This window comes from Trichoplusia ni, chromosome 1 (assembly GCF_003590095.1).
Source record: "Trichoplusia ni isolate ovarian cell line Hi5 chromosome 1, tn1, whole genome shotgun sequence".
Lineage (NCBI taxonomy): Eukaryota > Metazoa > Arthropoda > Insecta > Lepidoptera > Noctuidae > Trichoplusia > Trichoplusia ni.
This window is the reverse complement of record NC_039478.1, coordinates 3088271-3160359: the sequence shown is the minus strand read 5'-3', so window position 1 is coordinate 3160359 and position 72089 is coordinate 3088271. Positions and strand designations below refer to the sequence as shown.

The 72089-nt window shown below is 34.0% G+C and overlaps 3 protein-coding genes across 4 annotated transcripts in view; 1 reads left to right on the top strand and 2 right to left on the bottom strand.

Moving 5' to 3' along the window:
* The window catches only part of LOC113508525 (CUB and sushi domain-containing protein 2), a 150564-nt gene extending 121401 nt beyond the window's left edge, over positions 1 to 29163 (bottom strand). The window contains exon 1 of the mRNA XM_026891624.1: positions 27805 to 29163. Within this exon, the coding sequence (XP_026747425.1) occupies positions 27805 to 27892 (88 nt within the window). The 5' untranslated portion in view covers positions 27893 to 29163. The remainder of the gene's footprint in view (positions 1 to 27804) is intronic.
* An 8808-nt stretch (positions 29164 to 37971) lies between these two features.
* Positions 37972 to 40245, bottom strand: LOC113508519 (neuropeptide Y receptor type 2-like). Its single transcript, XM_026891609.1, has 3 exons — positions 39768 to 40245; positions 39339 to 39508; positions 37972 to 38745 (listed from the first exon to the last, which is right to left on the bottom strand). The coding sequence occupies exons 1-3, from the start codon at positions 40039 to 40041 to the stop codon at positions 38038 to 38040; spliced, it is 1152 nt and encodes a 383-aa protein (XP_026747410.1). The 5' UTR covers positions 40042 to 40245; the 3' UTR covers positions 37972 to 38037.
* Positions 40246 to 56306: 16061 nt separating this feature from the next.
* Positions 56307 to 71138, top strand: LOC113508508 (PQ-loop repeat-containing protein 3). Of its 2 annotated transcripts, none has more exons than XM_026891589.1 (5): positions 56307 to 56498; positions 58243 to 58413; positions 59541 to 59766; positions 69481 to 69601; positions 69954 to 71138. In XM_026891589.1, the coding sequence occupies exons 2-5, from the start codon at positions 58262 to 58264 to the stop codon at positions 70133 to 70135; spliced, it is 681 nt and encodes a 226-aa protein (XP_026747390.1). In that variant the 5' UTR covers positions 56307 to 56498; positions 58243 to 58261; the 3' UTR covers positions 70136 to 71138. The 2 variants fall into 2 exon arrangements, with proteins under 2 accessions (XP_026747390.1, XP_026747399.1); XM_026891598.1 differs by lacking the exon at positions 56307 to 56498 and adding an exon at positions 56574 to 56787.
* The last annotated feature ends 951 nt before the right edge of the window (positions 71139 to 72089 follow it).

Genomic DNA, 72089 nt, shown 5'->3' with positions numbered 1-72089 from the left:
GGTACATTCCATAACTAATCACTGACTAATCAGAACGGTTCATTATCTATTCCCAGTTTCCAATTAGTATAGTATGCATAAACACTGGCCGAAATAAACTGATTCGCGAAATTACCACAATTCTGTGTACTTAACTTGCCAAACAAATAATATTATCATTAATTAATTCGAAAGTATCTTTTAATTTATCAGAGAATTGGACTGTCAAGTAGGAGAGCTGAATAATGTGTGTTGGTTATCATTTTTCATTTGTTTATTTTTTCATTAAGTTTTTTATTAGTGTGTAAGGTCGCGGAGCGATAAAGCCTATTATTAAAACAAGAATTTTAACAATAATGTATTAAGATAGAAATTTGAACAATACACATTTTTATGCTTTTTAATTATTGTTTTTAAAGCTGTGAATTGAGACAAATCTCGATTTTATTTGTTGAACGTAGTCTCCGTTATTTCAAACTTTAAATTAATTTTCAACTGCAAATAGGATTCGCGTATTTGTGTCTACATTGTGGAATCCTGAGGGCCTGGACAATGTTACATTGCATGAACGTAGTTACCATTAGAAAACTTCAAATGACAATTCGATCTGTGGGGATACAATGCAGTACCTACATATATAACTTAAATAGATAAAAAAGTCCATGCATGTTTGTTTTTTTTTCTTCAGTTTAATAGAGTGAAAAATTTTATTAAGACTTTTGAATGTAAAAATGTTATCATATCACCAAACTGATGACTTTATAAAAAAACGGTTATATCGCTTTTCACAGAGAACTCTTCAAAAGTCCGTAATAAAAACTATCCTATGTTCTTTCTCAAGGCCAACTCTATCTCTGTACCAAATTTCATTAAAATCAGTTCAGTGGTTTAGACGTGAAAGCGTAACAGACAGACAGACAGAGTTACTTTCACATTTATAATATTAGTAAGGATTGCATCGTACGTTTTAAAATATCTGTTCGAACCTTTTCCGTCCTCACCATCTGTTACGTATACGTACGTACTACCTGGTTCACGAATTAGGTGTGACGACCGGGTAATGAACTCCTGCGCAGACAGGACGTGCAGTTTTCACTTTTTAAAACTAACGCACATTAAATAAGTTTGTGATAATATTACATTGACAGATTTAGTGATTTCATATTATTGTTTTACATGTACATATAACAGAAGAAATAGAAATAGCAGTGTATAAGATTTTTTGGTACATTTGACACGTGTTTTTTTTTTAATTTATAACGCAATTTTAACTTTTCCTAGAGCATTTAATACATGTAGTTAACCGGTTACATTTTAGTTGTGCGACTGTACATTGAAAGCTTTCGAAAGGGACAGGTTTCCGATTGTTTTACTAATTTGTTTGTAAAATTTAGTTTTTGTCGAAAATTGCTTTTTAGATGTGTTAGACGGGAAATGTTTTCTGTTAGTGAAATGTTGTTTAATTAAAACTTTAAACACCCGCGCGTTCCATGTGTCGCCACACGGAAAGTTACACTCAATTTATGTAGCTATTGAAATTGCATTTAAATGAAAAAAACTGTTTTGTATTTTATTGTAATTGGCATAAATATGTGATAAAATTGTCTCTAAGTATTTTGTATCAGACCACAGCAACAAATACTCATGGTGATTACAAATAATCAGTAAAACGGTTAATCATATTAAACGCATAATAAATTACTTATCCATCCCTGATCAATGAAGCCCAATTTCGTATGTAGTAGCGTATACCAGGCTAGCAGAAAATCATAGAAAATAAACATTATCATATTAATCAAATATCAACAGAACCTAATTTCGCATGAAATAGTGTCGGCGTGTACTAGGCTAACATAAACCGGTAGTCGTTGCTGGCATCTCATTATGTAGGTAGGTGTATCGGCGGTAACGCGGACTTTCTCTCGCACAGCTGATTGGAACCTGTAAGGCCGGCGCCGCGGCCAGGCGATAGCGGGAAACTCAGCGACGATCGTGATTATGCCAACAGAATAAATAAATAAATGCGGACAGCATCACATACATTGTTCTGAACCCAAAGTAAGGTGCTAAAGTACTTGTGTTATAAAATTCAGATACAACGAAGGTACCACAAACACTCAGAACCGAGACAATGTAGAAATGTGATTTTTTACATTGAACCGACCGGGGATCGAACCCCGAGGATCGAACCTCGGAGCTGGCGACACCTTGAAACCGGTGCGTACGACACTCGACCACGTAGGTCGTCAAAGAAGAAAGAATCAATTTCACTGAAAAATTTAAAGCGTTAAGACTTCTTTAGTAATCTGCGAGCTTAGTGCATTGCATAGATTTCTGAATCGGTTACTGAAATCGTTTTTAACCTAACACAAGACAAAGAGATTTTCGGACAAAATGTTCTTAATAACAATTAAAATATATGACGCTTCACGGCAGTCCCTTCTTTTATAGGGAAGGATTGATTGTCATGCTTGCTCACTGCGGAACGCGATTCTACATTCCAATAAAATGTAAACAAACACATTGATACTGACTTGTATTGAGTTAAAAGTTCAACGTGCGGCTGACATATTTTGACTAAGGTGTTGAGTTTGTGAAGTTAGGCCTTATAGAGTTAGGGCGTGTAGTCTTAGAAGCTTGGCTCTACATAAGATCTGATAACTTTTGACAGTGCGAGTCATATGGGCTCGTCTTGGCAACATTTTACATGAAAATGTTTTTGGTGGGATTTCCTTTTGTTGTTGTGTGTAAAAGTTTGGCTCAGAAATAAGTGGGTTTTTCTGATGATAAATCCAAAAGTGTACGATTTGGAATCGTGCCAAAATAACAACAGGTTAGCGGGAAAGGGTTAAATACTATTCAAGTGTGACTTAATGTTAAGAGTATAGACGCCAATTAATGTCTTTGTGTATGTTTGTTACCTTTCGAGCTCAGCGACAGAACCTTTGATTTCAAATTTTGACAAAATTTGAATTAACATAAGTTACTTTATTCTGAGTCAGTGTTAATTGTTAGTACAAAAACCATAAGATCCCATACCATTTTTTAAATCTTTGTACTTTCAAAACATCAAAAAGATGAGTCGTGATTGATCTCAAAATGACCCCATTTAAACATTACGTAACACTTTACATCATCATAACCAAATTAGTCGATTACAATCTTTCAAATGTCAATACATTATAGAGCAATTATGTTTTGTAATAACTATGGTCGAAATATAATGAGGTTTTAAACTTTAGTATTCTTTTTTTAAGTCTGTACAATGTAGACCAAAAGCATTAGTTTCTAGTAGGTACTTCATCATCGAATGAGTTGTTGTGAAAAGCTAAAAGCCACTGTATGACCAATATAGCAATACACTTCAAATTAAAGTAAGTTCGATATACAAACAGCTTTTAAATGAATAAAAATAACATATTTAATATTATTGTTCAGGCTAACATTGAACGTCGGATTGTTATTGTATTCGGTTGTATTTCGGAACCATAGAAAGACAGTTCATCGACTTTTGTCGCTAGCTGTACCCTAAATAGGTATGTGATTCTAATATTTTGTAATTGGAACAATTATGTGGTTAGTGACTGGCCAAAAATAACACTTCTGTTTTTTTTTTCAACAATAAATTTAATATCAAAGAATTTATTTTGGTTACAATAACTTTGAAGTCGACGTATTGTTATTTACTCCGAAAAAACTTTCCTATATAAAGTACTCTTTTATAGAAACTTCATGTTGCCTCCGGATAGTAAGAGAGATATCTTGAGAGAAGTTTCCAGTATTAACGTGTCAAAACTCTTTGATACCTGCAGTCATTTCACGAGTAAACCACCTTTGAGAGTTGGCCGTAAGAGATTAAACGTCCATCGCAGCTCCCATATACTCGTACATTGGTAACTTACCAAGGCTGGCAATACCTTGATATGAAACTTATATTTCATATTCGCTTGCTGATAAAACAGTGCTTCAATAGTGTGCTTCTCTGAGTTGTGTCATTATTTATAGTAAACAGTGTCTAGCTCTACATAAATTAAATGCAGGTTTATTAGAAATTTTGGACAATCCCACTAATCCTACTTATATTTTGAGGTGAAAAGTTTGCCAGGATGTATGGATGTTACTCTTTGCCTCAAAAACTACTGAACAGATTTTCTTCAAATTTCTCAATATGGTAGATTGCGGCTTGGAGCAGACAGAGTACTTTTATTAGAATTCAAAGCAAAATTATGCTTCACAGGCGAAAACCAACGATTATGCGGTAAATTAAAATCATTTGTAGCATAAATACTTATTCTCATACTCAATACCGTATATTATTTTGAGCATTGTCTTTATCACTGTTATTTAACCAATGACACCAAAACTCATTTAAATGGGCGGCTTTCCACACTCAAGATTCAAATCCTTGTGTCGCAAAGAACAAGATTAAAGTTAAACAAAGCAAACAAGTAAAATATATACCGTCGAATTGATAACCTCCTCCTATTTTTAAAGTCGGTTAAAAATAGAAATATCCACCAAACACACGATATTCATTTCTATTATAAGTGATACTTCTTTTATTCCTATTCCGCTTTTCTTTTGTTCCTTTTCTACTTTCTTTTATTCTTTGACCTTTAGAAAATAGAAAAAGCCATCGAGCTCCTTTTAAAGAGGATCGAAGAGGAGTGGAACTTGAGTATTGATTGTTTTGTTGGAAACTAGAATTATGACCATTATTTACTTATTCAACCCTATCCACAGTAGCGTAGGAAACTATACCTTATTCACAAAGGAAGGATAAAAATATTTGTATCTTTATTTTACTTTCTAAATGAGATAGATTATATGGTCATTAAGGTGGATTTTCAATTGATCCTAATGATTACAGATTTACTAATAAATCAAACAAAGGGGAACGCCCACCTACCATAGTCATTTCGGCCCTGGATGCACGCATATAATAGCATACATAAATCAAAAAAAAAATCAAAAATCCATTTATTCAAAATAGGCTACAAGGTAGCACTTATTGAACGTCAAAATATACAGCCAGCTCCCCGTATCGCCCACCCTTCACCGCTTCCTAAGTGCTCTAGCTGTGAAGAAGAAACGGCGCAACAAACTCCACAACATAGCACGCTGTCGCTTTTTTACATAAATATATTTACACCTAAATTGTTTATTAAGGAAACGCTGCAAAATAAGAAAGCGTTTACAGAGGGTGGGGTATGACTTATTTGATCTATTAATAAACTATCAACCAAGACAGCAGTACGACCAGTCACCACAAGCAGCACCCGTTCACGAGCATGACGCAAGGATCAGCCATCACCTCCCTCGCCATATTAGAGGGAAGGAGGTGACCCGACCCAAAACGATATTATGATAAATGATATTATGCATCTTAAATAATCAAAAGGTTAAGAAATTGGTTTTACAAAAAGTCCGGATTTTTATTTTCACAAATATAGTATTTTAACAATAATTTTACTGATATACATATATTCATTATCAAGCATTTCTCAGAATAAAGCATTTCTTAGAGAAAGACTTGGCACATGGTGCCATTGATCAACTATTTACCTGTTGTGGTCGGTTGTGGTTCCCAATTGTGGTTTTTGTGATTTGTAATATGAGAGCAAATATCCATAAAATTCACTGCCTGAGAGACAGAACTGAGATAATCTACATTTTCATACTAACTTTGTATGAAACTGTCTATTTTGAAGTCATGTCTTTACTGCACGTGCGTCAATTGAATATTTAAACATGGTGGTTGGCAATTTCAACATCATTACCAGTATTGGCCTACTATTGAATCATTAATTTAGTCTTTATTTTGAATGCAATCAATTCCAACTCGCTAATGGGCTTTTATAATTAGAATAAAACGATGATGTTCACAGAAATTTGAATTTGGCATTTTCATTACTCTGTCAAGTATTCCACTAGAACTGCGCTAAAAAATATTCGCCATATTCGGATATGATAATTGAAATTCGAAGAAAATTACAATTTGGTACATCAAAATACATTATTTGAATTCATCACGTAGCTAATTCTGATGAAATTATACTTACTAATATATAAAGCTGAAGAGTTTGTATGTTAGAACGCGCTAATCTCAGGAACTACTGGTTAAAATTGGAAAATTTTGTGTTGAATAGACCATTCATCGAGGAAGGTTTTAGACTATATACCATCACGCTGCAACTAATACGAGCGAAGATGCAACGGAAAATGTGGCAAAAACAGGGAAAATTATTTATCTTAGAGGGCTTCCGTTCAAAAATTCCTAACTTATATCTTCTATTCTCGCGGATGAAGTCGCGGGCAACAGCTAGTACCCATATAAATATATAATATATGTAGAAACGAAGGAAACAAATTTGAACTCATCCAAATTTTTTACAGAATTTAACTATTTCAAAAAGCACCCGGACATATATCGTATCATTTCAAAAATAACTATTAAATACCATTACAAAATAGTTAAAAAACACGATTATTAAATTTAAATATTAAAATCAAGAATACGGTCAATAAACTCCTTAAATAAATATTCGGGCTTAATATCTATAGGTACATTGTTATGTTAGTAAATGATTGAAACAATGTTTAAAAAGTTCCAAGATCTCAGCAAACGTACTGGCCTGTCACCGCCTGACCTTGGGTCAAACATAATTGCAGGAGAAAGCCGGTCATAGCAGATTTGTATAATTTAAACATTAAAAAATACCGCAAACATTGTTAGTACAAATCCTTGTGCCTTTGAGCAGTTGTGAGAGTGAGAGTACTATATTTTATAGCACTGTCTCTCTTCAACAAAAGCTTGTGACAAGTATCCCGCGAAACACCTCTATCATTGCAACTTCTGTAAACCAAGATTAACATATGACTGCCAGAAACCACTCAGCTCTTAAGCTCAGTGTATCCTAGCTAACACGAGCTCATTTAACCCGCCAATAAATTAATTAAAAAAAAGTTTTTCGCAGTCGTGGAACACTCATTGCTTGTCCTACGCGGGGATCGAACCCGCGACACATCATCGATTAATGAGTTTGGCGTGATTACCTCAACTATTCAGGTATCCAGGCAGTAAAAAAAGTAAATGCAAAACGTATAAAAAAACTTAAATAAATGAAATCTTTACTCAACCGTACTTACAGTACGATAACAAACAAGGCTTGCTTTAAAATCAATTTTATTAGATAAATCTTTGTGAGATATCATAAGTTGTTTCCTCCAGAACAACTTCCCCGGAAACAATCTTGTTTTATTTCCAAGAAACAACGTCTTCTCAGTATCAAACGATAGTTATTGACTTTGTAGTTATAAGTACTTGTACTTGTTCAATAGATTTTCTAGATCTAACTGCATTTCCTTTGAAATTAATATTATTTCGAATGTTGTTTATTTATCTGACATTGACTTTGCGACGCAAATTGCTTTATGAGAGTTCAAGATTTTCTTCTGATTCGTTAAAGTACTACAATTATTTCTTAAGTAACATTACTGCAAGAGCAAGGCAACGTACTGCCTAGTATATAGGCAAATTAGAAGGTGAAGGTACACCTGTCCGAAATTTGATAACATACATATCTCAACAGTAACCCATGAAGCACAACGAAATATTGGATGACCAAATTCCTGAAACAAGTTATTGACGTAGAAGCTGCATGGTCATGTAACTCGAGGTATTACATATGTATATTCTAGAATTATAGCACCAGGATGCATAATGCAGGCAGAATTATGTATCCTATCACTCAATGTCCCACTTTGGCACGTATTATTATAACCTCTATGGAAAGCTATGGAAATCGAAGTATATCTAATATAATAGAGGACAACCGATCTTAAATCTTTCCCATATAATTCGAGCCGATGAGGGGTTAAAACAAGATACATTAATTACTTCAAGCAATAGCCATTGTGGAATCGTTCCAATGTATTTACTGTAAAGTGAAAATCGCTCCAATCTAAAGAAATTTAGCTAGTATTGTTGTAATCTGAAAATTATAATTATGTGCAAAATCATCATTTTTAAGTGTCTTTTAAAATAAGATCAAAACATTTTGGTAGAGTTTGCTCTACAAGTCACAACATTGCAACTGGCTGGATATAAAACCTTTTATTCTTCGTTATGACTAAGTAAACATGGTAATAATTGGCATCGTACTAATTCTATATTCTGACCGTCAAAGCCCATACGTTATGTATCGACTTACAAAGTTCTAAGCACACAACCCATACTATCCTTGACTGAATACCCTGACCTGATTGAATATCGAATTAATTTGTCGCATATTGTTTACTTTAACTGCTTCATATTGATAATTTTATGTACTTTGATTTATGAAAGCATTGCCCTTACTTTTTTTTAAACGAATAAACATGCACCTATTTTGTTTATCGGCATCTTTCTTACTTGTATATCATTTGAAAAGGAGAAATGGATATTAAATAGCTGTGAATCAGAGCAACTGCTTGATTTTCGTTGTCAATTTTGTTGCTAGTGCCAATGACCTTTCTACATCGATGAACTGAGCTTTTACGATGACTCTCTCACCAACAATCAGCAACTATAATGTGCACCTACATCTATTCTCACTATTTAGCGAGAGCTCTACAAATAGACTGTTTTATTTGCGAATTGGATTTTTTTGATTCTACAAGTGACGAGGTAACAGAATATTGTAAACATCGATAACAATCTATTAGCTCGTGATAAAAAGCAAAAGTCAAAATTAGCTTCAGAACGTAATTTTTTAAGATTTTGTATGTAGTATAAGGAGTCGAGTACACTACTCCGCCGCCACATCAGCTCATGATTAAGGACTCCGGTTATGTCCGAAACTAGTCGTTGCTTTACCGATAAAACGGGTAAATAAGGGAGAATGATAGGGTTTTTAATTTTTGGTACTATGCTTGAGTTGTCTAGCCATCAGTTCAGTTACTAAGATTCAATATATTATGCTACTTTGTAGCAGTGTACTTAGCATCGTTATTGGAAAATACATAAGGCTGTTGCGTCACGAAATGACAAACAATGTACTTTTCTAGTCTTAAAAATCATAGCAACACACTGACCTACAAAAGAGTCTACAAATAAAATTGAACAAAGTAAATCGATCCAATCTCTTGAAGTATACTCAAGTAAGTGCATCAAACAATACATAATCACCTTAATTTCGATTTCAAACCAAACAATAGTACAAAAAGTTCGGCCTATTCACACTCACAAGAATCGCGTGCGACTCTTTGCTTTCACTTATCTCATCATCGCTGTGTGAGTACGTAGCGTACACAGTTGATGAGTTTGTTTGTGTGCGTCCGTGCTTACTGGTCATCGATGTGTGGGTGTATACATCGCGTATGATCATCGTGTATCTGCGTGCGTTCGTTCATACCGGTCTTGGGACTGTTGGCAGGATATCACGGTTTTGTGTCGTGACCGATTTGACCGAGTAACTTAAGCTTTCGTTCGTTCTTGTTAAGGGAACACGTGATAGCTTGATCATGACTGAGGGATTACTAGCTTAGCTTCCTAGTTCAATTGAATGGATGTAATACTTATTTATCAGTTTAATGGCTGTCAGCTTAGAGTTTGTTCTTCATTTAGAGCCTATAGTATCATGATGTGCCGTAGGCCCCTTTCTGCTTTTATTTCTGGGCTACCTGGGGTCGATTCTTATGAGCTTTTCCCGCCATATTTTGTACTTTCTCTGGAAAATCTCTTTATTCATTATAGTTCAATTGAATGGACATAATACTTATGCATATTGTCGGCTCAGAGGTTGTTTCTTATGTAGGGCCATTGGTGTCATTGTATGGTATACCATAGGTCTCTTTTAACTCTTATCTCCATCTCTTCTAGCTCTACTGAAAACTCTCTTTTAACTATATCAAATAACTCAATAAAAGATTTACTCATTAATATATTTACGGTAAAATTACAAAACGTTTTCTCGATCTACGAAAAAAATCTTGTTCTAACTACATGTATCAATAAACGTACTATCATTAAACTACTTAGTCCCAATAACCAGACTCTACAACTTCGACTACAGTTCACCTGAGCTCCAATTCACTACAAACTCAACAACTAAAACTCTGTATGTGACATATTGGAACGCCGATACAATAGAATAGTTGGCCGGTAGTAGCGTAGTCTATCGTAATAGTACTACGAAGTTAACGTGACCCCTTGAACTTTCACCTCGAGCATACCTACCTGTACTTAAGTTTGTCGGCGCTGGTAGTATGGAGTTGTGACCTTATTTCTATGTCCCCTACATGAATTAAAAAGTATAGTAAAGTACCCAACTTGTTTTTGTTCTGAGTGTACTTTTGAAGCGTTGTCAAGATTAAAAAAAAACTACTGCATTAACGATGTAACTCCTGGTAGCAAGCACGAAAACACTAAGACTCAGAATAAGTATTCGTGGATAACACAAATGGAGATTGAACCAGCGACCTGCCACGCACATTGGATTTCTCGTGGTGACCTCTACCACTCGACTATCCGTTCGAAGAAGTTTTTAAAGAACTGCTGTGAGAACTATCGGTTGTGGAAGCATGACGGCGCGATATACTGCGTCTAACGTCGTCTTGTTCCCACAATGTCAGCAGGGATCATTATTAAGAACTAAAATTATTACTTTTTGCATAAACCATAGTTTAGTCTCCGTTACTTTATGCTTTGTAAAGGAGGAAATAAACTTTACAGCACTACTCGCAAAAGACGGTAAAATGACAAGAGAATCAAACAAAACCTTTAAACACATTAAAACAGAAAAACTTACTCTTGAAAACAAAACACACACAAACAAAGATTGATCAATACACATTAATAACTGAACGACGAGCCGTAGATAATCAACAGTTTGCTAGACAACAGGTGAATGTTATTCATGCTTATACTTGTAACACACGACCCCTGTTGATTCAAAGTGAAGAAAAACAAAAGGAACACACCTTTTGCGGGGCCTATGCGGAAACTTGCAAACCCTGTTATTTTGAAGGCAGCAATGTTAAATCGCTTCCTCGATCAATGTTGAATGCCGATGAGAAAATCACGCTACCTAAAGCATAAGAGTATGCAGAAGTGACACATTTCGCCTAGTACTAACGTTAACGAGTCAGTGTTGCATTGAACTGACAAATCAAAGTTATCTTGTCACACAACAATATTATTCGAAAATATTTCGATTCTACCCAATGAAATTCAAAAACGTTATCCAGGACCTTCACAATTTTCGTAAAACTGTGTACTTGACGCGGTAGGCAGCCTGTGACGTTTACAGAAGATCAACAAAATTTCCCTGTTTCCCAATCAAATTTTAAGTACGTCCCTACTTATACTTCCGAATACTTCAATAAAACACTCGCACGTGTATTTTACGGAAACAAAACTTCTATACAGACAGATTAAATATGGTCGAACAGTTCAAAATGAATATTTGAGAATATTTGGATACATTCGAACAAACGGAAACTGGAATCAAACAAAACAAACACGGGTGGGAGTAGGAAAAAGACTTAAACCATGAGAAGACGATATATAACTAAACGTGTTTCAAAACTCGGACAAATTTTTAATACCCAACTCTTAGTACATGGATATCGACCGATTTTTTACAAAACGAAAAATAAATAAGTAATTAAAAAAAATATAGACCTCTCATAAAAACTTTAAGCTTAAAAAATTACGCATGTCGTATCAATTTCCCTTTTTGAAAATCGACTATAACATTTAAATCTTATCAAATATCTAAATTTTCGCTCGAATTATTCCGAAACACGTGTATGAAACTACCTCTATAATTTTTATGATCGAATCAAAAGCTTTAGCTATTACGAAGTAGCTCTTTCACGTAAAAGGACATAAAATTCTCTTTTCCTTCAAACCTTTTACGAATCGTTTTCTAAGTATTTGGATACATTAAGTTTCACAAGCTTGGAAAAAGGAGTGCACTTTAAAGAGTCCTTATGCAATTTAGCAAACTGCGTAATACGGTAAAAGAGCATGTTCCTATTTATGGCAATATTTTTAGTAACTGCTGATGTTATGAAACGTTTTACAAGAAAAGCGAACAAATTGCAGTTCCTTTTATTTTATTTTAATAAAAATATACTAAGTATTCTTAATCACTTGAAGTATCAAAATAGTAATTCAAATATACCGTAATTTTATGTACATTTTCTGATCCATTTATTATATTGAAATATGAAACTAAACCCGCCAAATTCAAATCTATCATATAAAAAAATACTTTTGTAGAAAGTCTAGAAAACCAATAATCAAAATTTATTTACTCATTACATCCAAAAAGATTGATTTCACAAACAAACGCAGTGAGCTGATACATATTCTACTCAACTCTACACCACAAAAACACGAGCTCTTAGCAGTCGTGATCTCATAACCTCAAATACTTCCCGAACACGAATGTCAATTAAACATCTTGCGATTATAATTAAACTCAGCAGTAAGTCACGAAACACCTTTGTTAATACATCATTAACAACGTTTAAGACCTCAAGTCGGAAAGTGACAAATGTCAGCCTTGTGATAAGTGTGCGATGACCAAAAGCATGACAACCTACTTAAATTCTGAAACCGGTTTGAAGAGGTCAGTTGCAGTTGTTGTTTGTGTTATAAGTATTCTAATATTTATTCTTTAGTGCTTTGTATAGGTACGCGACATTGGAGACATTTATAGTTGCCTCAAACTTTAGGTAGTCACTGCCTGTTAAGTTGTGTGTCGAGAGGTTTGGCTCTCGCCGAAATGGTAGAGTCCTTTGAGCTAGCCCATGCATACTTGCTGGCAAGGCTTACTCAGATCTATTTGGTACTTTTCTCAATTATACTCAGCAATAGTCCATACACTTATACTCGAATTTCAACAGTTTTCTGGACTTTAAAAGCGACAGCGCTGAGGTCGTTTCAAAGATTAAGTTTCTTCTCAAGGTAGAATTTTTCTCAACCTACTCAGATAGAAAATGTCATCTTCAGAGACCTTTAAAAAAAGATCTCAAAGTAATGATATATTCGATACACAGAATAAATGATTTCACTCCGTTTCTTTTCAAAGTCAGTGATTAGAAACTTACGTCAAATATAACTTTAATTAAGAGATTAATCAAAGATTCCATAAATAAGTTAATCAAAGGAAAAAGCAGAACTCTTTGAAAATCAGAAAAATATTACATTGCCTGCAAATACAAATACGTTTTCTAAATACGTAACATTTTCTCATTAAAGAAAAAGTTCCGATCGCTAAAGCTAAAAATAAGAGCAAGTCCTAATCAGGTAACGGGCTCGCACGAGTAGCAGAAAAATATCGGGATACAAGTGTAAGGGAGTAATTACAGGATGGTGGACGAGACACTTCCCCATGTCCGGCGGTATTATGTATCTTGCGACGCCATAGCGACGATTGTGCAATGATTGCTTTTGTTTGTCGTGTTTATAATAAGCGGCATAACGATCAATCACAGGAGGTGTATAGATTTTTTTTTATCAAACAACAATTTTCAACAAAATCCTACTTAAATAAAGTATTAAGTATTGAAATCTTCAAGAAATTTTTAAGTAAGGTAACGGATTTGTGAGTCTGCCCATGCATAATATGAATTAATAATTATCATTTTGACAGCAATAATTCGACGCTTTTTGCTATCGCTTGGCTTTTTACAGAAAAAGTAAAAGACGTAATATTCATGATAGATACGTAATAAAGTCCTATGACATATGAAAAAAAGTAACCTTTTATTTTTAAATAGCACTTTTGCTGTAAAATATGATTAACTTCAGTTTTATTTATTTCTAACTCCGTGACGTCAGAGGAAGCTTCCCACACAATGATCTCATCGCTACCCTGAGATTTTTATTCAATATGACAACCTTTATTTTATCATATTAGTACTACACATGTGTTATAAATTAGTATTGACATTGTTTTTTTACAAAACAATTAAAGCCACCACAGTCTAAAGTAATGGTTCACTACCACACTTGCTTTAAATACGTAAAAAAAACATATCCTCCAGTTAATTAGATTTTAGGAAGAAATGAGAGGTCCGATCCGAATGCAGTCAAAGTACCAATGAATCATAAAAAAGTGATATGAATTTTCTTAATAAGCCTGTGACACCACTGACAAACGGCGAAAGAAAACATGTTGAGGAAATCTGGATTAAAAAAACTTTCAGTACAAAAAGTTAAATAGTTCCAGCACCAACAAATGCTCTGCAAATTTGAGTACCAGGATATTATAATTGAATAGGAGTATAACTTCGAACAGAACGATGTTGAGCTTCGAACCAAAGGTATCAAGTTTAGAATTCGTGTATTGTGAAGGTAATAAAGTTTGCCTTACAACTGTCACCCAACATGGAACATTAAAGAAGAAAGAAGTGCTACTTAGTTTACGCGCGTTTATGGTAATGCCGATCAGTGAATCTTAGCATAAATTAGATAAACCCAAAATGAGGTCAACTTGACGACTAAATCCAATGTACAGTTTTTTTTTCTACGGTTTGCGGTCAAATTGGTGGCGCTGATAGTTTCTTACAAATTTTCTTATTTTCATTTGTTTTAAGCAAGAACTCAATTTTCAACTATCTTGCTATCACGGTTCATGAGATTATAGCCTGACGATAGACTGTCAGGTTGACGAATAGATTTTTTGGGTTGGAACCTTTAAAAAATTGTCGTCGAATACAACAAGCAATAAAAACTAAAGAGCAAATTATTAAATTGATCGACAATCTAAGCCACTTCCCTCTATTTTTCTATGTTCTAAAACGAATCTACATGCATTATTGCAAGCATTAATAACGTTTGCACTCAAAGCTCGTGGCCACAATGGTCAATAAGGATTGTTGTCATCGTGCAAGCGAGATGTAAGTACACGCAATGTAGAGCATCATCTCTCTCCCACATCACTCACAGTTCTGCGTTACAAGGTACTCAGTTCTTCAGTTACTGCAGCGGAATTCAGTCAAACAACATTTAATGTTCATTCGCTTTGATTTCAGAATCAATTAATTAGTTCTTTGCTTGTCTAAAACGCTTTGTTGGTGTAGAGCTCTCGTTCCATGCCGAAGTGAATTCAAAAGGCCACTTTGTTTACCTACAGTTGACATTTAATAAATTTACAGGACTTTAAAGCTCAGTTCTTTTTATAAAATCCAGGCACATTAAAAAGAAATGTAATTGGAAAATATCACAATCATATTTTTAATTACAAATTTACGATAATCGATAAAATCACACCACAATCGATTTTTGGTACACTGTTAGGTGAATTTCTTAGAAAGTCTAACATTATTCTTGTTCACGGCACAGGAACACAAGTGAACGCTAGTTGAGAAAAATAATTACAAAATAAATTGCATTTACGCTACACGTGAATTCAAATTCCTCTCCATCAAGGATATCCCTTTTCAAACATCTATTTTAGTTCGTAGCTAAAATATGTGTGTGGGAGACAGACTTGTAATTTAAACCCAAATAATCCGATAGTTCAGAACGTACATCCGCAAAACAGTACAACAGTATTGTATTCACAACGTTCACTGTTCCTACATTGTCTTGCGTTAAGGTAAGAATTATTAGTAAAAATAAATGAAAAATGGTTACACCAAAGAATAAAACATGAGAGCGAAATCTCAAAACCACCAAAAGTAATTTTTGCCAAAATCAAACTTGATTTTCAGTTTTCGAGTGATATGGAAAACTGCATCGGAATTGAGTTCCTTACGTCATTGATAAAATCTAAACATGCAGCATAATAGACAAATCAACATAACAACATAATGTACAAATCTTTGATAAAACATACACGAACAACGATATTACCCTGTACTCAGAATACAGTGATAAAATCTTAGTTCAAACATACAGGAATAACGCCTTTACCCTGTAACTCCTGTAAAACCTTCAGCGATAACTTATCGATAATTATTCTACAGCCGTGACATTCGTGCTCACTCGCTTGAGTTTATTCAAAATGTCATGGCGACTCCCATGTATGATAATGATTTTAATATGTACGTGGAATGACGTCATCCGCATATTATTGGATGTGTAAGTATTAAAGCTTTTCTGAAAATTATTTCTAGATTTAGAATTCAAATTAGAGTAAGAAGTCGAGTAGAGTAGAGATGCTATATCCCTTAAAGTACCGCCATATTTTTCTTTTAGTTTCAAAAACTTTAAAACAACATTTTAAAATAAAATGGGTCAAACCACTTAGTATAACAAAAGGAATTCGAACTCCGACCGTGTTTTGTCTTTCGCTTTTATCAAAAACAGTAAGATCGCGATCTTTATCTGTAACAAAATAAAAGTGGACTAAAAGCTATTAGCTTCATGTACATAACAAGGGTTGACTGTCTTCAGGCGTCGCCGTGTTTTCCAGTAAAGTAGGGCACCCCTATCTTGTGCTCGTAAAAGATAAACTGATAAATTAACATGTTTCGTTCCCGAAACAACAGCACCCTGTGAAGTTCAGTTTGTTGGCTTCTTCCGTTTGACTTTGGGGTTTTTTAACTAAAGCAGTTGCTTTTTGCGCTGAAATGTTATATTCCAAAAGAATTTGGGTGAACAAAAGTAAGTTACGTCTAGGTTCTCAAAAAAATCAAGAAGATGAAGGGAGTCAAGGAGAATAAAATTTTTGAAATAATTTTGTTGCATGTTTCTTTTAAGATAGATTAGATCTTGATGGCGTGACATTAGGGAAGGCCAGCAGTGGACGAATATGAGCCGATGATGATGGATGATCATAAAGGTGGTTGTTTTTCTAACTCGTCCGCAACTTTTCTACGTGTATGAGCAAGTAATTTCCACCTTTACAATGTGATGAAAATCCTTCTAGGATTTTCCTACATCATTAAAGAGGCTAACTTAAAGTCAACAACAGTGTAACTTGAGACCATGCTATCCGTACCTAAACCTTCAATAAAAACACCTTATGTAAACGTAATTAATGTGAAAGAGATTTCTCTCGCTCCATCATGTAACGTGAGAGAATTGTAAACAACGTGAAAGTAAATAACTTTTAATCAGTGGATCTAAAACCGCTTAGAAACCAAGTCTTGGAGTTGTGGGAAAGAGATGCCGTTGTACACGTTGTAGAGCAGTGACTCCCTTCTACACGGGCTAGAGTGTTAGTAGACCCCAAGTTGATATGTCCAATGAGTACATGCATCGAGCGCTATATAGCGCTGTTTAGTGTATCTGAAAATGTAATTTTCTGACATTCAAGCTAAAATATAATTTTAGTTAGTTTTATATTTACTTTTACTCGTCTACTCATTTTAATTTGTAAAATTTTAAATAAGTATAGGAGTAACTTATAATGTAAACTTATAACCCAAGATTTTCTAGATTAGATTTACTTGTTAAACATATTTGTAAAGAAATGTTTAGGTACTACACTAATGCTTAGTGCTGTTGGATTTTTTTAATGCAAGGATGTGAATCGTCGACATCAAGTGTGATGCACAATTAGCGTCACTTACCTACGGGTAAAGAAAATTAACCAAAAAGTTTCCATAAAATTATAGGCTTACGGAAGCTTTTTGGTCATTTAACACACCTTTAGACCAGGGACATAGTTTCCAGTAAATTGTTTTTCATTCAACTAGGACGTCTATCAGACAATGCATTTCCGTACATCCCGATGTAACATATGTTTCCCGTCTTTGTATTTTTTATCACTTATTTCGAAGAAAACTTTCGAAGAAAACGCTTCAATCAAAATTGGCGTTAAGAAACCGGGAAACAACACCAGGTATGAGCTATTGAAAAAAATAAAAAGATAAAAAAATACTCTGAAAGCTGTTTTAATTTAATTAGTCTGTTATGAGATAATCTCAATTAATGAGAAAGCAAAAACCAGCTCGGTCTGGCTTCCTGAAACATGTTTCGTAATATTTTTTCCTATTTCTCTTACACAAATATAGAATTTCAAAGAACTCGGTGAAAACGCAAAGGATGTCGCAGTGGTCGGATAATATTCTCTGAATAATAGGATTCCGTAACTTAAAAGAAAAATAGAACCCTTAAAGGGTGACTTCGTTGTCAGTCAGATTGTCGCAGTCGAAAGTAACTTGATTGCATCCACAATGTGTGGAAATATAAAGTTAAAATGGTTCCAAGAAGCCGTGAAAATCAAGAACCATGGCCGTTAATGTATATGTTGCATTTCCCGACACTTGATAAAAACTTCAAAAGTTTTCAATCAAAACCCGGCTAACTTCGAATCCACGTTAAAAGGAAGCAAAAAGACAGGCTGGCGGAAAAAAAATAACAGGAATTATTTTTATAGGGATTATGACTGGGTATAAAAAGACAAAACCTCATTTGTCCCTCAGTTAGATAATTAAAAAGTATGCGACACGTATTTTTTCCTTTTTCAGAAAAACTAGAATTGACAAAGATTACTGTACTAACTGTTTTAAAGTTTAGGAGAGGGGGTTCGTGACGTAACGAATTTATTCTCAATCGTGACGTCACGCATAAGTTTCATTCACTGTAATTTGGTCAATTCATGTTTGCGGGACAAATAAAAAAATACGTATCCATTACACAAAAAACTGCAAGAAGGACACTGCAAAAAAAAATTGTCATCATCCCTATTCTGAATCTCAGTACAAGTAGAGAAACCGGAACGAAAAAAAAAGGTCTTTCAGAAATGGTAGAGCTTACAAGACGCGGAACCTCTCCTGCGCGATTCCAACTTGTATTTGCAAGGCTTTTAATTTATGTTAAGGTAAACCTTTTTTTTCTCTTCCTTCCGCGAAAAATACTGTAAGCCCTCCTAGAAGTGGAAAACAAGTAAATTGTAAAAACTCTTTCGAGAAAACGGAAAATGGGAATTTATTTGAACTATGTTTTTGTAAAATTATAAAAAAAATATAAAAAAAAAATATTTTTATTATAAATGTTGCTGTTGTCAACAAAGAATTATTAGTAATCCGCTTAAGTAACCTAATGGATGGGTTTGGCTCTCCCATGAGTACATGTAATATTAATACAGACCGATTGACGTATGAACTCAAGATTTATGTGCCTATTTAATTATTTACAATACACTTCGAATTGATACAAATATATTGTTCAAAGTATTTTTCTTCATCTTACAGCGCCTCTCCGATTAGTTAAGGTTTGCAATCTGCTTGTGGTACTCTCCCTTGGCTTGCAAGCAGCTGGACGAAACAACTCCGCTATGCTAGTAAGTAGTCTCATTTTCTTTAACCAAGATTTTTTCTGCAGCCACCTTTCCTTTTTCCAGCAAAAAAAATTCGAACAAAACGATCTCTTTTGTTTTATTTGACAACAACTAAAAAAACATCACTTCATGTTTCATATCGAATAGGTATTCCTAAAGCAAAAATACAAAACGTTTATAGAAAATTCATGGGAAGCGCTTATGTCTGTTAACATAATCGATTATTTGTATCGAATCAGCTTAACCTCTGAGAAAAGTACAAGTTCCGGTAAACGTATCAATTTATAATCGGATCGGATCGATTTTATTTGCGATTTCTGATTTGAATATCAAATGTGACATATTATTGATAAACTGTTAATGTTTTTTTTTATGTGACGTATTCATTTCTAATCTATACTCTATATATACTAATATATACAGCTGAAGAGTTTGTTTGTTTGTTTGAACGCGCTAATCTCAGGATAGCAATAATGGTTCGAATTGAAAAATATTTTTGTGATGAATAGACAATTTATCAAGGAAGACTATAGGCTATATAACATCTCGCCGCGACTAACAGGAGCGAAGAGAATATAGAAAATGTGGAAAAAATCTTCTAACCACGTGGACAAAGTCGCCGGCAACAGCTAGTCTATGTAATAAATGTGATTGAGCAATTGTTTAACTTATATTTGTAGATGCGACTGATAGATTGAACTGTAAAGAAGGACATGGACACTACGTTACAATATTGAAATATATACAAGGAGCGGTGGCGAGACGACCTTAACGCTTACCTGGTGGACTGGCGCCATGCGGCCCAGAATAGAGAATCGTGGAAGGATTTGAGGGAGGTCTTCGCCCAGCAATTGGATACGGCTAGGGAAAAAATCAAACGATTTATGTTATGATTTTACAAATTAATTGTTCAATAATCAAAATAACACTTCATCCGTATCCGTGACGCTGTCGTGTAGGATTATTTTATTAATTGTCCCACCGTCAACGATTTAACACGTTTAATAATGCACGGGATAACGCGGCGAATATGCTGCCATTTGTTAATTGTCGCTATCTTTAATGTTTTATGAAAACGCTTGTGCTAAGTGACGCTGGTGATAACTACTGTTTAAATAGGTACTGAAAGATTTTGGTTTGAAATAGGGCTTATTTTGTCAATTAAAACCTTCATTGGTTCTTATCTAAGGTGAACGTTTTCTTTTGAGTGAAAACTATGCGTTGTCATGTACCGACTATTACACGGTTTCAGGTTCAGGTTTAGTTAGTAAGAGTAGGTGGGTTCCCGCTTTTTCCTGGGAGATATCGATTACCCGCGTAAAAAATTGAGCAAAGAAAATACTTTTTCTAAACTATTGTAAGATAGGATCACAACCTACAATAAACACCTCACCAATAGTTTGGAAACAGTATTTTCTTTTCTCAATTTTTCAGCAAATCAAACTCAGCAAAAACCATCCAGTAATTTATCTTACTATTGAATTGCTATAATGCTAGACAATCTAGTTTATTTATAGGAAAGTGCATTAGCCAGCAAAATACATTCTAAATGTCAGCAGCTAAAACCTATTTCACTGAATAACAGTATTCCAAAAATAGCCTGAAATATCCACAAACAAGTCACTAAAATTATTTAGTTTAACGAGAATATAACGAACTAAAATTTATTATGAAATCAGATATTAATTTTGCAATAAAATGAGGTGCAGGAACTGAGCTTAAAATCTGCTCAGCGCTCAGTTCCTTTGAAACGCTTTGACCGAGTAAAATCTGACACCGTTCGACAATAAGTATGACTAGATCCAATCCTTCGATGACCTGGAAACCACGCTCGTAAGCAAGCAGGCGGAGCAAGTTTAGAACTAAAATCTATACCTACTAATATATAAAGCTGAAGAGTTTGTTTGTTTGAACGCGCTAATCTCAGGAACTACTGGTTCGAATTGAAATTTTTTGTGTCGAATAGACCATTTATCAAGGAAGGCTATAGGCTATATAACATCACGCTGCAACTAATAGGAGCGAAGATACAATGGAAAATGTTAAAAAAAGGGGAAAATTATTCATCTTTGAGGGTTTCCGTTACGTGAGATGAAAAAATGGTTCAAGATCTTCTAACCACTTGGACGAAGTCGCGGGCAACAGCTAGTATTAATATATTAATCAATTACGGTGAGTAGATATCTTTTGGAATTTGTTTAGCTCTCTGCTGAGTGACGTTCTCAATTGTCTCTAGTACGACGAACTTAATTTGTTAAGACTCCTTTCTTGCACCTTTTTTAGAAATAAATATTAGGTCGCAGTTTTACCACGTCTGTATCCAACGAGAGTAAACACTTTTCTTAATAAATATTGTACAAAATTAGTCGTGACGTCATGTCTATCATTAGTCTTTATTGTAAATTGGCCACTATTATCTATTTGAGAAGGTGACAAGTTAAAAATAATTCAAACATTTTTGCAATCTTATAAAACATTGTATAGAAAATACTGTTAAAACGTGATGTTTTACTTTCCAAATATTATGCTGGTTCTATCAGTTTAGAGATGAACTTCGTAAAAGAGCTGAATTTTTTCAGTACTGTTTCTCGTTTTCCCGGCCCGTATAGTTCGGACAAACAGATACCAGTCCCGTATAGGCTTTGGGAGTGAATCCCAAAAACTGTTATTAAAAATAGTTTCACCGTTCAAAACAAAAGCGAGTCGACATTTCCGACATACCCTCCATGTGGGCTACACACTTCATTCGTTTAGTCTTCACATGAGAATAGTTTCCGATTGATTTAAACTAACGTTACTATGCAATCTGCATGCATTGAATTTTTATGCAGCAATCATCGTGAATGCGAAAATAACATGGATCGCGTAGATATAACGAACAAAATAGTACTAGTGAAGTGAATCGGGGATAAGAGATGAAGGGTAGTTAAGTACTCAAAGCTAAGTCAATTGACTGCACGGATAGCCGAGTGGTTGAGGTCACCACGCCAAACAAAACGTCGCGGTTTCGATCCCCGCTTAGGACAAGCATTTGTGTGATCCATTTATGCTTGTTCTGTGTCTGGGTGTCTTTGTGTACGTAATTTGTGTGTTTGTAAACCCCTCGACACAATATCAAAGTCCTAAAAGCGAGAGCCATTTAAGAAAAAACTTAATAAAAATTGAGTATTAAACCTTACAAATATATTATAAGTTATCAGGTGAAAATTATAATAAAGGTATCACATGAAAAAACTTTCTATGCCAATTGATAAAGATAAATTTACTCACGTTCATATTGAATGTTTCAAAGAAAAACTGAAATATGCATCGCGAGAACCATATTGTTAAATCACTTTGTTCTTTCCTTGTTGCTTTATGTTTTAACAATTTCGTGGAAAACGATAAAATTTACAATTAATTGGCGACTTTGACTTTGATTCAGAATAACAGTTATTGGAAATGTGTGCTATATTGCTATCACAAAGTGATTTCATCATTTTGTATTTTGTTTTTTTATTCGTGGATATTTTTTTGCTAATTTATGTGTACGAAGCAGAGTGTGTTTTTGCAATTGTAAGTAACAAATGTATATGAAAACAAAACAAAGCCTACTATTTCCTAATTTCAGTTGTTATTAAAACTCAGCGTAAGACAGAATTACAACTGTCTTTGTTTATGCATTAAAAAATATCATTTGTAACCATGATCGGAATTTATGATGGGAATTGAATTTTCTAGAAAGTCATTTTAGTTTCGTCCCCAGTTTTCCGGCTCTCGTCGACTCTCCTTTTTCCATCATGTGCATTTTGAGGCCCCGCGTCTCTCATTCATCCAGTTCAATCTAAAGCACCAGTTATAATAGGTATCACTTTGTTTCTGGGCACTGTCCACTCAACTATTTAAATAAGCCCGAATAATATACTTGTCATTTTATTATAAATTGATTTTTTTTGTAATAAGTTTTGTTTGCACACTCCTGCCCACCTCTTTCGCTAAAACAGTGAAACTATACGTCAGTTGCTGGCCTTGAGCGGTCATGCGTAATGAAAGTTTGGAAAGGGGATTTCGAGGACAACAGGTGGCCGCAAACTGTACACTCGTTTGCAAAAACCTTACGGCGAAAAGGCAAAAGACAGTCTTCCAGAGTTCAAAGAAAATCTATAATAAAAATTTTGTGATGATTTTATCTGAATATTTTGGAGCAGTAGACTTATTAAATACAAAAATATCATAATTGTTTACAAAATAATTAAATTCTAGTGCAGTGTTCTGTTTGACTCTGGTTGGAACCGAAAATGCGTTAATATTCAAATAGAGTAAATTGGTATTTTTACTTCGCTTCGAAAAAAGGAATTTGTTAATAAGTTTTAATTTTCTGCTTAAAAAAATCAGGGAAGTTGTAAAGCTCCCGTGCCAGCAGAGGAGAGTAGTTTCAAGTTTACAACATTATTTAAAAATTCATCTTCGTAGTAAATAGACGATAGTTTTAGGAAACACACAAAATATATTATTATTGTCTGGAGTTGCTTGAACAACCTCATTATACAGCTGAACGAACAAATAAAAACTTCATTTAAATCACTTTGTACTGTACTTACAAATTGCTCTGGAAACCTAAAAACACCAGTTATTTTGAGAAAGAATGAGTTATGAAAACGGACGAGGAATAGTCAAAAGTTTCGGATGCCATACAAAATGAATGGGGACATGAAGCTTCGCAAAGACAGTTTGAATTGCTTAACGACAGTTTTGTTGAACAAAGACTTGACTGAGACAGGGAAATTAATTGCAAGATTTTTTATATCTGTGTATACTCAGTTTTGCTATGGGTATTAAGAAAAACTCGAGTTGATGTCGAATACATTTTCCTATTATAATAACACCGTTTAATATAGCCAACGTTATAGTAAGTTCAAAACATTCAACGTTTTTAGGTTAGGTAGTCTTTATTGATGTGTTAATTATAATAAGCACTTTCGCATAGAGCCCAAGAAAAACATCATATTTTTTTTAAGTGACGACTCCCGCAGTAACTATTTTACGCGGAAGATTTCAGCAACAGTCAAGGTACATGCACAAAGTCTCCCAGGCTCAGAACAAAAATTCAATATTTTAATTTTTAATATCATTCACACAAATTCTTGTCTTTAGCAGGGTGCGAACCCGTGACACGTAGTGCACAGAACGCTGGCTAGTTTATATCTTGTCAAACTCAAAATAATGACAAATAAATGCTTTGTCAAAATATTAATGATAGCATGTCTCAATCAAGCGCGGATCCACTATTGTGGGCACGATGGGCATGCCCACAACCCTCATAGAATTTTAACGTCACACTTCCACAGTCAGTAGTAATTTATTTTATTATCATCTCCTTTGTAAGAATGCACTATATCGATCACAAGCGAGTTAAAACTCTGACTCGTATTTGACCAATATTCGGGTGGCTGTGACCACAACCTTTTTTGAGGGCTGGATCCGCGCCTGGTCTCAATAATATAAAAAAGACGTCTTAATAGTAGAGTGACTAAATTCACATTTATTGCAAAATACAGTTAGATATTGATTTTTTTCTTCTCATAATTCGATTCGTATTTTTATCTGTGCAATTAAAGAAATGGACTCTAAATTTATGACTAAGATGAGGGATTCATCACGTTTTTCGGTCAAACTGGATCTAACGTTGATAAAATGATAACTTTGATGAACGTGTCAAATAATTAAGTCACATCTAATATTTATGTCGGTTTAGTAAAATTTTACAGACAAGAAAATCCTAACCGCACCATATTGAATGTCAAACTTTTCAATACTTTGAATCGATCGAATAAATAATGTGATACCTAAACTCATAGCATTTACTACAACACAACTGCGATAGTACGATAATCAGCGGGAAATTTAAATAGGCATATATTTTAATTTTCAAATCAAATTGAATAATTGTCAATTTTTTCTGAAACAATATACTGGCACTAAAGCCACATCGACATCAATATCATCTTAACCGACTCCAAAAACGTAGGAGGTTACGTTCCATGACATTTTTTGTACTTAAAGTATCAATGTCTATTTGACACCGCCATCGGGCTCAGTAAAACGTGTCGGTCTCAACCTCGATCGAGTCCACTAGAATTTGCAATTCGTTCTGTTATAATGTTTTTGTGTACAGTCACCAACAGAATTCAACGAACAATATCAGATATGACACTTCTTTAATACAATCAAGTACTTAGGACTGGGACTGAGAATTTAAATTCGGTATATCGTTACAACTTGATGAACACCAATAATTCAGATGTTTGAAAACTTTTTGGTTGTTTGTAAATCAGTTTTTTTTTTACTTTTCTCCCTGACTATACATTAAGAACGACTCGTGCCACTTTTTGTAACAGAATTGAGAACGTTGCGATAAGTTTGATAATAGTTTTTTTTCCTTCTATTCCAACAAGTGCAATTATTGAAGTCGATCCCAGGAAAGCTTTTTGACCTTGAAAATGGAAGTGGCAAAGGAAAATATTTATCGGATGCCATTTAACTTTTGATATTGATTTTAGTGCAGTGAAGTCTTCGATAAAATCAGTGTACCTACGTATTGAATCCAAGAGCCTGTTATTTGAATCCCTCTGCAGTTCTTTAACAATATTTAAAGAAAATAACCATTTTGAGCACTAATTGTCTCATTTTCTTTGAAAATGTTTGCCTTATTAATTACTACACAATTTTATGCAAAGAATAAAGATTAAAAAATGAATTTATTAAAAGAAGTATCCTTGTAAGTCTAAAAATAATGATTATCGTATAAAACATGTTTAATAACTTCGAAACACAGAAACAAGTTTAAATTTAGAACTTATTTGTTTTTATGTTATGTTTTAGAATTAAGATTTCGACGTTTTGTTTAATTTATCAAAAATGAGGATATGTCATTAGTTGAAACTACGATTAAATAGGTACCTAAATACTTACTGACGCACAATTATTTATAAAAAAATGATACTGAATTGAACATGAATGACAACAAAAAAAATGTATCCTTCAAAATTACCTTGATTTTTTTAATTAAATATAATGATTAAGAAAATAAATAAATTTTCATATTTTGATAGTACTAAAAATTGATTGTATTTTATTAGTAGCAAACAGGTTTTATGCAGCCAAGCTAGTTATCAAATGAACGATATAATGATAGAGATTTTAATCGCAGAGAAAGTGAACAGACATTGTTAAAGATTGGTCGAAGGCATTGTAACAAGCATAACTTCTAGTTACCACCGCCTAGCTATGAATAATTAAATGTTATAATTTGCATGACCTTAGTAATATTTTTTGCTAAAAACTTTAGCGGCCTGCCCTTGCTTTACTTGTGTGAACTGATATAAATATTTACTTGCTTTGCGCAATATTATGAGCATTTTAATTTACTTTGTAAACTTAATAAGCAAAGAAAAACAATGGGGCGAGAATAATGTAAATCTTTTTTTTATTCAAACCTTTTTAAACGTGTATAAGTGTGGCTATTTATTTTTCACATCCAGTACTATTATAAGCATAATTATGTTGCTATAAAATAAAATTCTATCGATCTTTAAAGAAAGAATTTGGTGCTTTTTAAATACATTCTAGAAGCTAACATAAAATTGATTTGGTAATAAACTACTTTTGGGCAGCGGTTGTGAGAAAACGGGTTTTTATTATTACTAAAAATTATAGCCCACATTCTAACACGACCGGCTCGAGGCTTATTATTGAAATTTGTCAAGTGGAAAGCATGAATTAGCAGTGTAGACCTATAGAATATACAATATCATACATAATTGATGGGTGTACGCCATATAAAAAGTAAAAGCGAACGTTTATGGAGGAAAAATGCTCATGCAGAACCACCGGCTCGTCACGGTCTAGGGGTCCTCACGTAATTCGCGACACATTACCATAATCCCTGAACAATGGAATAATTAGATGCAAATCTACGTCATCCTTATTTTGAAATCACACCTCTACTGTGGGTAAACTATACATAATTGTCAGCTCCTTAATTGTTCAACTTTTTATGGAAGTTTAACTCGCTCTTAATTACTTATATAACGCGAGCGTATTATGATTTTATTTCCAACTAAGTTGTTAATTGTTGAATGTATTTATTTGACCTTCATAACACTAGAATCTTAAGTTATTCTAAGTGATTGTTAGGAACTTCAAGTACACCGGTAGTTCCTTTGCACATCGAAAATAAATCAGTATTATAAAAATATAAATACAGAAATGAAATTAAGTTTAAATTTTATAAAGGATAGTAGTCACGCACAAAAATAGGTTGTCCACTCTGAGTCATAAGTTGACGAAATCTGACCACAAAGCCTTAGTGTCTATAGCATAAGGATCTGTTCACTTGAATGGCTACAAGGTACGATAATAAATCAAATGGAAACATTATTGTGATTCCAAATAACGACTTCCAACTTGGACTCGAGTCTCTAAAAAGTTACGCAAACTGCTCTATTACATATCATAGCAATATAAATGGAGGCTAAAGCTATCTAATATCAGTATCTCGTTGCAACCGCGGTTTTTCTCTTTAGTAAAGGAACGGATTGTGCATTGTTCCACTCACCTTGGGCCAGAGCCGGCGAAAGAGCGCTCCAAAAAACGAGACAAAAACACAGAAACATTTTGCAATTGTTTTCAAGATTGACCAGCATCACTTGTTCATGACGTCACACACACATGCACAAATAAATTTCGTATTTTTTTCAAATGTTGGCGCGAAAGTTGTTCACTTGTTTCGCGGTTTGCGGGGCGGCGCGGGTAGCACGGCACACTCGAGTATTCACGTCGGACTGCGGCGGCGCGTGAGCAGTGTGCGCCCGACTGCCCCCACCACGAGACGCCTTTCACCGTTACAATTCGTAACTCGAAAGACTGCGTTGAGCAAGGCTATATGACGATTGACATTCAACAAAAACGGCCCATTTGCTACACGGAAATTGTGTGTTTACTCCTGGTGCAACACTCTATATTTGGACTGATTGTCCAATCCTAACACCGCATGATCTATGTATAGGAAATTAAAAAGCTTAAAGGAAGGTGAGTTTTAATGTGTTAGGCGTTTAATTAGCCCTCCCTTGTGCACTGAATTATGGGCTCGGTACGTTAGAGCCTGCAACCCTAACCACTATAAATAAGGTAAGGGGACATGTGGTCGGCTTATCGCGTTACCCTGGGGAACGGAGGAAGGGTTTAAGTCTAGCATAAAATGTGCTGACACCAATTATGTTCATTACATTCTCCTAATTAAAGTGAACATGAAGCCTGCTACAAATTTTTAAAGAACTCTTTGTGCTCGTTTACAACCATTTTTAAATCAATATAAATAAAAATGAATGTTGGTAAGCGCATAGCTCAAGAATGGATGGACCAATTTGGCTATTTTTTTATTAAGTTGAGACGGAAGGTTTAATGGATAATAAAAAAAAAATAGGTCAAAGTTTCATTTTATCCTGGCATTCCCACTGAAACGGGAACCACCGTGCTCTGTAAACTGAAGTCCACGAGCTTGATGTCCCGGGCAATAACTAGTGATAAGTGAAAGCATGATTATAAGCAAAACATAAAGATTTCAGTTAGAAAATAATATCGAAGTGATTCAAAGTTTATTTTCTATTGCGAACTATAGGAGAAAATCAGTTTCCCAAGAAAGTCTAGATCTTCCACCCGAGTTCACCTCAATAGTTAATTTTAATGAAATATGGTGACAGCGATGCAGCTTAAAAAATATGACAACGAAAATATATTTCCTTCCGTATTTTCGACGCGAGAGCTAACGTAAGCAATTTCGCGAAATTCTTTTTAAAATTTAATTTTGTAACGTTATATAAAGGTTATTTAATTACAGTGTGAAAGGCAAAAATGTGAACAAAAATAGAGCCGGCACGAAATTAATTGAAATGTTACTAGAACAAAGAAATAATATTAAACTTTTAATATACTGCAGGCAATACTCGTATGCCTTTTATTTCTTTATGTAATTTGTAGTATATATTAAAATGAATCCCTATTTCCCTCGGTCATGGCATTACTTTTTGTTGTATTTGTTATTGTCAAGAGGAGGTACTAATGAAAGAAAAAAAAAAGAAAAATTGCGGAAAATTAAAGAATTTAACAATAATTAACCTCCGTATTAAGTAATCCTGACTTTTGTTACGATAGTGGTTTGTTGGTTCCATCTTCGCCCCTGATATAAAGGCACCGGGAACAGGACTTACGTATTCACGTATTGATGCGGGTGAAACCGCGAGGCACAGTTAGTGTAAAACATTAATACTGTCGTAGGTTTTTTCATCAACGCTAGAAATTATTCCGGGAATAAAAGTAATTTCGAATATGAATACTATTTCTGTAGCAGGCTTTTTCATTAACACTATGATAGTTCCAGATATAAAAGTTATTAATCCAAGGTTTTAATTAAAACGTAAAGCTCTTTAGTTCCTCTCAAATTATTTTGATATCGGTCTTTTAATGGTAAAAGATATTATAGAGAGAGCTTTTATTTCCGTTCCGTTCGTTACATAATAAATTATTTTAATATTAATTTATAAGTGTATTAATTTGGAGGTTATGTTTTTATGTAACTCCTTGTTTGTCTATATTTTATATCATTTATATTGTGTAGAAATTTTAGATGTCTGGGTTTTCTTGAAAGCATACGATATTAAAAAAAGCTGAGTTCTGTTACTGACACCGCTAATGCGCGCGCTACCCTGCGACAGATATCACCAAATTCTTTTAAAAACTCTAACCATAATGGGGCATAAAAAAAATGAGCACAGTTATCACCTAATAATAACGTTTTCAACAAAAGATTTTGCATAATTATCGAACATTTAGGTTAACATTTATATAAATAAATAAACATTTAGGTTAAAAACAAAAGTCGTCCTTTGGAACTCTCCAATTGCCGTAATTTTAAATTAAATCTCAACAAAATTGTCTTAAAATTCATTCGCCCAAGGTTTGCAGATAATGCTTTCATGTTCAAATGTGTAATGGATAGGATTTTTGATCTTTTAAGACTTTGATAACATGAAGCACGTCGAAAATGCAATACCTACTTACTGAGATCAAGTCCTAACATTCAAAGCAAGAGTAGTGAGTAGTTTAAAGCAAATGTCGGAAAAAACTTAGCAAACATTCAACTTTCGCTCAGTTTTTTCAGTTCTAGTTATTCCTGTCGTTAAAAGGGTTGGGACCTTCACCTAGACCTTCGAAATGTACCCTCGTGTACACATAAGTGTCCGATCAATATGCAAAAATATTCCAAAATCGCACACCAATATTAATATTCAGGCGTGATATTCTGCATAAAAATCCATGTTCGTTATGCGTTTTAAATCTCATCTTTTATTTATACTTCCTGATCATCTCTTACTGTTTGCGCGCCAAACGAGCGTGATGCATTTCGTTTAAACGTGTTTTTGCATAATTGTTTTTAGAAAGCCTTTCGGTTCGGGGCTTATTCGGAATGGGTTTTCAAGGACACGTCTTGTAGGCTCAGTGGTTGAGTGATTGATTCATATTCATAGTGCAAAACTTTAGATCCAAGCCTTTTATATTTTTTTAAACGACTTTTATATTTTTACTAGCTGACCCAGCAAACGTTGTTTTGCCTAATACATTATTTCTAGTGGTATGTATTTTTAATGCCGCATTATAAAAACATAAACACAAAAAAATTCGTCCAAAAAATAAAATATTTTTTTGTGTGCAACCCTTAACACTTAGGGGTATGAAAAATAGATGTTAGTCGATTCTCAGACCTACTCAATACGCATATAAAATTTGGTAAAAATCGGTTAAGCCGTTTCGGAGGGTAACTAACTAAACTTACGGTAACTAACATCGTGACACGGGAATTTTATATATTAGACAAGATGTTATCCTTGTACTGACGGCTACACAAACACTAAAATTACATGCACAAATACCAGACTAACGACAAGCATTCATGGATCACACAAATGCTTGTAATATACGGGGATCCAACCCGCGACACGTCGTGCTGTGGGTTGGGCGTAGTATCCTTAACCACTCGGCTATACGTGCATTTTAAATCTAACAGTTTTATTTATATTTCTTATTTGTTAGGTTTTCAAATATACAACTACAATGAGACTATATTATGATCGCTGTTAGAAATGCAATCAGAATTATGTATCCGGACTCTAAATAGGTACTACTTTATGGGAGTACATTGAAATAATATTTAAAGGCCGCAATAATTGTTAAAATGCGTTAATATTAAATCAATTTTCAAAAATAATCGTTTTCCTCAATAAATTGATGTTAATGTTACCTGAATTATCCGATTTCTCGATTCCAGTTCAGACACAAAACGGTTACGAACTCGATATTGCTTTGAATCAATTAAATAAGGCTTATTGCGTCTCATTACTTCAACTATTAAATGTATAAGTGGTCGCCTGTATAGTAATAATTTTCCTAATTTCTATTAAAATCCCTATTTATATTATAAATGCGAAAGTAACGCTGTCTGTCTGTCTGTTACGCTTTCACGTCTAAACCATTGAACTGTGAAATTTAGTATAGAGATAGAGTTGACCTTGAGAAAGAACATAGGATAGTTTATATCCCGGACTTTTGAAGAGTTCTCTTGGAAACGCGATATAACCGACCTCGACGCGGGTGAAGCCGCGGGCGAAAAGCTAGTACATAATATAACTAATTAATACTAATTATTTTGCACTTGCCTTCAATTATTTTTATTGCTAAATCTATGTTTACCTATATCTTCTGTGCCTTTACCTGAACATACAGGTTGAAGCCTGATTTCATCAGGATAAATAAATTTATTATATTTTTGGTTTGTTGAAGTTTTAAAAGCCTCAGATAATTTATTTGTTAAGTGAAACGCATAGACTATCTAACACGAATATTACTGCAGTAAGTAATAAAACTTTTTCTCCCAAATTTTCTTGAGACAATTTAATTGCACAAGTGGATAAACAAACTATTACAATACTTTTTGTACTTATTTACAACCAATTTACTTATTATATATACTTTAATGAGTGACTTCAATAACCCCGTACTTACGTTTTCCAATGTATTGCGTTCGAACTTGTGATAACATCCACACTCCATCCACCGGAACGCAACTAGTCCTGTCAATCGTGCAACAGACCTACTGACACAGATCCTTTAATTCTGCATGAATAAATAATACTATTTCCCAGTTAGTACAACATTTTATATAAAGATTTTCTCAAGGAATACAATGTATAAAGTGTTTGTATTTCTATCAGTGTACTTTCTTTGTACTCAAAAAAACGTGGAAAGCAAAGCACATATTTTGATATATAAATGACTGTCACATGTGAGTTGGAACCCAAACACGTCGCTCAATAAATAGCATTGCAATTCAAATAAAATTATTTGTAACTTGACTGAAGAAAAATAAACCTCCCTAAACTCTAATCATAACGTATTTTCTGGATCAACTAGACCTATTTATTGGGTTATTTCAACAGAGGGGCTGTTTCCATTGTGAACAGGAGATGCCACGCACAGATTAATGCGCCATAATAGAGTTTCAAGCGGATGCATCCGCGGGACAATACTAGTTATTAATTTTCCAATAACCTTCTTTCCTCTCCAAGTACCTTCAGGGACGTTTGCTTAAGTTAAAGGGTTTAATAAGGAACTACTTTATAAATCTGTTGAACCAATATCAGATACCTATCCAATTAAAACTTTTGATTTCTTATTGATATTATTTCCTACTGCAGCTGCGCTTGCAAGCTTCCTGTAAAAGTTTTGTAGGATAACAGTGTAAACTAAATATTTGAATTATAAACTCTATCGTTATTATCTAGTTATTAGTTCTTAGGGTGCATCAGAATTGCGTTCATCAAGTTTAATCTGAAACTAATGTTGGTAGTTAATTTTGATCTGAAAATACACCGGCCTGAAATTGCGTAGCTGATTGTTAATGCCTTTTGCCTTATGTGACTGTGTTAGGTGACGCAACTATGGGCCCATCACTTAGAAGTTATTTTGGTTTTTCTGGCCTGAGACTGAACTTAGGTTATTTCGAAGTGGTGTTTTATTATTCCTAAAACTACTTGTCCCTAAAATATAGTTTAATACCCGACGCAAAAACGGTAGCCTCTTATAAATTTTACCTATATGTGTCTCTCCGTCTATGACATCGTAGCTCTGGGGCAGTCGAACTGTATTATCAGAAAATTTTGGCTGTAAATTATTTTAGCCGGATTTTTAGCTCACCACACAAATGCTTGTCCTACGCGGGGATCTAACCTCAAGAACTCGGCAATCCGTGCAGTCAGATACGATGCCTTTTTCCTCTTTTTATATGAATTAGTTGCGATCCTACTGATTTTCTCTCAGATACAAGTTAAGGGGAGGCAATATACATACTTACCAAGCTTTTCAGTCATTATTCTGTTTATTAAAAATACGAGACTTATCAGTTTTTTCTTTAAGTAATTTCTTGGGGGTATCTACTCCAAAGGAGTTTCGATAATCCTAAAGAAAGTTGGTGAGGCCTTTTAAAAGTGGAAGATGGAATGCCCAGTGTTCTGGATTTGAGAGAAAAAAACATCTCCAAGTAGATCATATTAAGATGAAGCGAAAAAAAGAATGAGGAAATTGCATTTTTTTTAATCTTTAAAGTAGAGCAGATTCTGTATCATAAGACGATTATTCTTCAGTTCGAGTGCCTATTTGAATGGGTTTTTTGTTTTCCACTAGTTTGTATCATTAGTACATATTACATTTGTTAACGAAACCTCCTTTTCATAGTGAAACCTCCTTCAAGATCCTTAGAGAAACCTCTTTCGAACCTGGGATTTGACAAGCAGTCCGCTATAATAGACGGAGCGTCCTTAGCAACGCTCTCTCTCCGTTGTCAGCTGGCTTCGCTGGAACATCTCCGTGACCTTCGTTGTATTTATTCAGCATAGCAGCCATATTGTTATTTCGATAAATGCCATTCATATTTCTTTGCAGTAATTAGAGTTTGATGTATTATCTTTAAGTTATCTTTGTAATGATTTGGTTAAATTGTTTGTGACGTAACCGTGCTTTCTTTTTAAAAACCTGTCCTCACTTCTGGTTTCTAAGACATTATTATAATAGTGCACTATATGATTCAGAATTAAGTGTTTAAATAATTATTTTTAGTAAACCTCAAATTTTGCATTTTAGAATAAGATGACTCTTTTATCCAGTTTCCCTATTGTTTCTATACTTACCATATTATTTCTGATACTTTGCTAGTTGCACTCTTACTCTTGCAATCCTTTAAAGTCTCCTTTTGTTTACACGAGCAGTAAAAGGAAATTGTTTTATAAAAAATAAAATTAATAAAACGAACCATTCACATTCAATAAATATGCTTTAATCCAGAAACATATAGTAATAGACATTAAAGATATTTCATATGTAACACATACATTCTTAATTAACACATACTTATTTTCTACGTCGTACAATTCAACTAACAAACATGATTAGTGCACCATTTAGTTTGACGATACAAAATCAATAAATTATACTTAACGATCCAATAGTACGCATCTGATAAAATTGGGAAACAGTCACGTGATAAATTAAACTATGCTCCCACGACTTCAAGTGAAAGGGAAATAAAAGGAGAGAAAGAGACAAAATATTAGATACGTAATGTATTAGAATAAGAAAACAAATAGAAGCAAAACACTGGTATAACATAGGCACAGCAATTTTGTCAGACCTGTACTATTAGTTACAAAATATAAAAACAATTTGAAATTCAACAATAGAGCGACTATCCAAGCATATAATCATTATACATATTTATTTATATTGTCCTAAAGCCACTAATTTTAACTACAACTAAAATTTTAGATTTAGATACCAGTCAAGTTCTCTAAGAAAACGTAGTTGAAGGGTTCAAGCCAACAGCAGGGGATAATAAAGAAGTCCTTCTTATAGACGAAGGGTACAAAGATATAACGACTCTACCACGATATGTTGTCTGAAATACGTTTAAATCAAAGAGCTGCTTCGGTATCATTCTTGAAACCAGCAACTTTTCAAAAAGACAGTCCATATTATCGACCTCTTTATTCAATGCACGGCCATTTTACAAGAACAACGTCCATCGCTCGTTTTGTATAGCGATATAAATTTTTCTATTTCAGTGATAGAGCAATGAACGTGTAGGCCGTGCAAAGAGTAATGTAGGGTTACAATTGAATGCGTCTAGCTGTTACGCTACCATTTATAATATACGGCAACGTGATGATTTTTCGTGTTGATCCATAGCATGGAATAAAATTGGGTAATTTCTTTAGTGAAGGTAACATTTGTCTTGTAGAGTTCAAGAATTAATTCAGCCAAGCTTATTCGATACTGGTTACTATATTTTTTTGGTATTCAAATTTTGGTAATTGTTGGAATGTTTTAAAATGTCCAGGTTTGGTAAATAATAGTGTAAGAGCTAGTGCAATTTAATGGAATGTTGTATTTCAACTTTTCAGAATACATGATACATATCTGGTCCAGAGATTTTTGGAAATATTAATTGTATAAAGTATATTTTAATTTTCCAAAAACAGTCTTTTATAAGAATTACATCATTAAATTCGAGAATTTTATATTAAAATTTATAAATTTTGGTAAACCAATCCTACATTGTGTATAGATCGATTTAAATTTATTTATCAATAGGTTTTAGCCAATATAGATTTTGCTATACTATATATACACAAATTAAAGTATTTAGATGTTATGCAACTAATATAAGCCTAAGATAAAATAATATTTGCGACGGAGGTGGCGATTACAGACTTTGATACCTACAACGGTGTGCAGCCAGCCTGCCTCCGTCACAAGTTTTCGTATACCGTGAGATTTAGATTTACAATTTTATCTCACTTTTACAATCTACAAATCTCACTTTTTTGTCTTAATAAATTAATCGTTATGCGCGTACATTTATCTAAGTTTTTGCTCTAGGACGGAGGTACAATCAAAGTAGAGGCAGACATGATTTTAAATTAGCAAGAGTACAAGAATAAGTTTGTAACATGTGAAATTAGTCAACAACTAAATGTACTAAAATTATACTAAATTTTTAATTTAAAGCTATAAATATTTTCAATAACTTGTGCCTATTTTGTGCCAGCAAAATAAGCTGCTACAACAATAACTAAATTAACGTAAGGTGCTTCAAAGCTGTCGTTTGTGCGTGATTGTACGTACAAAAATCTTTAAATACACATCGAGAAAACTTATGCAACACTTATAGGGTAAGTAACATCGAAGGAGCTACCGGGAGGGGACACATGCGAGAAGGCTAGACCTTCGAAACACGAGGGATACCAGCTTATTCTTAATTTTACTAACACCGATATACAGAATTAATATTATGTTAAAATATGATAAGTTGAGTTTTTTTTTGTTTTTTTTTTTTGTATTTTGCTGATTGAACTTCAGTTCTTTTAATTTTAAAGTGGCTATCACGTACGTCAAAATGACGCCTTATGCAATACAACAATTTTGTAAATGTAACCTATTTTAAACATTCTACCCTAATCCAATAAGACAGTGGTCCTAAGTTTACAAGGGGTTATATAAGATTGATAATATATATAAATTCGAATCCATTACTGGAGTATACAGTATCAAAGTAAATTTTATAAAAAATATAGACTCACTTATAAAATGAATTCGGGTTGAATGAGAGCAGTGGTAAAGATAGATTCGCCCAAAGGGATACGTTATTTTAATTCGGTTTTTATTTCCAAATGTGGAACCACAATTGCGATGTTAGCATATGGACTACTCGTTAAGATATTCAAAATATTTTTCATACTTTTTCGTAAATATCCCCGTAGACAAGTACGTTTCCTACAGGCTTGGAACATGACGACATCGCTCAAACGTGTGGAAGTGACAACACTTAAGTCGCGTGGCCCATCGTGAAGTCGTTCCTTTGAGTAATACGATCCATGTCAACACTTTCTAAATGTCACTTGTCGACGGAGATTGGTTTCATTTCAAAAGATTTGAGTCAGTAAAAATAAAATAGTATTTTTTAGTGAAATCTGCTAGGTCTAATACATAAATATTCATTTCTAAAATTATATAGGTATGAATCTCTAAAAAGGTCGAAGTCCACACCTAAGGTCAATCGTAAACAACTAGTCCAATAATGTGTGTAAGGATTATAATATTCTATAACATTGAATAAATAATGTATTAAGTAACCTACAGTCTACTCTCAGAATCTGAGCTAGTCTAACAGTACAACATTGAAGTTTTAAACACTTAAAAGCTTTATTTTAAAGGAACTGACTACATGAACATCAATTAATAGATAATTATACTATAATATCCTTCTACCACTTCTGCGATATTTAATTCCTGCCACCCCATACCAAATCCTATCTAGACAATTTTTACCCCAATAATTTAAAAAATATTATCTGAGTCTTTGACATTGGACTCATGTTATGTTTTTATGTTAAAAATTTATATTTTATGTTTACAATAGTACCAACGTTACATCCATTTAAATGGAAGTCTATGCTCAAATTAGAGGAATGCAAAGATTCCAGCTAATTCATTAAATTTTAACTAAATAAATAAGTAAATAAAAAATACCTAACCAGTCTCAAGTTCTATATAAAATATTCAAAATCTTCTCATACAAGACTTACATTTTCATTTCATATATCGCAGTAAGCTTCAAAAACTTTGTGAATGCCAGCAGGTCGTCGTCGTTTGGTTGTCGATCTGTATCCGTTTACAGCGAAGAAGTTCATAATTCCTGTGTCTCGCGGGACGAGGAAGCTCCACGCTGGGGGCTGCTCATGCTCACGGCCTGGTGCATGATGTGGACCCTGACGTCTCCAGTGGCCGGCTTGTACTCGAGAGCCCTCCTGTGGCGGCTACTGAAAGAGCCTGTAATCGAGCTCTTGCAGCAGCAGTAATAGAAAAGGTGAGCAAAAGCACGCCTGAAATTCCGGTTCAGCGAGCTGTATAAGAAGCTGGTAATAAGAGAGCGGCAGATAGCAATCCACGCGCAATGGTAGTATTTCGCGTCGCTGGCACCAGGGAACACATGGACGATGATAAGGTAGGGTGTCCACCCAATCACGTACAGCGCATAAGCGGCGATGTTCAAGTTGGTCAAGGAGTAATCCCTCTCATACTGCTGGGAGCGTTTGTAGTGGAGCTGCTCAACAGCGCGGCTGCGGATGCGGATGGCGGTGGCAATTAGTCCGTAAGTAGTGATGACGCACGGAATGACGTGGAAGATGATGGTTGTCGCCAGTCTGAAGTTAACGTTCCCGTAATGCATTCGCTGGCAATAATCATAGTCAAAATCCATAAAGGTGCCCACGCCGGCTGTGATAAAGGAGACCAAAAACACCATGATGGCGACGAGTCCAATCCTCATCGAAATAAATGACTCGTACTCTCCAGGAGTGCCGCAAAGTCTGAAGTAACCTTCGGCTGCTACCAGCTGCGAAATATCTTTCATTAAGTAACTCCCCTTGAAAAGCCTCTCAAAAACTCAAAGAAAATATTACTAGCATTGATTCTTAAAAAAATACCTTAAATACTAACTCACTAGACAAAGTGCAAACTACTCATGCATAAAGTGTGTTTATGAGAAATATGAGCAAATAATAACTTTCGCAACATTTTCGCAACACCGTAATTTTAGTAGCAATGAACCAAGAAATACCAGCTTGTTTAGAATTCAGGGTTCACTTATCGTTTCAATTCAAAGCAGAGCTAAAAAAAGGTTTAGCATTGAAATCTGGTACAGCCAAGTAAGGACCGCTGTTCTATCAGTGATACATAAAAAATGAAGATACTACATTGATTTAACATACAAGTATATAGATGCATTAAAATGTTACACATTGAGCACACTGATGTGAAAACAGAAGCCCTACCTAAGCTGGCACACTTTCGCATTGCACATCAAATTGTAAAACTGAGCAAGAATCTTACTTCTTATATTAATTCGTTGAAGCTCAATGCCCATATTATAAACATCAAATTCGCCGCAGTCAAAAGTATGACAGAGATGTTATGAAAGGTACTCACGGCGAAGAACAAGCTGTAGCAGTAGGTGGAAGCTTCAGTGAGGAACTGTAGAACTTGGCAGACCGGAACGATGTCCCACTGACCCGAGAGGAGTACGACAGCAGATATTGGCATCACCCCCGTTGTTATGATCAGATCGGCCATGCCAACGCATGCCAGGAACACATTGCCTGGGGGACCAAAAAAATGCTGTTACTTTACATTTCTGTTTCTTCCTTATTGACAATTATTAGTCCGTCAGCTTTCTTGTCTTTGGGATGGACAGCAAAAAAATAAAAAAAATTAACGCCTAAACATTAACAAACATTAACATATATTTGTAACAAACGCACATTAAACTGAGTTGAAATAAAGCGTGTTGAAAGTTATTTTCCCAGAAATTATTTTAGAGTTACTGAGAAAAAAATCCATTTAGTTCGTAATACTTACCAAGACGTTTGAGCGAATGTTCAACAAAAAAAGCAGCCACAAAAAAACCGTTAATGGTGGAGCCAATGCAGGAGCAGAAGACCATGAACAGGAGACGGCCCAAGGTCGGCCACTCACGGTTCAGGGTTACCGGGGAAAAGGCCCTGGTATCATTAGACAAGCCGGGAAACGGCTGCGTTATACCAAACATGATGGAATCTGGACCTGGTGGAAAAACATTTTTTTTTACGAAATTTCTTGGAAATATATATCGCGAGCAATGGCTTAAGCTCATTCCTTCCCTATACTATAAGGGACTAGGCTTTTTTATAGTAATACATTTAGACAACATTAGCTAAATCTATCGTTTTTGGAACCTTGTCACAATATTTTGATCACAGAATACGTATAATATTATGAACTACTACGACTTCATACGTCCCATGTGACTTATCACCACCCCAAACCTAGACTATTACAAATGCAGCAGAAAGATGGTATTCTCAGAGCATTGAGCGGATACACAAAATACGTTTGTTTTATATAAGTTTCCTTTTTTGCCAAAAATAACACAGTTAAGGCGGCATTTAATTTTAATTCAATACAAGAAAAATGTCTACATTTATAAAGCTGGTAAAAAAGAAATTTTCGTAACAAAAATATGATGAAAACTCTCACTTGCTTACTGCCCCTATTAAAGAGTTCAACGCGTACGCTTTTACCATTACGACTTTAGATTCTGAAATAAATAACTTTTAATGTCATCTGGTGATTCTGATTTTTTTGAAAAAGAAATGTGTCAGTATGCATAATATACTATTTGAAATTTAAAATTGTCAATTTCAGTTTATTTGCTGTTTATAATTACTTTTATTCATTCTAAAATTATTGTACTTGATCAAAATAAATACAATTTATACAGAGAATAATTGTTAACTATAATTTTAAAACTAAGTACTAAAAATATTTTCAAATAAAATTGAAATAAGTTTAATCAGCAACAAATCAAACAAAATTAAACAAAAGCGAATTGTTCAATATTCAAGGTGATTTTAAAGAAAATTCGATAATCCGATGACTGTTACACTATTTAAAATTTCCTTATTGCCTTGATGTTAAAATAATCTTCGAGCAATTTAGTTTTGTTTCACTTGACTTTTTTTTAATAAAAACTATTTTTTCTCATGTGATAGTTAAGTATTTTTTTATTTTGTGAAGAAAAACAAATCAATGTATTCTACTTCTACATAACCGATACTTTGACTGTGTGAAACCCATTACAAGAGAATCCAGCAAACACAATTTAAATCCATTACTTTCAGTAACTAGTATGCATGTATGTTTTAACTAAACTAGCCAACACTACATTGTCACCTAACCCTAATATTACTGTATACTGTTTTTGAATAACCGATTATGAAAATTCACTTTTGTCGCCGACTCTACCTTTGAATACCGTTGCCAAACTTCGTTACTAGCCAATATACATTACACTTTCTAATATACTTAAAGGAATCATGTTTTATTAATTGTGTTATTGAAAACAGTATTAATTACATTAAATTGGACATGCTCTACATACAAAAGTATCAAATGAATTAGGTGTAGATTATGTTACTTTAATAACTCGCTGGTGTAGAGTTGAAAATGCATTAGAATCTATAAATGTAACCAATAATTGTAAGTAGCTGATGGCCTTAAAAATCGTTCAAATTATCTGTAAGCACGACGCTATTTATATGAGCGATTTTTCTTTATTAAATTTTGAGCACACAAATGAAACTTCTAGTTATTAGTATATACGTATGGCTTTAGGTATTGAAAAGGGTTACTCGCACATTTTTCGTTTTCTGTATAAATTTGATTTTTTATTTTTTTTGGTGACACTCAAGTAAAGGTAGAGCGGAGTGAAACTTTGGCCGATTTTGATTCTTCAGCTTCAGGAAACGATTAAATGGTAGATTGGAGCCGCAGATGTGAGATGTTAAGTTATAAGTAAAAGCTAATATTTTTTTCATGTTTTCAGTAATTACTCGCCATAAATCATTTTAGTGTAATAATTAATTAAATAGTATAAAACTGTTCCGATGTTAATAGTACACTATAAAATAATCGACTGCACTGATGTCAAGTGATTGAGGTCACTAAGCAAAAACTCAATAAGTGCGTCGTGTCGTAGGCTTGATCCCCACGTAGGATAAGCGTTTTTGTGATCCTTATATATTTGTCCTGAGTCTGGGTGTCGTTGTGCATAAGACTTGAATTTTTGTGAAACCCCCGGAACAGGTCGGTATTTTGGTCTCTTTTTTTGTAAGAACGTTGATGATTAACTTGCTGAAATTAACCACTGCAATACGCTATTTTTGTCTTAAAATAATAACTATATCATTACTCTACATTTTCCATTACATTTCAACTTTACAAGCTTCAGTTTCAAATTCAGGTCTCCAGTTAAATTTTTCATTGAATATTTGTACCTTTCGACTAACTATACGTCCATTTTAGTTTCCTTTTTTATTATAGTTTTGTAGGATTCTGTTCGGGGCAGACAATATTGAGTTGGTTGTTTATTTGGATATAGGTGAACCTGATATTTTATTTGCTCTTTATTGAAAATTCATTTTCAGAACTCCACTAAGATTTTTATTTAGACTTTAGAGATTAAAAAAAATGTTACCAGCAATATTTATTGTGTGCCGGTGTTTGTTTTAATTAAAAATATATTAACCCTTCCGTCCTTAGGTACTTGGTTCGCAAGTTGACCGACCGACCCAAAACTAATCGGGCGTTTCTAATAAATATACGTAAGTACGTGCACCATTTTAAACAATTATTAATACGATGCACAAAATTTCATGACATAAGAAAGCCGGAAAATCTATACTCTATAGGTACTAATATATAAAGCTGAAGAGTTTGTTTGTTTGTTTGAACGCGCTAATATCAGGAACTACTGGTCCAAAAAAAAATGTGTTGAATAGACCATTCATCGAGGAAGGTTTTAGACTATATACCATCACGCTGCCACTAATAAGAGCGAAGATACAATGGAAAATGTGGAAAAAACAGGGCAGATATAAATCATAATTGATATCTTCTAACCACGCGGACGAAGTCGCGGCCAAAAGCTAGTAAAACATAAAAACAATTAATTTCTCTACTTTTTGTCGTTAGTCAAGTATCATGATCATATAAAAACAAAGAATTTCAATATTATCGACATACAGACTAAACATGTACTTAAAGTATGTACAATGTCTTCAGTAAAAAAAAATATCAATGGTTCCGTTCCACTTCACTAATAAATGCCCCACTTTAACAAAATAAGGTTTTAAAATGTTTCCAAAGGATCGAATTCTGAACTAAAAATGTTTCCGTGAACATAGTTTTAATGAACACTATTTATGTTGTTTCCCAGATTATTAGCATCGTTCACTTTGATAAAGGAACCGTTCGCGTTTTAATTAGCAAGAGGAAACGAATGCCAGAGGAAGGCTTAGGTAATGCAGTGCTTTCAGTAATTTCTTGAAAACTTAAGTATAAAAGTGATTTTACAAACGACGTTTGTATACGTATTTATGAGCGTTTAAGCTTTTTGTATTTTGTTTCTATTTGACTGTACATTCAGTTTATTTAATAAAGTCGAATTCGACTTATATAATTCCATCTTATGCGTGAAACTCGTGATATGATAATATAGCTGTCACAGTATATTTGTACCCTAACAAAAACATCCCGTAAAAACTAGCCAAGTCTCGATGGAGCTGCTTGTTACTTCAAAAAGTAATGAAGTCTAAAGTCTGAATCTAGTCTGAATCTAGTCAAAGTCGTGCCAAGTCTAAGGATCCTTACAGCGATTTCTTTATTCTTATAGTTAATGTTGTGACTTGGCTTTTGAAGGGTACATAGGGGTACAAAGTCATACAAATCAAAACCAGAACATCATACTACAAATAAGTCTGTAAATAAATGATGTATTTAACATGGAGCTGATACATAACATAATGGTGATGGTACAAATCCGCATACTCCGTCAGATAGATTTCCACAAAATTGAATACGTATCTTATTTTATCAAATCATTAAATAGTAAGGAAGATAAAAAGATATCTTTCATCATATTCATATCAACATCTGCTGTCAAACCACAAAACAAAAGAAAATCAATAGTAACAACTCCACGCCTGACATTTTCACTAAGACAAAAAGATTTTTTCTTTTTCTATTTCACTGCATCGTGTATCATTGAGAATATGATGACAGTAACATATAAAGGTATATTGTACGTATTGACACTCGATACAAATGTGCCTCTTCAGAACAAATGTTACCAGCCCTTTGTACATCTAGTTCTGACAGTCAAAGTGCACAGCGGAATCATAGGAACAAGTGAAAAGTGTAACCCTTTGAAATATAAACTTCGAAGCACAAAGGGTGGTGAAAGAAAGGTCATGTCATATTGACATTTGATTTCTACGTCGTATATTGCTACTAGTCAAGAAACGACTATTCGACTGTTAAGGACGTAAAAAATCTATCTTTCTGATTTGTTTGGAAGTGATACAGATTTAAAAGATTTAAATCCAAGGAGGCTGTCCGTATTGAACACGTCTTTATATTTTAACATGACTTAGTACCCAAAAAGAGCAGAATATATTTTGTGAGGGATTATACAAGTTCGAAATACACTTAAGAACATCATAACTTTTGAAGAAAGAAGAGTGAAAAAAAAACCCTAGACCTATTCCCTTACAGTATAGAAACAAAATTAAGGAAAGTAATTAATGTTTTTATTACTCACGATTTGTCCGCTGTTGACTTTGTACAGCGAGCGACTCGGGAACGATCCCAACACGCGACTGGGAGAACTGTAAACAAAGGCGCAAATATAACAAACAATTGCAACAATACCTCTAAATATACCGCAACAATTTAAAGGTAATCTATAAATAAACTCTGACTAATATAAACCTTAAACAAAACAAATTAAAATTGAAATTCGAATGAGCTGTTAAAAAAACGGGAATAACTGTCGCGATATGGTCGCATACTAGACGCGTCCCGGCAAAAATTAACGTGATCGAAGAAAAAAGATTGAACGAAGAACGTAGAAAATACTTTATATACTGCATCATAAGTTTGAAAATCCTTTGTTATTTTTTTCTGACAATGCCGTATTTATGTTTGTTCCTCATTTATTGTCCAGTTTTATGAGAGTTTGACGTTAGCAAACTAACGGCCAGATGTACAACGTTTGTCGGAAACTATTGGCCCAAATAATGGTGTAAATAAATTACGTGATAAAAGCAATTTGTTCGTAATTTTGATTAATTAATTACGCCTTTGATATGACTCGCGTACTAAATCACATATGACTGAATGTTCTGTACTGCTTTGCTTTGTATTTTTTAACATGATTTACAGTAACTCCGTCTACAAATAGTGATTGAAGAGTTAGAAAGTTCTTTGTGTATATAAACAGCTCAGAACCGAAACGTTTTTTTAAGTTACAAGATTTCCCCTTCAATTCCTAAGCCATCGAATTTACTAATACCTTTCCAAGATAGTTTTTATAGTTTACTGCAATTCAAGTATGTCTTAGATTTGAGTTCTATTCAAGACACAAAACATACTTCTGCATTTAAAGACTCTATTACTATAAAGCAGATTTTTAGTTTACAAATGACTACCAGGCTAAGCGTAATAGTATAATCTTCCGTATATTGCAATGCAGCTGAACCGAGCACTTTAGTAACTCCTATTTGGTTTAAACATGATGTTGTAGCCCAAATCCCTCTTCAATAAATAAATTCCGATTCGCAAGCGTAGTTCTTGGGATTAGCGGGATAAACTAAACGAACAACAAACACATCATACCAGTTCATATTGCCAATCGTAATTATAATACACTAGCTGCTGCTGCGGGCCCGACAGTTAAAAAAAAAATTGCTTATTTGACACAAGTTAACATAAAAACATAAAATCTTACAAGGAGACCTCCTTTGAAGTAAGCATTTACCTGTACTAGGAGGCCTCGCTCTTCCTAATAACATCATAAACATTGTGTATCAAATTAGCAGTAGATAAAAATTACACATTACAAATTAAAAACAAAATTAAAATGAATTAAACTTAAGTCTTAATTATAAAACATTAATAAACAAATTGAGATCAATATGTGTTGTGTGTGCAAGGGGATCCTTTTTTATTTGTAGCGGGAGGACCATAAAATCAACATAAAATCCCCACGGGAACATAACATCTTGATAAAAACTATCCTAAATGTGAATCATGGTTGTAAACTACTTGTCTACCAAGTTTTATTTAAATCGAAAAGCGGAAGAAACATCCATGCAACCATGCATACTAAATATCTCGTTTATAACATTAGTAAAAAGCAGTAAAAACCCAATGCCAATTTTGAGTAAGTACCTATTGACGCAATGCATAATTATAATCCGTCAATCAAATTAAAAAGCATACCAATGCTCTTAAGTCCGATTGACACAAAATAATGTTCATTTGTATAGCGGTAACCGCAAATGCAATATTCGAAACACGAGCCGAGTATCAGCAACGCAACACAAAATTATTTTGGATCAATAAGTAATTTGAGTAATGGACATTTTGCATTACTCTAATAGGAATTGGTTCGAAAGCAATTATTGCGTGCACTTGAAGTTTCAAGTTAAAACAGATACTACATCTTGTAACGTGGTGTATCCATGTTCCGAAAATTGCCGGTTGGAATAAGTTAAGATTCGTGAACATCGTGGTGGCTTTGCGGTTTTATAATATGATTTTTTATTCGATCAAATTCATATGGAACTTTTTGAAAGTTCTATGTACTTTGTTAATTATTGTAAGACACTTATGGCATACGATGAGGGACACATAATTAGATTCTTCAAATTTTGGAATTTGTAATCGCTAATCCGTAGTGGGCCAGAGTGGTGATCATTGATATAACCTTCCCTTTATAAGAGGAACCAGCTGCAGGATAGGTATAAAGCCTGGTACTTTAAGAAAAAAAACAAACCTTTCTCAAACGACTGAAATATTTCGCAATAAAATTGTTTTAAATTAAATTACAGTGTGTTGAAAACCAGTACGAACAAAGCATAATCTTAATAATGTTGGTTGATATTACACTCCTCTCAAACTGCACGGAGCACCAATACTTTTCGAATTACCTCGTATATTCTTTGACAGTACGTCGCCTGTATACAAATAGCTGTCGCTTCAAAGTATTACCATTTTATATTTATTTTACTGCCTTATATGCGCGCTCCGAGCTTGCGTTATCCTGCACTTCTGAATACTCAAGCTGATAATATGAGCGATATCATTTCGCAATAACAGTTTAACAATCACGTTACTTTCCCACGTGCAATGCCGATAAAAAGTCTAGAAACTTCGAAGTGTGGCTGTGGCTAAACAGACGCAAACGTAATTAGAGCAGCTTGTTATCTCGCTTACTGAGTTAGAGGCACAAAAAAACGAACAGCTGCAATCATTTCAAAGTCAATAAGATTGCAAGAAACTTTTTGTTTCCAAACGAGTTCCTGTGAAACCTTGTGATGATTGAAGTTTTCGGCTTTGACTGACAGAATTCCTGGTATACGCAATAGCAGTGCTTTTAACATGATACGCTCGACACGTAATCAAATCTCTATACAGAGATGAAATTGCACGTTGTGTATCAATATTTCGGATTTCGCTTCATATCTTTGAAATTCAACTGGTCAACGTATTCCAAAATTCAACTAGCTAGCTACCGCATGCCTTTAATTTTGTGGATCCATTTTAACCTATTTCTCGAGATCGCGTGACTAGTTTCAAACCAAATAGGAATCCTTAAATTATGAGTTGATGGGACGACAGACATGTTGCCAGTTAAACCAAGTTGATTGTCAAAATATTTGTCAGTGCCAGTTAGATTGAAATGTCTATGTTTATTTGCAGCCATCAAAATTTAATACATAACATTTTTGTGTTCGTTAATATTGCTTTGCACAAGTGGCATTAGTTGGATAATACTGTTGTTTGAAAATAACAAAGGATTACCGCCTAAAATGTATCGGGACGGATTAGTGGATTAAAGCTGGAAGCAAAGCCTTGACAAACAAACATTCATATAGTTGTTGATATCAATAACCAATGAACTGTAAAGAGAATTACGTAATCGTTGGAAAAACTATTTGTTTCAATATATTCGATCTTTAAATCCATTACACAAAGAAATTTAAAACAAGATCTTATCATAGCCAGAAAAAAGGCAAATCAAATTCCTGATAATCCTCTTGCTTTTTTTTTAATGTAGGAAAATTAATTTCCTTTCTATAGGGTTCGATTATTCTGAAGTCCCCATGGCGATTAGTAAAAAAGAACAGTTGTTTTTCACCTTCATGCTTATTTCGGTACGGTCAGCAGCAAAACGCTTGATGAACAAAAACTTGAGAATGACTACTTTTTAAAGCCAGGCTGTTCCACTGTTAGGCCCTCACCGCGATCCTCGACAACTATGGCAGTACTATTTTAGGAAGCATGGTAGATGAGAAATCTCTTTATATGGAAACGGCCATCATCATCAGCTTTTTTTTTGTATGGCTAGGAAATCCTTATCCAGGTCAGACTCTTACTGACTATGTTTCCCGACTAAGTCGTCCGCCATTGGCCGTTACTTAGCAATGCATCGCTTTCCGCACGCATCGACCGCCCGATCATCATCACCAGGCTAGCCTATTCCCAGTTCAGATTGATAGTTGTCGTGGGTTCGACGCCGGCAATGATCAAATGTTTGTGTGATGAGCACAATCATTTGCTGTGTGCCTGAGTGTAATTTATCTCTATTATGCATGTATTTAGAAATATATAAATATGTCATCACATATCTAGTACTCATAACACAAACTTTGCTTAGTTTGAGACTTAAAAGTGTTTTGTGAAAGTCGTTTCTTCCTTCTCAAACCCAACACAAAGGTGTGGTATTCACTGTCAGAAGCCTTGTAACCCTGATCGTATTCAGGGACGTGTTCCGCATGTATCTAAACAAGTAAATGACGATGCATTCGTCATCTGGCACAGTCAAGGTTAGGATCGATACATGAATAATGTCCTGATCGAATTTCCTTTCCAATGCCAATGCTGACAAGCCAATGTTTCACTAGTGTTCGCAAACAAAGGTGCACTGAGTACTCCTTTACCGTCATAATCTGATCACGAGGCAATCCCACACAGCCGAAATAGATTTACCTCAGTACCCACGTATTGTAGCATGCAGGTTTAATATAACCAGCAATATACTTCGTTCTACTTTATAAGCTACCTTTTCTTCCTGATATGATATTAAAATGCAGGGAAAGAGCAAGGATAGTCTAATAAAAATCTTTTTAACGAGCTTATATTGCAATTTTCTTCACTACTTGTTCTACTTACTGTATAGTTTTAACGTTTATGAATATGTACTGGAATAAGAACTGATTGTTATGGCGGTAAGCTTAAAACATATCACGCTAATATTATGTATAAGAAAGTATGGGAGCGTGCGTGTATGTTTTTTTTACTTCATGACCAAACGGATGGACGGATTTCATTTAAATTTGGTATTGAAACATTGAATTAACATATAAACTAACTATCTGACATCTTTAAAGAAGTTTTTGTCTCTTTAACGACATCCAGGTGGACCAAGCTGCGAGGAATTAGCAGTTAATTTTAAGTGTGAATTTGCAAGTTGATACGACGACCTCCGTGGTTGAGTGGCGTACGCACCGGTTTTAAGGTGTCGCTAGCTCTGAGGTCCCGGATTCGATCCCCGGTTGGGTCAATGTAAATATTCACATTTCTACATTGTCTCGGGTCTGGGTGTTTGTGGTACCTTCGTTGTGTCTGAATTCCATAACACAAGTGCTTTAGCAACTTACTTTGGGTTCAGAACAATGTTGAAGTAAACTAATTAGTGGCAGATTTTCATGTCCAAGTTTCATCCAGCTTTCCTCATAAGCTACTCAAGATGTCTCGTGACTATAGTCGAATTACATTTTGGAAGCTGTTGTCAAGGATGATGGAGGTGTAATTTCTCTGTACTTTGACAGGTTTCCCAGTATGCATGAATAAACATTTCATGAACCTAATCAGTATGAGTTGATCGTTGATCTGTTTTATTCTGAAGTTAATTAGTAGTATGCAATTCATGGGTATAATTTTGATCTCGTTCATGTAAGTCTATTACGACGTGACGATGACTGTCAAAATTGTATTTCCCTGTTTTAGTGGGTTTCACTATTCAATGTCACATTACTTGAAGTGCCCGTAGAGTTAAAGTGGCATAAAACGGAACTACCTCTACGATAATATATGGGGCGACATTGATCCCTGCATCACAAAAAAAATATTGATTGAATTTGTAAAGTATATTTAGTCTTGTCATGAAATGGTTAAGTAAAACCTTCATTTCCAAGTCGTTACTTATTTTCCTTTCAGAAGAAAGACTTGAGCCAAATCAAATTTTAATTCAAGGAGTATTTAGCCTCTAACTATCATATTGCAAATTAAAAAGTTCATATGTGTGTATTGTTTAAACTTCAATTGATTTTGTTCATTGACTCATCTTGGTTCAGACCTAGAATCCGTATACGATCCACTTATACATTTATTAAAAAAAAACGTATACAGCCAAGGAAACGCAAGTTTCTTTTATATACCAACCTAATATCTAAAAGTAGAAAAACAGCTAAGTTAAAGACTCCATTCATTCAAACTTTACCGAAGGTGAACGTATCCGTCAGTGTGCATCGCCGCCTCGATACTTTCATATTGGCATAAACTCAGTTGGAAGTTTGAAGGTACTAAAATAACTTTACCGAAGTACTAAGTATAGACATCCCGTCAAAGTTACATGTTACGGTTCTTTTGCCACTCTGTTTTGCCTGTGTAGGCGAACCGAGGCATTTTTGCCTGTAATTCTGCATACAACATATTTTTACCGCGTACCCTACTGACTGTAAGGATAACTTAGTGGTGATCCCAAGATGGGAGTGGGATTTTATGATTAATAAATGTTTGTGCTACCGGACATATTTGCTCTTGTGTTTTTTTTTTTGTAGCCTGTACCTAGACTCAAATCTGAGATTCAATTGGTTAGTAGTTTTTGTTTCGAGAAAAAGTTAACAAAATCTTTCGGTGGATGCCTACCTACCTAAGAAAAACAAGATGTTTTCTTTATCTGAGAAATTAATCTCTCTTTAAGAACAGACGATATAAAAACAACTAATAACAAGTTAATTAGCGCTAATAATTTCCTCGAATCTCGAACAAGAGTAAATCTCTTTTCTCCAGTTAATTCGAAATTTGTAAAAATAGAAGCCAATAATACTTTGAGACATAACAACGTTGGTTAAGCACGATATCTTCATTATCGTTTTTTTGGAAATAATTAGTCTTCTTGATATACGTATTTCGCAGAAAATCATCGTCTTATATCAACTTTGAATTCACAGACTACTAATGTGGTCTCTTACGTAACATAAGAATTCATAGAAGTCTCCAGTATGAAGAAAAAGACAAAGAAGTATACGCGCTTAGAGAGTTCTGAAAAGATCGGACAAAAATCAACAGTTCAAAATGCAATGAAACAAGAAGTAACGCTCAAGAATCAATGTCGAATGTAAGTGCATAATAATAAAACACTTTTTTCTGTACCTATCTCTCCTTCCTTTCTAATCTCAAATTTAAATTTCATCTTATTAATTCTGAAGTCAAGAAATTATCAATATATCAGAATGATTAAGGCGCAGTGTAGGAACTCTACTTTCAAACTTATTAACATCGCAAACACGACTGACATTGAAAAATTTCACCAACTCTCGAAAATGATTGATGGCACCAGTAATAATGCACTATAATACGAAGTCCAGCGTACCCATCTAAAGTTCTAAACTCCATATTTAATCTATAAACTTCCACCTATTTGATTTCATAATATAAAAGAGCCCATATTGTGTGTATCGTTCTAAGATTTATTGACTTGACAAAGCAAGCTCCACTGAACTACCTCCTACTATCGCCGTCGGCAACTGCAGCCAATATTAAAAGTCAAATAGAAAATTATTTCTTCTCAAATAAGTCTTCTTTATCCAGGCAGCAACGTCGGCAGTCGCACAGGCAGCAATTAAACAAAGGTTGATGTTTTATAAAAATATAGCTCTGACAAAGAAGACCAGACATCGCAGGATTTATTCGATGCCGCCGGCAATAACATTTAACTTTAAAGTTTAATAAAATATCTCTAAGATATTAAATGCTATCTGTTTTTATTCGCCTCGTAGAAAGAATTCGCAAAAGGAAATAGGATTGCGAAAGAATCATAAACTTAACTCCGACAATGAAAACAAGGGATTACCCCACCCCTTCGAATCCGTCGGTGACTTTTTCCAAAACTCTTAAACTTCTACAAGAGTGCATAAAACCTATAAATAATCTATACAGTGTAGAATTGTTATACAAGGACTCCTAAGTTTTTAAAGATTTGAGATCAAAACACCTTTTCTAAAATTCCCATCAAATAAAGCGTCGGCAAATTAATGTTTTTGCTGTACTTCTTCCTCACAGGTACTAAACATGCAAGATGTTTAAATACCTACGAATATTAAGAAATTATTTTAAGTAGTAGGTAAGTTAGTAAAATAAATCTAAGTCCCAATTTCTTAATACAGTACCCAAAACTTTGATCTAATTGCGAAGAGGGAACAACCCTTACGTAGGTATCTTTTAAACACCAACGAATGTAATGTTCAAACACATAATGCACCTCTAAAACAGTGCCGTCGGCAAGATCCAGAATTTTCTTTCAGGATTTAAAACGTAAAAAAAAATATCTTCCAATTCCCTTTTTTTAAAAGAGTAAAAAGTAATTAAAAAAAAAACTATTTTGTCAACCCTGACATAATTTTTTTAGGCCAAAAAATGTTCATCGTAAGGTATTTTGAACACCAAAGCTTTCCGATGTCTTGATAGTACGTAAAAGCCTTGTTTTATCGTGTAAGAATGAGGAAATTACCCTATTCCTTTTCGATTCCAAGAAATAAGTACATAAAGTTCAAGAGTCCAGACGTTTAAAAAGTAACACGAATTTTCTTTGTTGTCTGCCCCATTTCAACCGATGCGGAAGTCTATATTTTCCAAAAAACTTAAAATTGTTCAAAATGTATTGAATGTTTTTCTCAATGCGTCAAAAAGTATGAAAAAGACATCTGGAGTTACTTAAGAACTCAGAAGTTTGTTTAACAGATTACCAAGAGACCGGAATTAACTTCAATCACTTTAATAAATATTTTTGGAAACTATTAATCATAATTTTACTTCAGCAAACTTTCTATTGTTACGCTAACTTGGATTTCAACGTAATTACGTGATAAAAGTGTTCAATATCAAATATTTTTTCAAGGAAATGAAGGTACAAGTTCTTGAATTCATAATTTACCCTTTTTTTAATCGCGGAATCAAGACTAACATATTTTATCGTTTTTATCGCGGTTTAAAATTATTTGCTTCAAAATTATATTTGTTTTGACGTTTAAAAGGTAGTTCTAATATTTTTAACAAATAATTATATTAAATTTAGTTACCTTTTAAACAATACAGAATCAGTAGATTGCTTAAGGTTGTATTAAAGAGCGTTAGGAGCCTTTTTTTAATATACATCAAAAAAGAATGCATTGCGTTGAAAGTGTTAGGTATTGCATTAAAATGTATAGATACCATTCTGAGTTTTGTAAAGTCTTCAGAGAATAAAACGGTTTTATAAGGTTTTTAAAAGTTCCTGCCCTATTGGAACTGGCATCCGCAACTTTTGACGAATAAAGCTTTCTGCTGCAATCAAATCCTAAAAGAAATTCTAAAGAGGGAAAAGAAAACAAACAAAAGGATCGAAAAATAATTTATTACGTACAAAACCTAATTAAAATAATAGTTTCTACAACAATCGCAGCTCAACTATTTAAAGTTTACTGCGTATCAGATGATGCATACTTTTTATAGCTTTCTCAGACCATAAAATACTTTATTAGTTGAGGATTTTTGCTTTATTGACGAATACTAAATGAATTGGACGATAACGATTTTTTTCAGTAACCATTTTCACGTCCAATTAAAAAAAAGTTCATTTTAGCTCTGTTAGTCGATTTCTTGATTATTAAATTAATACTTTGAATTACTTAGGTAACATTTTAGTTTTACGATCACAAATAATTTATTTCTCCGTAAAACCCACAAAAATGTGTATAATTCCGTCGTTTTAGAACAACACCGGCTTGTTGTTAAATATATTACACGAAACTTCACTAAAACAGTATATAAATGTAAAAGAAAGTTAACATTAAACTTAAAATTGAATAACTTAAAAGTAATAAGAAATAAAATTATTTTAACTTCAAAATAAAATAACAGAAGTAGCAAAAAATCATAGGTTAAAATAATAAACAAAACCAACGTTCACTTACCTTTGAAAACTTGAAACGTTGACAGCAACTGCAGGAAATTCAAGTCGAGCTCAAACTACGGTTAAACTTTAAAACAGCACTTCGAAAAGCTAGCAAACTGCATTTAAATTCAAGAAATATTTTTTAAACTAGTCAAAAGTACTCAGAGACTTGTTAAAATATTTCAGAAAGCAACTTAGAATTTTCGGAGTTGATCTAGTGGAGACGTGCGGTATTCGCGATACGCGGATATCTGTTACTACCGCTGTAATTTCAATAAAAAATATCGGGACGTCTGTGTGGTTTTGTTGCTAGGTGTGGTGGGGACGCTGCGCAGTAGGGTAGTTTCAACCCTCTGCGCAAGCTTTCGCGCGACTTTCACTCCGATAAGGGCGACAGCAAGACGGATGACGACAGATGAGACGAACATAAAACAGACAGCTAATATGACGAAATCCTTTGTCGAGTATGTTAGCAGTAAAAAGGGTCGTATACGTTTACTAGGGTTGTATTTTGATAATTTTATTGGAGTGCTAAGAGTACACCGTTCGTAGTTTGACAAGGACGCACACTTCTATGATGCGTGTTTGGAATTCGCGCCAATTCGATTTGAAACTTTTCGACATTGAAGTTTAAAAAGTTTAAACTGCTACGATGAGTATTTTGGCCTCTTAATTATACTAATTTGACAATAGCTATTCAGAAATGAGTATCACTCATTTGTATTAGGCCAGAGACAGAGAAAATGATTATAACATTGTAGATTGTAGATAATCATTGAAATTCGGAGATTGACTTAATTTATTGCTTGAGAAACAATGACTCTATTAATAATAATTTTACTTACATCTTAATATAGGTTGCTTCAATAAATTAGCTTAATATATTAACAATAGATTATGGTTTGTTTGGTATTTTTCCTGTCTTAAACGTCCTATTATCCTTAAAATAATGATATATAAATAAGACAACAATCGGATAGGTCATTTCTGAGGTTTAACATATTTTCTGCTGAAATACTGTCTTTAATTGCGCTATAAATAATTTTTAATGCCTCATTTTATCATTAATAAGCAGTATAGGAAATAAAACTACTTTGTTATCGCAGGTGAAAACATTTCATCAGTTTAGGATAACTAGCGACATCTAGTTTACCGTAAACAAAGCTATGCCTTGACAGTGACGGATGTGATCAGGGTTGCCAAACAATAAATAGTTATGCTATTTGTGGCAGTAATATTTAAGATCACAGATTTATCAGAAAAGTTATGTTTTATCAGTAAAAGTAAAAATCTACTTATTAACAGCTTACAGCATAAATGTGTTGCGTGTTTTCTTTTAACCAAAATTGTAACAATTTGTAATTTCACTTTCTAGTAGACTGAGAGAGACAACATAAAATTGTACACATGTAATTAATTATTTTATCTTCGAATTGAAAAATCCCGCGAGTTTACTTCTCTCACCTCCTTTTTCTCTGTCCTTGTTCTTAATAAAGACTTTTAATTCACCTTCTTTACATTTCTTTTCAGCCAGATGAGAGAGATACAGATGTTATCGATTTTTTTTCACAAAGAATCCGTGCAAGTAGATTAATAGTTAATTAAAAGTTTATTTTGATCTCGTTTCTCTTATACATCATGAATGTTCTTAGTCAATCGATAGGATTAGTTCAGGTTAAAATTATAACTGAACAACATTAACTGAAATGAATTCCTGGCTTGCATTCTTCGAAGTTTCATTAAGTGTTTAAAAGATGCATCTAGTCAAACAGAATCATTTAAAAGGAAGCCTTTCTTTACAACAGTCAACTACCTACAGTTATTTTTTTTTTGTAATCTTTGGAACTGTTGTAAAGTTTTTGTATCTTTGCTTAAATAAATTATGACTCAGTCACATTATAGACTGATCGCAATTTATTTATACCAGACATCCTTTTTGTCAAAAGTTAAAAGGTTAGGACAAAAGTATAAAGCAATATTAAGAAAAACATGAAACTCAAAAATATTTATCATTTTATCGATCTTGAATTTGACGTGCTGGCAACTCTAAATAAAAAAAGTCATCGATGTCAACAGTAAAACTCGACGTGACATAAAAAAAGAAGTTTGGCAAACCCGATTAAATTAATAATTTGGTTTTTACAGTATTATAACATTTATAAATAATAATGTCTCTAAAAATCAACCATATTAGTTATTCTGCTAAGAACATCCAACAGCAATCCTTACACAGTTTGCATTAATTTATAAACGTTTATATTTCAACAGCGGTAAGTAACGTTCAGATGTAAAAATGATCCGACCTTGGCATTGTATCAAGTGTAAAACAGCGGTTGATTTGATTGAGCGGTCCTCCGGCACCTTTGGCAAGAGTCGAGGACAATAGTGCATCCAATAGCACGTTACCGTGTCTATTGCTAACATCGATTTTATGCAGAATCGGTCGCGCGCATAACTTTTTTTTTTAAATTATCTGTCGTCGGGAATCGTTCGGCAAAGCTGTTTCGTGTTATAGTCCTTTAATATTTTTCGAATTAAAATCAGTGCAACATCTAAAGGGTATGTAATTTTGTTCAATAATTTGAATGGGATTTCGTTTTTATATACAATAAAATTCACGATAACAGTTGTTTAATTTGATACGGAATATTTAAATGCCGACATGCTGCTACTGCACCACATAAAAAATATTATTTTGTATTTAGAATAAAAGATGCATTTATAGATGTACCTATGTTAGAAATGAAACAATATAAGAATGTTTTCAATTTCCTGTAATTTATTGAGTTATATGAGCATAAAGACAATTTGGCAATATTATTGATTAATATTATTTAGTAGACTATTCTCTGATTTCTTATGTCTGATGGATAGTGAATCATTATTTAGTGATTTTAGTGATTCCTACATGTTATTTTTTCTTGTATCGGGCATATTATTGAATTTTGATATAGTAATATGTTCTGAAAACAAATAAAGACTCAATCATTTTCCTGTTAGGTTTTCTTATGGAGTTACAGGCTGAATATGTAGTTAAATTAGTAAACAATTCCGTGAATTCCTTAGTTTTATTCATGTATGATATGAAGCCATATGTACATATATTGCTATCGGCAACATGACCCTTTTTATTGTCAAGAAAAATATATTACTTATTCATGTGATTGTAATAATCACATATATAAATAACCATATATTAAAGTGATTCCTCACATCATGAAATGAAAAAATAGTTTTTCAGTTTGGAACACAATAAATGTGAATACAAGTAACAATGAATTGTTTCTGCGGGGCCACCATTGTATTACATTTTAAATAAGAAGTATTTATTAGTGTAAAGATGGGTTGCTTGATACATTGCCTTTGGTATTTTTACTTCTCTCAGTTCTAGAATTCAGAGGATTGCGAGCAAGAGTGGTATATTGTTGTTCACTAAATATAATAAAATCCGTGATTGACATGCACAAATAACAATGTTTCAAAGACTAGCTTGATTTTATTGACACTGCCAATAGATAAGCTGCTAATAGCAAAAATGTTAACAGCCATATGTCATATGTGCTAAGGACTCTTGGCTAACTGGACTTGTTAAGGCATCAGTCGACTAAATCCATTTTGTGAAAAGATTAAGAAACACTCTATAAAAAAAAATTCTGGCAATTTGAGCTGATTTGTGAATCTAAACCATTGAAAGCCACCTAACTGTATACAAGAAAATCAAACCACCCCAACCGTTTAAAGAGTTCAGTAACATAAAGAAGTACAGTAGAATAATAAACATAAAGATACTATTTTATTTGTGGCATTCCATTTCAAAAAGACAGACACCCTTTTTTGGATGGGACATCGGCAAACTCCTTTCACATTGTGTTGAGTGGAAGGGAGTGTCAGACTGACTAAAACCCAACCCTGTTCCTTCCTTTTTGTGCAGGGCTTTCACAAAGCTTGCTGACTAATCTTTATGTCCTAAATATGTTGATAATTTATGTTTATACTATAAAACCCTTGTTTTAGATCACTATAAGATTTCACGATGGGGGGAGTGGCTGATAACTTTGCTCACGTACTTAGTACAATAACCATACTGTCATGTATGTTCCTGAAAGTGCCACAGATTATGAATATGAGGGCTAAGAAGTCCGCAGAGGGGATTATGATTCAAGCCTTGCTTATGGAAGTTGTCGGGTAAGCGTAACACTTAACTCTTTATTGTGAAATACAAATAAAACCTCTTTTGTAAATGGCAGATATTATGTAAAGGTACAGAAAGGCAGGAGTATTACCTTCACATCGTGGTTCTATTTGGGGTAAAGACAGGGCCGGCCACTTGAAAAAGAACTGAAAACATTAGTAGATGACAAGTAGTCGAGTGCTTTCTATCACAAGAATGCTTTGAAAAGGAGCCTATACCTGACAGTGGGATAGTTAGACCACAGATTCGATTAGAACAGCTTTGTTCAAAATATACAAGCAAATTTTTTCTCAATATTGTACATATTTCAATGACTCTCTATCTATGATAGTCAATTTTAAATCAGTATGAAATGTACAACAATTTTCACTGGAGCTGTGAAGTAAATTTATGAATACTATTTCAATATTTGTCATTAAACATAACTTACACACTCATGGACACCGCAAATAGTGTGTGATTCTATTGTTCCTTTTATCTAGGCATCTGTGTAGTTATTTATAATGAGCACAATGTGTGACTAACATAGTAAACTGAAAGCAGAATACCATAGTTTCAATATTATAGTAAATTCTGAACATAATTTGTAACTTATTGCAGTAATTCTAAGGTTTTTCTTACTCGAATTAAACAGACCAGGATAAATAGTTAACCAAGGCTTTCTTTGACTAGTTATACTAACAAATTAACACATTCCATATACCAGTTACTATTGATTAAAATAGTTAAAACAAAAGAAATATTTCGTGTTTGTAATATTTCAAGCGAGAAACTTACTTATTGTAGAGTTGTCTCTCTTTCACAACTATGTTAATCATAATTGAAAATTTGGTATTAGAACCATTGTTAGAGACAGAAGAGAATGCCTTGAATTAAGGGCCACCTGTGCCCAGCAGTTGGTTAAATAAGATATGTATTTCAAATATTTTTTTACAATACAGTGTAATTAAAATAACTTCTTCTGTACGACATCTATCTCTCTTACTCTTGGGTATTAGGTAGCAAAGGATTAAGCAATCATTATGCTTATTTAATGCAGGCTAGCGATTCCATAGCGATTCCATATCCTATTAAGCTCCAAATTACCCAAACACGAATTACAAAAAGCTTTCTTCCACAGATTCTCTATCATGACGCTCTACAACTTTACCAACCGCTACGCCATAATGACATACTTGGAGTACCCTATCATACTCTGCCAAGTATATGTTATGTTCTACCATGTGCTGAAATATGAGAATATTCTCTGCAAACCAGTGGTGCCTTTGTGCACGCTCGCCTATATGTCGCTGGTGGCTGGGTTCATGCTGGACGTGCTGCCGAAGGATATTCTCTCGTACCTGATGGTGAGTACTGTTGTTGACTGACTTCAAAAACGAGGAATTTGTTAATTCGTGTGTGTTTTGTTTAATTTTATGTTTGTTAACTTAGAACTTGAGGCTGGATGAACCGATTTTGTCGATTCTTTTTTCATTTAGCATGCTGTCATTTGGTCCTATAAAAACTTTATCAAGTTTCGCTTTGTAGTCTTTATTTGAAGTCGGTTTCATGTTTTTGCTTTTCCTAGCTGGGTTTCCACCAGGAATTTGTAGTCAATATAAATCGATTTATTTACATAGAGCTGTCGATCGGTCATCATCATGGTCAAAAAAATAAATGAGGAACAACAGCAGATCACCCACAGAATTTATGTCCGCAGCAACATCGCTTATACTCCTTTATTTTCATTATTTGATAATTATAGCACCAAGTGAAAATTTAACTAACTTTCAGCTTCATCAGGTACAGCCTGATATACAAACGGACAGACAAACAGTTGAGCCGCAGATATAGGCTTACTTTTTACCATTTGGGTACCATCAATTAGCAAACAGTTACGACTGAGCAAGCGTGACAGGGCATATCACTGCGTAGCGGCATCTCGTTTCCACATAGCAAATACTACTGCATTAAGAGCGCAGTGCCTACAACCTGACCCCTCGCCTCGCTCACTGATCTTGACCGTCAATTATTTAAACGTGCGGGTCACATGTTGCCATGAACTTTGTGCATGTGTGTATTGTAATTTGTTCCAATGTTAGGATTGTGGCTTTTTGATACGCGAGTCCTATTTCTTTGGCTCTATAAAACAGGATCCCCCGACGGTAATCTGAGGGCACGGCAGTGCCCCTGCCAAGTCTCGAGCAAAACGGGCACGGCCGTACCATCTTTTCTCGAAGCGATTCGCGGCTGTTTCGCCCCCCCTGTATCTTCGACGTGGACAAAGCTAGGAGTTTAGCTTTTCGGGGAATAATAGTAGGCATTAGAACAAGCTTAAGTTCGAAATTACATGCCAATTGAATTAATGGTTTAGGAGTTACGGTCGATCAAAGTTCCACCATTTTGTCACTCACTGACTCACTGACTCACTGACTCACTGACAGATCATCAAAAATCTAAGGTACTTCTAGCAGACTTAGAAACTTCAAATTTTGCACCAAGATAGGTCCTTAGCCACATATAAAGGAAAAATTATAAAAACATTAAAAAATAATATGCCATAGAAAACAATTTTATATTTGCGGTTTGGCAAGAACATTATGTATGGATTTTGACTGCATTGTTAACTTTGTTCGTTGTTTAAGTACCTATTCAATTGGATGAATACATACATAGAATAGAAAAGAATAATATAAATGTAATACACAGACTATCATTAATACAAATTAATACATAAAATTCATAATTCATTAAATTAATAAAGCTAAAACTCCATTGTATTGCGATAAATATTGTATGCGCGCTCGATAGATGGCGTTGTACGTGTCTGAATCGCGCTATGGTTTCGTTACAAAGCGCAGTCTAAGTAGTACTTCAGAATAAATCGATAATTTTCATTTGATAGCGCCACCTGTCTATGAAAAACCATTTCGAAACTAAAAAATATTGTAGTGATAATTGATATTCGGAGAACTTTACGTGTTATTTAGTTTAGTTTAGCTATAGTTTGTAAGTTAGTAGATATATATATGCATATATATAAAAGTTTAAGCTTGTTTACATTAGAAGTAACGAAGTCTCAGAGAAGAAACAAAAGAGATAGAGATAGAGAATGGGTTCTAAGCAAAGCAGTAGCTGAAGTCCTAGAAATTATGACACCTAAAAAAAAAGAAAGAAATACACTTACAAAAAATAAATGAGATCCCACCAAAAACATTAAATGTAAAAAAATGCCAAGTCTCTCGATGCAGTCTTTCCATCGTAAAAAGTTTTGAGATCTCATAGAAGCCAAGTCCTATTCAAAATATTTTGTAGTTATAAATCAACATTTAGTAATTGTATCAATAGTTTTCTTTATATTATAATTATAGTGACTTGGCAATGAGCACAAATTAAAAGCTGCTTGATGCCTGGAATTATGTGCAAATGTTACTGACGAGACCAGTGATCAAATTATTTGTTATGTGTGAATCATGATGGTCACTACCGACTACATGCTCCAATACAATAATTAAGAATACCTTACGGGCCATCGCTTTATGAAAGTAAATGAATCGAGAGTACACTAAGACTGACTGCCGTTGCCGAAATTCGGTTGGGACGACACGGATAAACCAAAAGAAAATTAATTTTGTGATATTAATGTTTACGCATGCGGTGTGTGTAACTTTCAACTCCTACAAATATGCCGTTTTATTTGTTTCTTCTTGTGCTCATTTCCAAGTCACTATAATTATAATATAAAGAAAACTATTGATACAATTACTAAATGTTGATTTATAACTACAAAATATTTTGAATAGGACTTGGCTTCTATGAGATCTCAAAACTTTTTACGATGGAAAGACTGCATCGAGAGACTTGGCATTTTTTTACATTTAATGTTTTTGGTGGGATAAAAACTTCTCTTTTCTCTAACGATTTGCATCTATCAATTACGTCATAGAACATGTGCACATAGTTCACCTTTAATTCTATACTAATAAATGGAACTCGCTGAATCCGTTCGGGATCTATAATGCCACAGACAGACACGTCAGACTTATAACACTCATTGTCTCTGAACTTAAATAGTTTATCTGCATATCGGTTAAGTAGTTTAGGAGTTCATCGTGGGCAAACCACGTTATTTGATATTAAGATTATTATAAACCTTCTGTAAAATTTAATCCGGGAACGGCTCTAAATTTTCGAACCCCTGGTAAACAACAAACAATATCAAAAGAAATAACTTGCCATAGTTATCTTTTCCACTTATTCATACGTTTAAATGAAAGTGTTTATAAAATGCAATGCAAACCAGTTCTTTGTGAGTCCGTGTGCCTATTCGCTCTATTGTGATGTCGACATTAAATGGCTTGACGTGCGATGTCAAAATTGACCTATTAAATTGTCCTATTAACACGATTGCATTACCTCCGTATAAGTTACTTCAAACTATTTGATTTTCTTACTTACTTTTTATAAAAAAATAGTATGGTATCTATTATTTTTTACGAAATGAATTAAAAAAAAAACAGACTCTAAAAAAGAATATAAAAATTACATTCGATTGGACAGTTTTATTTTTCTTAAAATGTTACCATTGTATATATTCTTAATCCATAATCATGTTGATATTCAAAAACGATGAGGGCGATAAAAAAATACACTTAAATACTCTGTTAGTTTAATGTTCTTTCTAAAATAGAAATAAACACACACAAAACAAAATACGAATATTCCTATTTTCGCTACAACCTAAAAAGCTACCAATCCTTTTAGGTATGTCTACTTTGCCATGTAACCAGTATGACAGGCTCTAAAGCATTCTATTGTTGGGATAACTGATCACCAGACTCAAAACTGGAGCACTATTTTAAAATATCATAACCATTGACGACGGCAACCGTCACTCAATTTCAAAGAGTAACTTAGCTTTATGAATCCATTTTAGATCTATTCTGATATTAGAATTACATGTCTCTGACAATACTAATTTGATAGGCATTAGTCTACCCATTTTAAGCCTTATGAAAACGTTATTAGATCTTGAGATTTGAAAGTGACAACGGAACATTAAAATGATTTCAACGGTATTAATAATTTGGGTCAGTTTCCTCGAAATAAATAGTTAATATCGGATATTGGGGTTTATTTGTCCTATTATAGGATCTGATTGATAGTTACATGATAGCACACTTTGCCAAGATAAAGTGCATTTCATTGTTGTCAAACCACAATTTGTTATTTTGAACTACCTGACAGGCTGAGTGGCGATTTGGTTCCATTTTTGTATTGAGATCCAATTAGATAGCTATTAAGGAATATTTGTTTTGGAGGATAAACTTTATTTTAAATTTGCAATGCAACAACTAAATGAGGAAAAAATCATGTGTCAAAAAAGTGAAAACGATTTTTAAATAGGTAAAAAATATCCAAGGGCTGTTTATGCTACCTATTCGTAATAACGTACATAACATATTATAAAGAAAAACTTAGTTGGCATTCAGTACTAAAAAGTTCCAGTCCACCTGCATATCGGAACTTGAAGCTCGTTATTTATATCAAACTTTATGTCCATGCTCCACTTAGGACCTACTTGCGTAGTTTCACTACCAGCCTGTCCCAATCAAACGCGTTTGTTCCTCCAACGGAGCGAGTATTTGAATAGCTTTCTATTTGCTTACGGACTGTCCGATCGTCTGGAATTTGTCTTTGAAAGCAATATGCATTCAGGCTAAAGACTTGCTCTTGTTTCTAGTTCTATCTTTTGTAAAGGATAGTTTTATTTTGTTGCAAATTGCTTTCGTATTTTAGATTCAGAATAGATTGTACGTACTGTTAGCATTTGTTTCCAGATCACCTTTTGCTGGTCGAATAATCATGACATTTACTTTTTTCTTAAATCTGAATACAGACATTAACACCATTATACGTATTAAATCTTAACCCTCCATAGAATTTAAAATATACGTTTCAGTATTTCAAGATTAAAAAAACTTTTTTCACATTGCCTCCCCGGGGACAAAACATACATACACCGCGCTTTCATAGTATTTCGTACAATTTCATTAAGCACGTGGATGCGCAATCAACGGCGGCGCAAGAATTTTCAATCGGAGCCATTCGTTTTAGATGCAAATGTCGGTAATGTATTAACATACGGATAGTTCGTAAATTTTTGCTCGCGTATTTTCCCTCATATCTCTCTTATTTGATTGCATTTGATGAATATTACGGAGTGAACTATAAAGTGCCAGGATATACAATCTCTTGGACTCTTCTAGATAATGCAAAGACAATTATGTAAAACTGTTAGTTTGTAATGTCTTGGACCAGTCTTGTGGCAAAATACAAATTTCCTCTTTTAAGTTTACATCAATAGCCTAGTGCCCTAGTCTATCATCTTAAATGAATAAATATAATGAAAAAAAAATATAATGAATAATGAATAAAATATAAATGAAAGAACTCTTTGTCTTTGGAGTTATTACGAACCCTGACTTAGTCTTTAGTTGATTAACCATTCTTGCCCAACTATGTTGCGGATGCAGCTAAGCACCATTATTTTACTGGTGCTTACCTGACCACCTCATCGAAGTTACCTGGACTTTTAAGACTTGCTTTTGGCTTGTTAACAAAGGGGTCTGTTTAACATTCTATAAATACTTTAATCATTGGGATGCTTTCTTACCACAAACCGTTGAAATTTTGCGCTCAACGACTGATGTCACATCGATACACCGACTCTATAATTAATAATTACGTGATTACAATAATTTAATGAATCAAATGACATTTTGGCTATTGCCCAAGTGGTCCGCGTTGGTTTTTTATTTAATCTTAAACTGTATGAATTAACTAGAATAAATTGGAAAACAGCCAGACCATTTATTTTCTTGAAAGTGTATGATGACATTGAACGATTGTTGTTTTCACGAATTACCCTACACCTGTATTACTCGTACTGAAAATATGCAAGGTATGCTTCAACTCATTATTTTATAATTAGCAGTATAATAAATAACGAAGGTATTTGCAGTTCAGTAACCGCGACTTAAGTTACGGGCTTAATTATAGAGCTTATATTGTTTTTTTGGAGTTCATTGGATCCTCTTAAGCTTTATTCCTCTATATCCATTCGAATTGTTTAATTTGTTTTTAATAATGTGATTTCTAATTAATTCCATCTTCCCAGCATTTTTGTTGTATTTAGGTATTATATTAATTTCATAGAGAATAGAGACTTGAATAGTTTCTTTTTCATTTAAATTAAAAATTTCAAATTATCTAGTTATCAGAATAACCCCCGTACCTTTGGGATAAATCAGAATCGAAATGGCAAGTTTACACGTGCCCTTTTCCTATAATACCTAATATTCGCACTACGATTGAGCAATCGAGAGAAAAATTGAACTACTTTAATGAGATTTTTTATCAAAGCTTAAAATCGAATAAGTTTGAAGTTTTCTTTCTTTACTTGGTCCGTGCCTTACACGTGGCAAATAAATGGGCATGCGTATCTTGTTAAAATAGGAACATGATTGCTAAATCAAGGCCAAACCCCATTGAGATTCCACTAATATTGAGAGATAATAGAGGCAACAGATTTAAGGCTTGTTCAGACTTAAGCGTCTGCGGTAGAGTAGGAGTAGTGGGAGTGCTTTAATAGTAATGTTTAGATTTGGAAATTTTGATATTCTCACCGATAAAAAGCAGACGAAAAGACGACGAGAGCTAAACTTAATTCTTCTATCCTACTAATATTATAAACGCGAAAGTTTGTATGTGTGGCCGTATGGTCCTATGTCACGCGAAAACCACTAAACGGATTTAGACGAAACTTGGTAGTGTTTAACCCTGATCTTATGTTTCCGTTTGATAATTTTCTTTTTTTATCGGTTGGGCCCGTGGGCAGCCGTTACTAAATACAAGCGAAACCATCGCGGTACCAACCACACCCCTGTTCACAGTAATAGCGAATACCGCTCAGCTTTGAACAAGCCTTTAAGTGGGTCTGTTTCCCAATCATTTTTACTACCAATAACACTGTTAATTGAACAAGGATCAATCGTATGTGACCCTTAATTAACCGCCTATCGGCTTCCGATGGACTTAGCTTAATTAAGCTGTGACAGCTGAGCCTCTTAACTCAAGCTCCTCTTACGTTAACTGATCCACACGTGAGTTTAAATTGAAAACTACTATTAACTGCGAAATACGGTAGTCGTTTTTAATTTGTTGGTATGGATGGACAAGTGGTACTACACGGTTGACCACGAATTACGTGTTTTTTTTGGAATATAAATTACAAGCTCACCCAGCAAACGTTGTTATGTCGCATGTAATGGGATATGAAGAAAAAAAACATATTTTGTCCGTTTCGTAGACCTACCCAACTTTTACGCAAACTTCATGAGAATCGGTCAAGACGTTTCGGAGTTCTATTACAGGCAACGTGAGACGAGAATTTTAGCATTAAATTATTATTAAAATAGCATTCAAAGCTATAAAATAATGAGAATTTTGCCGACCTTGATTTTGGTCGGTAGGCCTTTGAAAAGAACGCATTAGAATGTTTTATTATGTACATACTAATAGATTCATAAAAAATTGTGAAACTAAATTATTGTTATGGGAACACGTTATTGTATTTTCACTAATCTAACATTATCTATTCAGCCATTATCATTGATCAATTATATATCAAGTAGTGAGTTTTCATTTACGGAAGCGATGTGCGTCGTGTCAATAAACCGTCACTATTTTGTATTCAACTTGCATATTTTAAGTGACTTGTTGCACTCAATTGAAAGTTCGAGGTGATCGGATGATGATAGATGTTAAGTATCTACTTGTAACGTATCGCAAGTGATTGTTTACAAACATGTGGTAGACTTGTTTTCCGCTTTTGCATGGATATGCAAGAAGTGATCTCTGAAATTAAGGATATTTTAAAATGATAAAGACTCGCGATCCCGCCGCGTCTGCTCATGATTAAGGACTCCGATTGGGTCCGAAACTAGTCGGGCCACCCGATAAATACGCGTGAGTAAACCGTTACATCATTTAATAATGAATCAGTCTCACGATAGTTATTATAAAAATATGATAAAGAAAGGTTAAACACGTTTTTGTACCAAAATATAATACTAATACATACTTAAATAATAAAAATGTAATCCGTAGTCCGTAGATGGGTGACCATCTTTGTCATAACGAGTTCCTCCGTGTTTCGGAATGCACTTTAAATTGTGGGTCCTGACTATTCATACATCTTTGACAGTCGTTACGGTTGTTAAGCTAAAAAGTCTGACATCTAGTCTAACTAAGGGGTATCGTGTTGCCCGGGTCACAAGGTTGAGTAGGTCCGATAGGCAGTTGCTTCTTGTAAAACACTGGTACATAGCTGCATCTGGTTAGACTGGGAGCCGAACCCATCATAGTTTAGAAAAGGGTAGGACGATGACCATGGTGATGTAAACTAGCATATTTATTGGTTTACCAAGACTGTTTGATTTAGTATTTAGTTAGCCTATCAATTTTATTCTACCACTTAAATATTAATGAGGGATATGAGGAAGGCATTGTTGTACTAATTTTGCACTACACTTTTCTTCACCTTGATGGAAACTGCCATTCCTTCTCTAAATTGAAACGTGTTAGGGTGATGAATGAGCAACATCCCGTGCAGAGTATAGCTGAGTATACGGGATCTCCTTTACACGTGTCGCAAACTGCGGTTCCGTCCTGCAATTTACAGTCAATCGTGGCTATTATGTCCCCGAAGATCTTGTTACTGATTCTATTTTGTTGCGCCTTCTGGGTGATTTATGCTTCGTATATTTTCATTTGTATTTGTAACAGGTAAAATTGTAGATGAATGCATTTGGTTAGTTAATTTTTCTGTAGTTTTTGGGTTTCTCACCCAAAACGTAAAGACTAAAGCCTTATTACTGAGGAACCTCTGTCTGTACAACTAACTAACAAATATTTTTTACAGATGATTTGTTTTAATGCTAAAAACAAATAATAAAAAGTGTAAAATATTTTTAAGCAAAGGTTTGGCACGTTCATAAGTTTAACCTGATTTGGTAATAGACTAACTATTTCTACAGATCCCATAGTGTTGCAAGTCCGACAATTTTTTCCGGTTCTTTAGTTTTCTTCTAAGGACGAATTCAATTCACAAATGTGTTACATGTGCCCAAAACTGAAGTCTTAAAAAAATATAAGAATAGTAACGTAAATCAACACCAAGGCCAGGGTACTTTTCCAAAATTCCTATAGAATGTAGAGCATTAAAAAGTGTTAAAACTATTTAATTTCATTCTCACCAAGAATTTGTTCTGGCCTATACAACTGCGTTGTTGCCAAATGAACATAAAAATTGTTCACAGATATTAAGTTTAAGCGATAACATTGATGCGAATTATTGTCCAATCTGGTACGATTCTGGCTGAGAGTTTATTTCCGCGTTACAGATTGCTATTATGTATGTCAATCTCTGGAATAACAACTAAGTACTATGATTGACACTCAGTCTGTATGGTAATGTGCCACAGCTCATTATCATTCGATAAAACCGTTGTTTTGTTTCGAAGCTATTATCACAGAAAGGTCATAGACATCGATCGTTGATTGGAATAATTAGAGTAAAGACGTTTTTAAACTTGTCTAATCAGTAAGAAAACGATGAAATTAAGATTTCTCTTAAGCATTTAACCGATTTCAAAACGGCTATGTTCTGAATTCGAACCTCAGAACTTCGAACCGATTTCGTTGATCATTTTTTCATTGGACGCTCATATTGTCAAGTTTGGCTTGGTAGTTTTTTGAAGTTGCTTTGAATGTTTTTGTTGTTAAAACAATATTATATTAATTGTATTCTCTTATAATAGAGCTATTGACCCATGTACTCCTTATTTAATTCTATCCAAATTATTGCCATCAATTGTTTCCAATGCCTTTACAAAACACCATTTCATCTTGAGCTATTACGATTAATTCGGCTTAATCAGTCAAGCAATGCCTCAAAGCGACAGAAGAAGGGCAATGTTCATAAACGTGTTATTAACTATTCCTTAATAATTTTCCAGCCGCTCTGCCCACCACTCAGTGGCTTCGCTAAGATCTCCTACATGTACGGGATTATCAAGGCCGAGAATGCTGACGCTGTATCCCTGACTACTTGGATCATATCCATCACGACTAACCTATGTAAGTACTGAACTACTATTACTAAGGTTTCTTCTTCAGATTCATAGTGCAATGGTGCGCTAAAACATATCCTGCTTTCACATGGTTTCAGAAAGACTGATCATAATGAAAAACATACTAGTATAAACATATTAGTACCTAATCATAAGCCTCTATGTGATAACTCTTTCTCGCAAGATTTGACATGAGACGAACTCGATTAGCCATTCGGACAGCGGGGGCTATACAGTTTTCACAATGCTAAATTATAATAGTAGTAGACATAGTTTTTATATCAATAAATTTAAGATGAATTAAAGTATGAAAAAAAAAATGTATAGTTTTCAAAACAATCCCTCTATTTTTTTTCCAGCCCGTATCTTCACCGTCTACGTGGACTCTGGAGACCTCAAGCTGATGGCAAACTTCTTCATATCCACCGTTCTGAGCATCGCTGTACTGGTTACAGCCTTGTACTACAAGAGGCAGACCCCATGCGACGACCCCCGTCACCAGCGCAGGAAGGCGGCTCGCTCTCGCATCCATTGCGACTAAATGCGCTGAATAACAAAGTAAAGGCCTCTAGTTTCTATACGTGTAAAACAGGGATGTTATGGATATAGATATAAAATTTCGGATACGGATAAAGGAACGATTAATACCGGATACGGATATGAAATTACTTCGAATTATCCGTATGTTTCGGGTTATTTTGGTTACGATTATGGAGCTCCCTAACATCCCTGGTAGTAATCGCGGTTACCTGACTCCTGAAACATAGTACTGCAAAAACTTTAACGTATATAATAAACGCATTAAAATGATCTAATATGCAGAGTGTTCTGAAATATGCGTGTGTTTGAGCGTACTTTGCAACTGAAGCGTTTGCGTCACTTGCACTCATACTGACGTCATACGGGCGAAAATCGCATGATTAAACCCTCATAAGTACAGAATTCTGTTTTTGGTAACCGCGATCGTATAGCAACTATTTCTAAGTAACAAGCCTATTAATTCTTGCCAAACTTTGGACGCCAAACCAAGGAGAATACCTTTCACTCACAGTTCTTGATACAGGAAAAAAAATAACACCCCTTACAGTGAATTGGAAATACTTACTTCTACGTATAACTCCTTATTTTTTATAGATTATTTAATAAATTGTGGATATTTTAGGCTATTTATATCAATTATGTAAATGTTGACTATTTACTTTTGTTTTTCCATTTATATTTTATATTTTTACATTGTTGACGTACGCGCGTACTTTTTATTTTCGCGTCACTATTATTTAATTTGTTAAGAACTGTGGGCTACTCGAATACTCATGGATTACAACTACAGATATAACAATAATGTAACGTCAATTAAATTGACCAAAACTCAAACACGGACTAAGTCACAGTACAAAATGAACTGTATAAAGTGCCATACAATCGTACAAGTCAATATAAATCCTACTAAAATAATAAATAGAAATCTCAACATAGCATAATGACGCACTCATACAATTACTCCCTATTCAATTTTATGCTAGCAACTTGAAAATACAGCTTACTGGAACAAAAATAACATCTAGTAATTAAGACCAAGTTCACGTTGAATGAAATCACTATTATAAAGGACATTGAACTTCTAATTAAATAACAGTTATCACTGCTAACATCCGAGAATAATTTATTCTTATCATTAAAATTCACAAAATAAGCAGCAGTACTTGAAAATTGGACTAAATAACAACTAATAATATGAATCTACGGACAAACGTTTGTTAGAAACACTACCAAGCACAGTTTATACCAAATAAATTGTTGAATAAAGAATTGGTTGCTAATTCGCATTGTAACGAAAAATCTCAGATTAAGACTACAATTTTAAAAATTGTTGATATAATAAACTTTGAAATACTCTATGTGTTATACATTAATTCATTATTACGAAATAGTAAACATACACTTTGTATCGTAGTAGCTCGTGCAGCACCTAAATATACCGTGAATAGTATTAAGATACAATTTTCGCACAATTTTTGTCAATATGTCTGTAATAAACACATTTGTTGTTGAAACCGCTTCTCTGACAAATGGGAAGATAGATTTGTTCATTACATACGTATCAATGTGTTTCCGTAAGTAGAATGACTGTTTTAGGCTATGTTACCACTAGGGGTACGTTTTTACCTAGGACGAAAAATCACCTGGAAGGTATTTGAATCTAAAATGTTACCAGTTAAAATATGATTCGATCTGGAATGTGTTTCCATCAAAGTAGTGTATTTAAGAACAAATAGACTTGTTTAATTTAACAAGTCTTATACGAACGTATCGCGCGCTAAGCGTCCAAGGTCTATACGTAGCCTAAGTGTTTATATTACAAGTATTTTTTCACTGCGATTATATGCTTAACTAATTAACTGAAGTGTACCGTTGTATACTTACTTCCTTTCATTACAACTTACATCAAAATAACATATTAAATAAATCGGCAACGTATAAGCATATCCAGTAAA

Bases quoted from the DNA above. Each gene is read 5' to 3' on its own strand.
- LOC113508519 (XM_026891609.1), bottom strand. From the start codon at position 40,041: ATGAGCTTAAGCCATTGCTCGCGATATATATTTCCAAGAAATTTCGTA. The intron at 39,509-39,767 runs GTAAGTATTACG...TTGGTCCCCCAG, and splicing joins ACATTCGCTCAAACGTCTTG to GCAATGTGTTCCTGGCATGC. The intron at 38,746-39,338 runs GTGAGTACCTTT...GATATTTCGCAG, and splicing joins GCTACAGCTTGTTCTTCGCC to CTGGTAGCAGCCGAAGGTTA.
- LOC113508508 (XM_026891589.1), top strand. From the start codon at position 58,262: ATGGGGGGAGTGGCTGATAACTTTGCTCACGTACTTAGTACAATAACC. The intron at 58,414-59,540 runs GTAAGCGTAACA...TTTCTTCCACAG, and splicing joins TTGCTTATGGAAGTTGTCGG to ATTCTCTATCATGACGCTCT. The intron at 69,602-69,953 runs GTAAGTACTGAA...TTTTTTTTCCAG, and splicing joins ATCCATCACGACTAACCTAT to CCCGTATCTTCACCGTCTAC.